Source organism: Pezoporus flaviventris, unplaced genomic scaffold (genome assembly GCF_033815535.1).
Source record: "Pezoporus flaviventris isolate CSIRO_AGI_PZ_B2104156 unplaced genomic scaffold, CSIRO_AGI_Pfla_v1 ptg000005l, whole genome shotgun sequence".
In the NCBI taxonomy this organism is placed as follows: Eukaryota; Metazoa; Chordata; class Aves; order Psittaciformes; family Psittacidae; genus Pezoporus; species Pezoporus flaviventris.
The window spans coordinates 2,603,798-2,658,632 of record NW_026892553.1 but is presented as its reverse complement, the minus strand read 5'-3'; the positions used below and the strand labels follow the sequence as shown (position 1 = coordinate 2,658,632).

At 46.2% G+C, this 54,835-nt stretch overlaps 1 protein-coding gene and 1 long non-coding RNA gene across 3 annotated transcripts; both read right to left on the bottom strand.

Annotated features, from left to right (window-relative positions):
* Positions 1 to 2,142: 2,142 nt before the first annotated feature.
* LPAR4 (lysophosphatidic acid receptor 4) lies at positions 2,143 to 15,330 on the bottom strand. Of its 2 annotated transcripts, none has more exons than XM_061445667.1 (2): positions 14,992 to 15,330; positions 2,143 to 3,817 (listed from the first exon to the last, which is right to left on the bottom strand). In XM_061445667.1, the coding sequence occupies exon 2, from the start codon at positions 3,662 to 3,664 to the stop codon at positions 2,618 to 2,620; it is 1,047 nt and encodes a 348-aa protein (XP_061301651.1). In that variant the 5' UTR covers positions 3,665 to 3,817; positions 14,992 to 15,330; the 3' UTR covers positions 2,143 to 2,617. The 2 variants fall into 2 exon arrangements, with proteins under 2 accessions (XP_061301651.1, XP_061301650.1); XM_061445666.1 differs by lacking the exon at positions 14,992 to 15,330 and adding an exon at positions 13,966 to 14,075.
* Positions 15,331 to 37,485: 22,155 nt separating this feature from the next.
* Positions 37,486 to 42,704, bottom strand: LOC133265197 (uncharacterized). The gene is made up of 3 exons (XR_009741884.1): positions 42,071 to 42,704; positions 39,251 to 39,361; positions 37,486 to 37,664 (listed from the first exon to the last, which is right to left on the bottom strand). It is a non-coding gene; the product is annotated as an uncharacterized LOC133265197 (long non-coding RNA).
* Between the last annotated feature and the right edge of the window lie 12,131 nt (positions 42,705 to 54,835).

Here is a 54,835-nt window from a genome sequence, read left to right as displayed (position 1 = left end):
AACAGGCTTCTCATCTCTCTTTGCAAAGCTGAAATAATACAGGGGTTTGCCTTGGAGAAGAGCACTTACTGGTGTTCCATACAATTTTCCTGCAAACAGGAAGACTGTTTTAAACGCACCGTAGCTGTTTAGTGAATCCTTCCCACTCCGTCCTCTCTCCCATCTCCAAAAATGGAGCTCTCTTCGCACTAAGTGCAATTTTTAACAGCCAGTTAATGGTAGGGCAGTGGAAGGTGCCCCACCTCCTTCACACAGCTTAGCATGTGTCAGTTGGTGGTGGTCTCATCACCCCCTCTTCCCCCCTTGACCGTGCTGTGGTGCAAAGGATGCTTTGCTGCATGCACAAAACCCTGCCTGTATCAAAGCCTGTAAAATCCCTCTTGCCTCATTCTGCATTTTCATCTGAAGTTACGGAAACAGCTCCTGCGAAATGTATACATCTTATGGCAAGTGTTGAAACAGACTCATCAGCCAAAGGAAATACAGACGTTAAAAAGCCCTCAAAGCATTTTGCTTCAGGCCTGCACGGAAGGAAAAGGGCATGGCACCGGCTTTCACTTCACATATGGCTGAATGTCAAACACTGATGCTTTTTCAAACACAGCTCATTGCTTCTGTTTGAGTTCAACTTTTCCCAGATGCTGACAAATTCACTGTAGTTGACTGTGCCCTGTCCTGCCACATCTGCCTCCTTCCCCTGAGTAGTTCGAGGGATCTGTTCTTGTTTTCATGTTTTGTTCCTGCTCCAAAGTGCTGGTGTCTGAGGGTTTAATATACAGCAAAAGATTTCCTAAGCCAGTCTTGTGTGCGAGTTTCTAGTAAACACAGCGATAATTTAAAGATGAGGTTGAACAGTTTGGCTGCTCTCATACTCCCTGCAGACGATGAGTTGACCATAAAATTTTCTGCATTAAGAGCCAAAAGTAAGGGGCACTAGATAAGCAACAGTCATCTTGGGGGCTAGAACAGAATGATCTCTGGGGCTTGTCCAAGCCTTGGTAAGCAACTGAGTTTGAATAAAGAAGTGAATGTAGTGCTAAATAAATATTCCCTTCGAAGCATTAACACTTTCTGCAGACTTTAAAAGCCTCTGCTGCTTTAAGCAGTGATCACATTTGATGAGCAGCTCTCAGTCTCTCAGGAGGCTTGATCTGAGAGACTTAAGACAAATAGTTGAGTGGAAAACATCTGTTCAAGTAATATTTTGTCTGGCTCTTTTTGGGGGGCAAAGAAACTACCTAGAAGTAGTTCTATGCTGTACTGTGGGAAAGGTGGATTACTGATCTGGATGAATGGGTCAAAAAATGTAGATTACTGATCTACATTTTCAGTAGAAAAATTTCTGCTGTTGGAGCTTCACACATTTTCAAGTTAAGTTCTTTTTCATTTGATTTACACTTCAGAATGTTAAGGTCAGTATAGCTTCAAATATGAAGCAATGGCTAAAGAAATGAAAGATCTCATAAAGCTCAATGACATATAGCCAGATAACTTCCCATATAGTTCTATAATCTATATAAAAGGAAAAGCAGGATATGTATTGACGAAGAAAAAAGAAAATACTGTTGTAACTAAGAGTGTGGCTTGGTTCACTTTTCTTTTGGAGCTTTTTTGAGACCTTGTAGTTTAATTAGTTGACTGTATAGAGAAAACCAGCAAGCAATCACTTAGAGATCTTCTCTTAATTGGGTGCTTTGACACCAATTGTCTGTATCCAGACAAGCTCTTCAGTAAGGTCAGCAGTCTAATTCTTCCCCCCCCTCAGCTGCACTCGATTTCCATAGAAGAGGTTTGCCCTTGCAAGGACTCTGGGGTTTCAAGCCCTGTCTTTCAGCTGACTTCATAGTCTAGCCCTTTCCAGAAACACTCATATAAAATCTCCTGGGACATAAAGGCCCAGGTGCAACAGAGCAGCAATGAGCCCTTTACTCCTCCCTAGAGGTGGCATTTAGAACAAACTGACAGCTTAATCTGACAAAGATGAAACTTCTTATTCCAAAATACTCTGCTCATTATTTTTCTCTTCCATCACCAAGTAACTTTTTTGCCTACTTTCAAAACAACTGTTTACACTTCAAACCTCTCCACGTAATAAATCCAGCATGCCTGTATCTTGAAAAAAACAGGAGGTATAGTATACTCTTGCAGTGAAATAAGGAAAAGCCAAAAGCTTTTATTATGTCTTTAAAAGCAAACATACATATTGTGTGAAGTTATTGTGTTAACATATGATGATGCATTTCCAGAAGGCATGAAATATTGGCAGATATCAAGAAAATTAAATTTTCTATTTCCCAACTGGTCCCATGTAAACTGCTGGGGGGGGGGGAAATGCCAAATGTTGGCACATTCTGCTTAAAGAAGCTATTCTGTTCCCTCCTCAGTTGGCACATGTGTTGTTACCTATCCATGATCTCCAAAGGGAGATCCATTGGGATTTTTACATTTCACGTTCACCCGTTGCATGTGATGGGACTGTCCCAGTGTTAAGGATTTGTCCACCTGTGTAGTTATCCCCCAGCAACTTCATTCACACCACGTGAATTCTGAAACAGCTATTTCACACGTGGTGTTAATCAAAAGTTAATGGGGGAGAACTCAATGTGCAAACATCTTACTAGAAATGAGATTCAGATGTTGGGTCTCCTCCATTTGTAATAGCCTGGTCACTTATTTCATCCTGGGGTGCTGGTAGTGCAGTCTTTGTTAGAGCTGTCTCAGTCTTGAAAAGAGAATCCATTTTCATCTGGGTCTTTATGTTGAAGGACTTCTGGAAGGATTCTGATGTAAAGTAATAGATGAATGGGTCAAAGCAGCAGTTCATTGTTGCAATGCACAGTGTGATTGGGTACATTGTCCTGGCAAACCTCTCCAAGGAGCAATTTGCTATTGCTTGGGAGCGCACAAGAGCATACAAGAAGAGTATGGAATTGTAAGGCACAAAGCACACAACAAAAATGGCCACGTGCACAATGATCATTTTCAATACTTTCTCTTTGTTTGTCCCGATCTGAGACAAGGTGGCAGGTTTCCGGAGAGTCCTGAGAACTAAAGAAGAGCAGGTAAGGTTGAGTAGCAAAGGAATTATGAATCCTACCACTTCAATAAATATAGTGATCTTAGACAGGTAGGTTTTCCAGATACTTTTGGAAAAACCTTCAAAACAGGTTGTGCTGGTGTTGGAAATGTTGGTTGTGGAGAACAATGAAGCTGAAATTCCACCGCTGAGGACCAGTATCCAAACACCAGCACAGACTATGGCAGAATTTCTCCTGGTCCTAATGGTGCGAGATCGGAATGGATAGACGATAGCAAGGAAACGGTCGACACTAATGCAGGTGAGGAACAGCATGCTCCCATAGATGTTAGTGAGAAATGCTGTACCAGAGATCTTGCACAGACTATCTCCAAAAGGCCAATGCCTGTTGAAATTATAAAAAATTTTAAAAGGCAAAGTGAACACAAAGAGCAAATCTGAAACAGCCAGGTTTGTCATGAAAATGGCAGTTTCACTTCGCATTTTCATCCGAAAGCAGAAAACAAAGAGGGAGGCACAGTTAGTAATCAAACCAAGGATGAAGACCACACTGTACACAGCTCCATACAAGTTGTACTTAAAGGAATCATCTATCAAACAGGTATGATTGTTGCTGTGGTTTCCCATGCCAAGTTTGTGATGTGTTTCCAAAGAACTTCAAAGTCTACTTCAGTGACATCCATAAAATACGGCAGCGATCTCTTCTCTTCCTGAAGAAACACATTCCAGGAAGGTTGCTCCACACCTTGCTACCATGTCTCTGTCACAAGTCCTTTCATCCTAAAGGAGAGAAAAATATGCCATCAGTCTTGGAACCTACCATCACTGAAACTGGCTGTGCAAGCGAGCATATGCTCTTTCCTTTCCAATCGAACATATGCAAACAGGGCCAATTAGTTTTCAAGGTAGTCTTTATAAATTCCACTATTATTGGGGTTTTCGAAGCTGAACACAGCGGTTACTGTACTCAACTTTTCCTTTCCTTCCCCCATCTCTCCCCCATCCTCCTATTGGAGGGAGGGCAATTACTAATTCCAACTTTCTGCTTGAAAAGATTTTCCTTTAAAATTTGAGAGGGACTTGGCCCAATATGTTTGGAAAGAAATTAAATCATGGACCCACAAAATTGCCCAGGTATAGAACCCAACAGTTTGAAACGTTCACCTAAACTTGTAACAAGAGGAGAAAGAAACCAAAAGTTTTAGTGTTTGCTTTTAACTGTGCAGAAATAAAAGTTCTATGGTCTCTTTCAACCCTTTTTTGAGCAAAAGTTTTAAACCCCAGACCTATGTTAACAATGTGCTGGTTTCCCATTTTTCTACTTGAAAATGGGAGCATCCTCCCACATTTTCACTTTGAAAAAACTGAAGTGTATTTCAAAAATGTTTTTCAAAGATACTTTCCAAAATGATGCTCGCCACTTCAGGAAAACGTTGTGCTTTTTTCCCTTAAATTTCTGCAAAAATGGCATTACTTCAAAAAGACTCCTTTTTTTTTGGAAATGTAAAACACATTGCAGAAAGGACTCCTCTAAGCTACACTGACACCTTCATTTTTACTCTGTCCAGGTTCAGAACCTGAAATCTGGGAATGTCAAGAACCACACTCTTGTAACACTTTGTCCCGATTCAGCAAGCTTTAGAGACTGTAGAGTTGAAGCAAGCACACTGTTTGCTGCCAGGAGGTGCTTTATGAACTATCTTGATGTTCTCTTACTGGTGTTTAAGTATTGTTTTCAAAGTCTAAACAGGAGGATTGGAGGAGGCAAGTCGTCCCTCATTGCAGCAAGGAGTTGGAACACGGGCACGGCAGTTGGTACGTCTTAGAGAACAGTTAGGGTTGGAAAGGACCTTAAGATCATCATCTAGATCATATTGGAAATGTGGAGCAAAGCTGGATAATAAAGGGAAGGACCTTTGCCTCGTAAACTACAGCAAACCAAATACAAAAACAACATTTGTACACTTCTTTCAATCTAAGAAACATTTTACTAGCTGCAACTATGGAGTAACTTACAGAGACGAAACCTTTGTGAACAGTAGGATCCTTTCCAGAAAGCGATACTCCGACAACCTAGTTTCAACAGCAAGCATGTAACTGGGTTGTGTTAAATGGCAACACATAAATAAACTGGAGAAGAAAGCATGGAATCGGGACAATTTGGGATGCAAACTGATCAAAACCAAATGTTTTCCATATGTTTTCCTACTGGAAGGGCTCACGCTGACAATTGTTCTTGCATGCAGGCTGTCAGTGAGTCAGCTGGTGAAATGTCAAGTGTTGAGAAAAACGTAATAGCCATGGCTTTGCCAGTGGAAGGTGCAAATTCTGCCCTCCCCTGGGAGTGCCTGGACAACCACAGGCTTTACAGAACCCAGCACCGTGTCCCAGAGCACAGGCAGCACCTCCCCTTTGCATCTCACAGATTAGCTGGACACAAAGCAAAACAGCAGGAAGGGAGGATCCCCAAACCTCATTTCTCAGAAGGATAACTTTCAAATGACTTGAACCTTCTGACATCCAAAAAGACCGCTTGGAACTAGTACATCTCCCCTGGAGGGGAAGGTTCCTGCTCTCCGCTGGCTGGGGCGGTGTCAGGACCGGTGCACCGAAGTCATGCTTTGTGCTGGTTTGCTGTTCTGGCTATGTGTGTGTGCCTTGATCTAACGGAATTCTCTCTGATTTTCATAGGTGCCCTTGGTACATGATCTTCACCCAATTTAGTAAAGCTTTTCTTTTGTTTTAGGTGCATTTAGAGTTACATATTTTCAATGATATCCTGCCTTAGTAAATGTTCAAACCAGAAATAGATGTGCCCTTATCTGATTGCTGTCAATCATGTTGCAATGGCAGAGGAGACCAGTCCCATGTCAGAGCTTTCTCTACAGCTCAGCTAAGCTGACACTTCATCATGCAAACTGTACAGGACTTCGGGGATGGAAAGGCAGAATAGGGAAAGGGCTGGTGTAGAGAAACAAAATGTTCCTTGTTCCTCTTTGTCCTTTTGTGCTCATCTATGTTTTTCCCACTAAATTTGTGGCTAAATTAACTTTATTGTGAGATGACCTAAAAAAGATTATCAAACATTTAAACCTATGAAAAGGATAGTAGTAAGATCTCAAAGGTGCACTTTCCTTGAATACATGATAATCTAATGTGAAGGTCTCACAAGTTGAAAAGCATTTAAGCAAGAACTTAGGAGCTCCAACAGGAATAGCTGTGCCTCTTAGCCTAACCCTCAGCCTAGTGCATTGAATTCTTGGCTTGTAACTCCCTACCATTAAAGAGAGAGACTGCATGTTATTTCCATCAGGAGCAATTTTTGTTTATGCTGAAATATAACCTTTATAAGCAGCCCCTTTTCCTCTGTGGTGTGTAAAAACCAGGTGTGCCAGATTTGCTTGGTCCAGGCTCCATGTCTGGATCCGCACTGGGCAGGTTTGAGAGGGATTGGGTGTCCTTGAAACTTGACATACCCATGTGTCTGGGAGGCCGATGGAAACCCCACTTTCAGTCTGCACACACAGCCCAGGCTTCTGGCTGTTCCTCAAAACACAGCCTGACACAGCAGTTTGAAAGGTGGCTCTGAAGTGTTACCTTTACTACTGACATAAGGAGTCTCTGCCAACAGCCAGACCCAGATACTTGTTACACAGGAGAAAAGATGCTCAATCACTTGATTCGTTTTTCCCTGCTCTGCATCAGACAGACACAAGGTCAAATACCAGGTTTTCTGGCATAAAAGTCTATGGGAATTGCCTGCCAGCAATTGTCTAGCTAAGTTACGGTCCTTAAAATACAGGGCTGTGTTGTTTACCTATCTAATGCTGAAGTGTTTAAACAAGCTGACAAGTTGCTTTGAAACTCAGCCACGGGCTTGAAATTCTGTAGCCTGAAGTCTACAGATTCAGTTTTCTGAATGCAAAATTCACTCTCCTTTCTTTTCACTAAGGATTAAAGCAATAGGATGCTCTTCCATGTACACCTTGTTCACCACTGCTATTGCCTTGTTGGGGAAACACTAGAGACACATTTTAAAATGCTGAGTTAAGTGAATATAAAGAAAAACACTTTACTGTTCAGTTCATCAGGCAGGCCAAAACTCTGAATCCTGTATCTAAAATGGGGGTGGTACATCATGGGAGGAGCGTATCTAGCTGTTGTTAGAGGTGGTACTGTAACAGAACATACAGCCTGTCACTCGTGTACCCCTCTTCCTAGTTCTGAAGTGGGGTTCAGCAGAGGAGCTGTCAGGGTTTGCTCCCACTTGTGTTTTGTTGTAGTGATATTCCCTGTTCTCTGTGTATTGAAAATAAAGGAAAACTACGCACTGCTTCCTATGGTGCATGGGTTTCCTGTTCACAGTTCTTTTATTTCCTTCTCCTAGCACCCCAAGAAATCTTCAAAACAACCAGCTTCTGGCTTAACGCAGACCAACTGCCTGTCAGTACAGAGAATTACTGCAGGTAAAAAGCACACTTTAAAATCAGATTCTGTAATTTCATTAAGTCCCCTCTTTCTGCTTCATGCACATCCATCAAACTGAGGTCACAAAAAACAGTGTGGAGTTTGGGACTGACATTTTAGCATCTTCACATTTTCTTTTTCTCAGATGTGATGTAAGATGAATGCAACATTATCAGTCTGAATATGTAAGGGCATCCTCTGTGTGTTCATTTAAATAACTAACCACTGCAAAGCTTTTTCTTGTGAGCTCTGATACAGACCAAATGTGAAACCCTTTCAAATCTGAAGGATCTCTTCCTAGATTATCACTATGTGCATTCAAGTTATCACTAAAACATGAAGGTTTTATAGGTACGGAAGCCAAAAACTGATGGATCAAAATGCTGGGGATGCTGGGGGCTTGGAGGGTTTTCTGTGTTTTGCCCAGAAATGGCTCTAGGTTATGGCAGCACTTGTGCTTTCATACAGTCTCAGACTCCAACCTTAGAAATAAGTAAGTACTTTCTTTGGGCACAGCCTGTGCTTTATGCCCTCTCTCTACAAGAATGACATTCATTAGTGGTTTTTCACTTCCCTGTTACTCAGTACAATGATTGCATGATGCGTAACTCCCTTCCACCACAGAGCCCAGGGTTATGGCTTTACAACCACAAACTGTCAGTTCTGCAATGTGTTGAGTTTTATTTCCATCCTTCATTCCACTTTAATTATGCAGAAGGCTCAAAACAGGTTTTGTTAGGGATGGGGGGGGGGAGATTATTTGGGGTTTCTTGGAAGATCTTTGCATAGCTGGTAATTCTGCATAAGGCTATAGGACTGGTATGAGTACTATAGGTAAGGTGAGATATACTGCATGGACTTACTAGATACACAAGAAACTTTCTCTACCTGAAAAAGTAAATGTTTCTGATGATACTAGAGCCGTGCTAATGAGCAATGGTAATGACCACCAAGCTGTCCTTTCTAAAGGCCTGCAAGTGTTCATTTGAAAACCACAAAATCTGAACTCAAAGAAAGCAAAGCAGCCATGGAGAGCACAACAAAACCATCTCGCCGCCAAGTTCCCCGCTGCTTCACCGCTCTTGCAATACCTCAGTGCCTGCAAGGGGATCTCTTTCAATAGAAGTTTCACTAGTTGATTTTGGTTGGAAAGAGCTTTGAGAGCATTAACTGAAAGTGGTTATAAGAACAAACCTCCAGTCTGGGGGAAGCCGGTAGCTGGCTTTGCCCTTTTTAAAGCTGATAGAGCAGTAACGGTGCTACACACTGATGCTGGCTCCATTTCCCCAGCGCCAGCAGCATGGGTTTAACGAAAGCTGCACTAGCAATGGCAGGTGTTGCTCGACCCGGCTGCTGCTGCGGAAGGGAAACGGATGAGGATTGGAAATGGCTCAGGATACCCAGTTTGGCTTTTAAACCAACATAATTGCTGTGAGCTCTCCATCCTCCCTACAGCTTCTTGTGTTTTTGCAGTAACCTCTGCCTGTATTTCTTCCCTCATGTGTAGAAACAGGGGAAAGAGTATGATTAGACAGTGAGGAAACAAGCAGCTGCCTGTATACAAAGCTCTGCTGACTATATGAACTGAAGGAAAGGAGAAATGCTTTAATCTCTTTCATTTACTAATCCTAAGTGATGTATTTGAGAACAGTAGGAAAGAAGTAGACAGAAGCGTGACTTTGAAGTCCAGCAAAGGTTTCTGTGGCTTCAAAGAGCTATTCTTCCCTGGGTTTTATCAAACTGAATGCCTAGCCAGTATGCTGGGCAAAAGGGAGACGTTCTCTGATGATTAGCATAAAAGACAAGGCAGGAAGGCTCTTATTCATGGCTTTGACACTTATTGTGCAAGGGGCTTCAGTACCACGGGTACTTTCATTCCGCAGTATTTGCTGTGGGTGTAATGACATCTTCTGCACCTGGTGGGAAGGTGAAATCCTGAGTTACCTGTGATCGGGTCAGTGAGGTCTCACTGTCTGCTTTTCAAAGCCGCTGAGAGAAGAAAAACAAACCACAGGAGCCCATGAGGCATTTCCCTTCCCTCAGCCACCAAGAGTGACCCTGGGCTCCCGCTACAACTAAGTGGGAGCGCACCAGCCACCCCTTTCCTCCCTGCCTGGGGTGGATTTTGCTCTCTCAGACCCTCCAGGTTCAACAGCCGCTTTCTGTTGCCTTAATTGCAGCAGGACCCCAGTTCCATTCTGTTCCAAGATGGAGCAGGGAAGTGGAAACCTGAGCCTATCGGACCCAATCCTAAAGGCATTCTCCTTTCTTTTCCTTTTCGACCCGTCAGCACTGCCGTTGTCTCCTAACTGTCCTCTGAGACTTACAAAGCATTTCCTGCTCATGGTGACTTCTCTGTGCTGTATCTGTTTTGTATTGAGCTAATTAAAATGTTTCCTTCTGAAGAGAATGGCGAAGGGACTTACCCCATATTCAGACACTGATCCTCAGGGCATGACTCTCTTTTTGTTTTCACTGAGAATGTCTCTCTCCATTTACATCACCCCTTTAACCCTTGATGTGCTTCGGCCTTCCCCATCTACTGTGGCCTTTGGAGCCACAGCCACAGCTCAGAAATAATGGAATTCATCCCAAACTTCCCAGCAAAGTTCACATTATTTTATTCTCATAAGAGGAATGGTTTGGGTTGCAAAGAAACCTCAATCTGATGATGGAGAACTCTAGAAATGCTGGGAGTTTTGACCCTCAGATGTCCATCTAAGGAGACATTGCTTCATAACGGCATTGCTCAATTCAGTGGAGATCCCAATAAAGAGATTTAAATGCAAAGAAAAAAGAGCTGATGAAAAGCAGAGTTACGCTGTTTGACCAGGTTGTTTTTGCTCAGGAGCAGAAGCCGGTGATGGAGGTAGCTGTGTCTTTGATGTAGCCCTGTTTATTTACAAAGTGTGGTTGAGAAAAAAAAGAAGTAGAAAATGAGAGTCCTGTTTCCCTGCACCGCTGGGGAATCCAACAACAGGACTCAGTTTATTTGCTTACAGTTCCAAAACACTTTCCAGTCAGCTTCCTGCCCCAAAAGCTTCCTTTCTTTCCTTCTCTGACACAATTTCCAGTGGTTCCTTGGTGATTGCTTGGCTTCTGGGCTCCTTGTTGCCTTTACTGGCTCCTCACAAGGCGCCTGCAGCTGCATGAAGCCCTCCTTTGACCGCTCTTGCCCAGGGCTGTGGCTCCGGGCCGGTTCCTCTGCAGTCCCTTTGCTGAAGCAGGAGAGCTGAACTTTCACCTCTGTTTATCCAGAAATTATAGGCTTTTTTTTCCTCCCCCTTGCATACATTAGCACCACAAGCTTCCATCCAGCTGCCTGCACCACAGCACAAACACCTATTTCAGCTTTTGCAAGCTAAACTTGGTGCAAGGAGGTGCGAGCGGTTTCCTCACAGTGCAGAGCGCAGCGGGGCAGAAGGGAATCCACACTCCACTCTCTTGCTCAGGACCTTGAAGAACCTGTGCCCTGCATTTATTTACCAGAGGGAGTTGACAAAACAGGCCTTTGTTTTCTCAAATGGCTTTTTTCTTGGGGGGGGGGGGGGGGGGGGGGGGAAGGGGAAGGCTGGAGAACTCTCATCTGACAGCAGTATGGGCTGGATGGGTACCAACAGCCTTCATTCCGTTTGCTGTGGTCTGACCCCAAGCACTGGAGATGCACAGCCTCCTCCAGAGCTGCTGGGCTCCCTCTTCTTCTCAGTGCATGTTTCTCAGGAGGGAATTTGGAGGCATAGCTGGGGTTTTCATGCCATTTCCTTCACCTCCGCTCTGGAGAAAAACATTAAGGTCTGTATAAAATGTTGAGCAGTATGTAACGAAAGGATGTATTGAGGGTAAGCTTGCATTAATGTGTTAAATAAGAAATTACTTTGCAGCATGGAAATATAAGATCTCGGCTAGCGAGTGATATTTCTGTAGGGAGGTTTCTTAGAAATCAGATTTCTAATAATGAGATGAGAGCAGAAGAATGGTATTTTGGCATCGTATAAGGGATGATGCTCTTAGTGCTAAATATGGTAATTTCCCTTTACCACATAAAAGCAAATACAAGCTGGGGTGGAAGATGGGAATATTAGCTGATTAAAGTAAGAGCCTCTGTCGTGGTTGTCTATTTACAGGCATAATAGGTACTCAAAATATTATGAGATCGTGTTGCACACAGAGAAAGCAGTCTGCACTGTTCCTAACGTGCACCTTTGTCTCAGGGCTTAGGGACTGATGGATGTTCCTCGATTTCACTTGCCAAGATAAAGAGACTTTCCCTTTTTCTACAAGCCCAAACCATTACAAATAATTCAGAAGACTCTCCTTGCAGCTGGGGTCAGCTAAGGCTAGTTTGGTTCCAAAGCATGTGGATCTTTACCCCCTTTTATGGGACCGAGCTGAGAAGATGGTGCATTAGAGGAAGTCTTGCAGAGCCACTGTCTGTTCTCATGAATAAAGAGCTCCTCTTTTCAAGGAGAGAATTTGGCTTTTGTAAAAGGTGGTGGCTCCCCTTCCCTGAGACTAAATCGGATCCTTATTTATGGAGGAGGAGCAATGTGTGAAGGAGCAGTGAGTCTCTGCACGCACGCTTGACCTAGAAAGACCCATTGAGGCTGGGTGTGTGCTCCAGGAGCCATCCTCACCACCCCAGCCCAGTGATCCCAGAGCACTGAGTGAACCGTCAGGCTGGGACCACGACATCATCTGTGTACACCTGGCCAGCAACGCACAGACTTGGGTAAACAGAGCCCAGATACTCAAACGTGCTTCAGCCGGAGTTAGCTGCAGCCTGCACAGATGCATCTCAAACACTGGCATAAACACGTATGGCTGCAAGCGGCCACGCTATTGAAGTGCCAAGGCACTACCATGGTAACTGAGTCCCAGACTGCTTTGCCACGCTGCTCTCCCCAGCAACCAACCTTCTCGTACCCTCTTACAGTGCACCTCTTCCCCAGGGTCTGGCCCAAGGTGTGAGTAAAACTGCCCTAATTCCCACTCTTGTGCTCCAGTCACGAAGTCACAGGCTGGAGGAGAGCAACCATCTACAGCTGGGAGCGCACCCTCTCTCTGGCACTGGCTGCAGTGCTCAGGCACAGTGAATGTTTCGATCCTGCTTCTCAGAAATCTGGGAGGTGCAGGTTTTAGCATTTGTTTTGTCTCATTGTGTCCAGGCATTAGTTCAGTTTGTGCGCAGCTGAGCTCTGAACTCCAGAATTTGAAAGACACTGATTTTTATCAATTGGTCTAACCCCAGTTAAGGAGGAGTCTCATTTTTAGTCTTGAAGGATTAAAGTGAAATGTATGCTCAGACACACACACACCCCCCAAACCCAAGACCACCTCCTGTCCTTCTTTTAAAATTCAGAGGCTTTGAACCCCTTAAAGTCCCAAGGTTACTTTCCTGCCTGTTTTGTTTTAGCTTTCAGAATGTTAGTAAAGAAGAGAAGACAGAAAAGTGCTATGGGGAGGGGGCAAATATCCTTATCACCGACCTGTGAACTTTGCTCTTCCCATCCTCTGGGTTTTACTGTTGTGTTCATATAGGGAAGCAATGCAAAACCACACAATTGTCTCCTCTCAAACAAAGATTAAGGAGTGTCATTAAAAAAACCCAAACTATTCTTGCAAATTCTTCTGTAGTGGGCTTACATCAGGTTAAATCCTATTTTTTCCAAACAGCTGTATCTGTAGATTAAGTTGTTCAGCATTTATTTTACTTCTGACACTGTTTTTTCTATCTGTTTAGAGCAGTATTTGATTTTTTTCATGGAATTTTGCTACCAAGCTTAGGAGTAGATTTTAGCCATAAATGAAAGCCCAAGTGACAAATAAATTTTTGAAGTTTTGCAGTATAAAATACACAACTTATTCCCTATTTTTAGTATAGATTTTGGGAATCAGATCTCGCATTACATGAAGCTGAAAGCATTTATCAACATAAGCTGGAAGTTCATGTCACATTTATATACAACCCTTTCTTAAACTTATATTAGTGTCTATGTGATGCTGACTTCAAGTACAGACAGAAAGTCCTAACCAAGAGATACTTTTTACAAAGCTGAAACAAGCAGCAGGGGTAGAAAAGTCCTTAACTTGTCATCTGCAGTGACACAGTGAGAATTGTGATGTGAATTATAATGATTTCCACTGCAAGAGTTTGGAGGGGTAGCTCACACAGTAATTACTTTCCAAAAACTTGGAGATCATCTTTCTCACTTTAAACAGAAACATTTGCCTCTCCCATCCCACCCATAGCATAGCTCAAAGTCAGAGGAATGAGATCTGCCTGTATAGAAAAAACACCGCTAATCTCCATTGAAATGCACAGCTCGAGCCCATCCCCGGCTAGTGTTATCGCACAGATTTGTCTGAGCCCTCAGAGTTCAGAAATCAATCCTTTTTGCAGAGCTGACGTTAAAGCTGGATGCTTTTCTGCTGGGTTAGAAAGGGAGGAAATGCACACTTACCACGGCAGCGGGGCCGGGGCTGAGATCATGCCCACGGCTCGGCAGATTTCAGCCCGATTCCTCCCTGACAGCCCCCATTTATCCTTTTCTTGTGCAAGCCGCGTTAGTCGCACACGGAAGAGCTGCGTGCTGCTCGGCTTTGTGAAAGTTTACCCGTTCATCTTCAAACTGCAAAGCGGCTGGCAGTTGTCTGCCTTCCTTTGTTCGGGGAGGAAACAAAACTGCTGAACGCTGCAGCCATCATGTCTTGGGAAACGGGACACAAGAATGGGCCCAATGTCTGGGCAGGGTTTGTGGGCAGGGGGAACTCTTGGGGGTCTCGATAGGAAACGCTTTCCATTGGGCAGGGAGGTGTTATTAGTGCCTGAGCCCGCCCCGCGCCCTGGGCTCTGCTGGGTCCCTCTCGCGGGGCTGTATTCCCTCCCAGAGCGTGTCCAGCAGCTCCCGGGGCAGCATTAGCAGCCTAAGGACAGCCTGACAATGGGTAACGCGGATTTCCCGAGCCATTAGCTGGCGGACACAGCCTGCGAGAGCGTGCCCGCGCCGGGATGGAAGCGAGAAGGGGGAAAGCTGCTTAAATCTCGGATTTTCACTTTCTCGGCTGTAATTGTTTTTTCCTTCCAATTAAAAAAAAGCGAGGAGGAGAGGGGGCAGCTAGGAATCGGGGAAGTATTAGGTGAAACTAGGAAGCTGCAAAGCAAAGCTCCCCATAAAATATCTAAATAGATGTAGAAAGGCGTTCTTTTCCAGCTTGGGGTTTGTTTTGGTTTGCTTTTAAATCTTCTCGAAGGAGCTGACTGGAACAGTCTGGACTCCTGTCCACCAGCAGTTTGCTGTGGAAGCCCTAGGTTCCTGCTGGAAAACCTGTAGACTTTTAAACGTTTAGGGACATAGCTACAGATACTCCGGGGAAGCGCGGCTGCTCTCGCCTCTGTGGCTCCCCCTGAGAGCTGCTTGGGGTGCCTTTCAGTGAATCCGCCTTCCAGCAGAGCTGCTAGCTAAAAGCTTTGTATTTTTATCTCTTACCTTTAATATCAGCCCTTCAGCTAGGGAGGAGGATCTTCTGGCAGCAGACGGCTTATTTGGCTCAGCCTGTTTACTCTGTGCAGCAGCCGATGCCCTTCTATTTGTTTTTCAGCCCTCTCTAGTTCCATAGGTTTGCAATGCTGTGTCTGCCTCTAAAGCCCAGCCTCCCACCTAACGCGTCTTGCTCTCATTGTGTTTGTCTCTCCTTTTCCTCTGCTCGTCTTGGCTGTTCCCACAGGCAGCCAAGGCCAGTAAACAACTCATTGTGAAGCTGGAACTAATGTTATTCCTTGGGCTGGTGGCTGATGCAGTGGTCTCTGACTCGTTTCTGCAGCACGCCCAGCTGCCGCAGGCTTTTATCCAGTCGATGCAAATAACTTCCTGAATATCTCATGTAACAGCATAGCTCCAGTCTGCAAAACCTCATCCTCCGAGAGCTCACAGTTTAATAAAACATGAAAACACGAGCGTGGCTTTGGATTGAAAATGGTGAAGGTGCAGATGTTTCCTGCTCCTAATGGTCAAAGGTCCGGTTTCCCTTATTCAGCTGGTAAAGATGATAGACAATCTGCATGAATTGTGAAGGGCTGATGAAGGGGTAGCCACACATCGGCCATCACCACCACCTGTGTACAAACGTGGGGTGAGCATGGGGCTGGCAGAATGGTCAAGAGGCAAAATCCACCGGTGTCAGGAGGAAAACCTGCATGCAGCAATCAGCTTCCTGGCTTGTGGGCATTTCCAGGCTGGCTGCATGGAAATCCTGGTCCCTTGGGTATAATGCTTTTCACACCCCAGGGCCCATTCTTGTGTGAGTGTGAGTGCTCTCAGTGGGGACCGATTAAACAACACCTTTGCATTTGAAATTGCCTTTTTTTAGGGAAAGAAATGTGGTTTGGATGGTTTGAGGCTGAATGTACTGATAGAGATTAGAATGAGCACAATGATACCCTTTGCAGATTAACGTCTTTTGTCTCAGCCTTCAGAACTATCAGTCCCTGGGCAAACCCATTAGAGAGGAGACTGATAACTCCTTGAAGATTAAATACAGCATAAATCTTAAAACAAAGCAAAACTTCTGTGTTTATTAAAGTATGTAGCCGGAATGTGGCAACTGTGCCAACTTTAGCGGTATTGGAATTTAACCAGGCAGCTGTACCTATCTGGGATGTTTGCTTTCTCTCTGGAGTTACTGGTTTAATTAAATGCTCCTAGCAGAAGTCTTCAGCTGTTATGAATTTCAAGGACTCTCAGGAGCTCCTCTTTATAATGTTGCCTCTAACCTAAGAGGAGATGGGGAATGGTATTTTTGCCCTTTACACAGTTCTCAACCACTGTAGCGGTTCCAACTTCGTGTCTATCCCTGGTGGCTATAGGGTTCAAAAGCATCTCTAGCGAGCAGGTTATTCAGTCACCTGGTTTTCTTTAAAAAGGAGCATCTTTTTCTGCCAGTGTTAGCCAAAACAAGAAGCTGGAAAAGCAGAATCTCTAGGTTCACCCATGATGCTGCTCTGTAGCCTCTAGAGATCATTGAAAAGAACAATCCCAACCCTTTTCCCTTGTGGGACATAAAACAGGTTTGGTATTGACAAGAAAGAAAATGCCCCCAAAGCAATATATTCCTGCCCCCCTCCAAGGCACATTTCACAAAGCACTTATCCTTCTCCACACCAGTTTAAACAGGCTAAATGCTGTGCTGTCAATGTCCTCTGTATTATTTTATTTAAAACAAATAAAGTACAAACATTTCCAACAAAGTGCCCTTAACATAGGTTTATTTGCCAAACACGAGAAGAGGAGGTGGCTGCTCTCTTCTAGGTTACAGTTACAGGCAAGTGTTTTCTTTAAAATGGAAAAACAATGAATAGACTCCTCGGCTCTTCATCTCCCCTCTCTGCACAACTCGTTTGCTGTCCCCACCCTGATCCCATGGTGTTCATCTTAGACTTGGGACAGGGTGGGATTTAGTGAACTCTCCTTGTTAAAACATTGGCAGTACATCAGTAATCTCGAGTTATTTTGGAAAACAAGGGAAACTGGACTGTTATCTTATTGGAAACCACGGCTGCTGAGAAGGCATAACATGTTTAAGCAAAAGTTTCGCCCCCTGTTTGCAGTACTCAGATTTTCTGCCTGTGCATAGAAACCCTACTGATGTGATACTTCTGGTTTTGGTTGTCTGTTGTGTCAGTGGTTTGACGGCTTTTGGATGGGCATATGAAATATCCAGTGTTTTCAGCCAGGCAGGAATATCAGGATTTGAGGAAGAGTTTTGCCCAGAAGACTAGCTTATTGTATTTCTGGGTGATTAACACTTAATTCTGCTGCTGTCAAACATGCTGGTTATTTTCAGTCAACTGATGCTTTATTGTGCCAAGATTCCTACTTCAGGACACTTACAAGCACTCAAAAGGAGCCAAAGAGCAGAAACCAAATTAAAATTGCATTTTAAAAGTCACTAGAATGTATATGATAGCAACATTAGCTTTTCCCTTTCCTCCTCTATTCATTGGTGAGGCTTCCTTCCTTTGCTCTACAACAGCAGGCTTAATTTGTCATTCAGTAGCTAAATATTGCATGGCTTTAGTTCATCCTGGTCCAGCAACACATATAGGATGTTCAGAGGCCCCTTGAGGTTCTCCCTTCCATAGAGAGCAGTCTGTGAACAAGCTGCTCTAAAGCTGCAGTAGTAAATATGGACCATCCAGGAGTGGCTTTACAGCACCAGAGTGGTTTAGACACCCTGCCTGGGGAAGTGGGTGACCCCACGTTGCCGAAATACCAACTCTTTGAGCCTGCTAACTCAGCTGTATGCAGAGATTCTGGCTGTCTGCAGTGTTTCCATGTGATGTCCTGTGCCATTTGCTCATCCTATGAGGCCCACAGCTTCCCCAGGTCTCACACTTTTAAAGCACCGGCTTTAGGATTACAGCTGCTGTGGAATAAGGTTAATGTCTGGGTGACCCCAAAGGAAACATTCGGATGATTAAACCAACAGGTTCAGTTCTGTTAGAATGGAATATTTCATCTAGACGTTCCCCAGGAAAGCTTAAGGAAAAATCAGTAATACTGACATTTTCCTGGAAAAAAGGAAAAAAAAAGTCACTTTACAGAAACCACAGTCTGTGCTGGAAAAGACTTTAAAGGAAAATTCCTGAGAAGATGTAGCAGAACCCTTCAGGAGCTCACTAATGCTGCAGTGTTTACTAATGCTTAATGGCTTGTCAGTGCTTCCATTTGAAATCCTTTTTGAAGAGTTTTATAACAAAGCCATAAAAAAGTCACTTTGGAATCAAATGGAAATGCAAAGCCTCATCCTGCTTTTTGGGTTTTTTTGGGTGGTTTGTTTTGCTTTGGGGTTTCTGGGTTATTTTAAAAATACATTTAGGAAGACTTTTAAATGCTGTAGAGAGATGGCAAAGAAAAAGAAAAACAAGTGCCCCTTTGAATCATTATCCCTGCAATTTCAAGGCCGTGTCATTTAAAAACGCTGGTTTGTTAATTTACTAGCACTTAAAGTTCCATTACTTTCCTGTCCAAAAGGACTTTCTGCTAATAAATGACAGGATATTTCTTCTCCAAATGTTTAGTCAAATCAAATCTTTTGGGGGTAGGGGAAAGTGCTGCTCGTGCCAGCGGAGCGACCGAGTGCCCAGAAAGTCTGGGCTGCACTCCGTGCTGGCTGCTTTCTAGTGAGCACAGACTGCTGAAACATGGATGCAGTCCATCTGGGCAAGGACGGGATTAACCCATCAACCTGTGATTTCTTTCTCTGATTTTCAGACCCATCCAATAGTGACCGTTTGCATTCTCATGGGTCCTGATGGCCTTTGTTAAATGCAGCCAACTTGAAGCAAGGCTGTTAGATTATGAGCTGCTGAAATGCGTTTTGTTTCATAGAAAGTAAAGCGGAAATTCATACTGCTTGCTAGGTCAGGCAAACAGAAAGCTCTGGTGGCACCAAGTGCTTGAACTGGACTATTCCTCCAAACTGTGCTTATTTTCCTAAAGCTTTGCTTTTCTTTGCTAGGCAACATCATCAAGAAGCTAGAAGAATGTCGGTCTGTCCTGTGGTGTCCTCTCCATGCCTCAAGGTACACCTTTGTCCCTTTGCTTTCCAGGTTTTGCAGTAATTTAACCAGGCTCTTCCGAGTGTGTCTCAGTAGTGGCATTGTCAGTGGAGAAGGGATTCGTTTTGCAGGCTCCTCACTTATTAGTAATTTCCCCCATAACATGGAGCGATTTCCAGTTCTGCATGACGAAATCTAACCCACTTCAGAAGCTGCATCCAGGAGTTCAGGCAGAAGAGAAACACCTGATTATTCTCTCCTCCAGAGTGAGTTCAGAAACTTGCTCCGTCCTAATTTGGTGTGGGAGCTGAGCTTGTTGATCCTTTCTACCCAGTTCAAAGGGACTGCTTTTCAGTTCTGCATGCTTCCGAGTCCCCGCTTTAATAAACACGCTGTAACGTATCCCATTGTTTTGACAAGAGGCACCAGTTATGCCGAAATCCTATCCCCGGGAAAGCGGAGCAGGTGTTTTCCAGCAAAGCTGCTGGGCTCCCGCGTGAGCCGTCACTTGCCCCGGTTGATGAGGAGCCTGATTGCAGACCTGAGCACCACCACTCCTGTCGCGGTAGAGGGTGGTGTTTGAATGTATCCAAGGGGAAGAGGAAACCACTGCCTTTGTCTTCCCATGAAGGGGAGCTGAGCAGGTTTTAGGGAAAAGTGGGTGAAATAGGGTTGGTTTATTCTTTTGCTGAATCCCAGTGATAGCCAAGCAATGACTCCTGGGGTGATTTTAGTAGAGATAGTGCTATTTGACCGGTGTCAGAGTCAGCAGGAGGTACCATACCTGTATTTCATGCCATGAAGCTTCCCTGGGCTGTGGGGTGGCCGCAGTCAGGCTGTAACCTGGCATCAGTACGTGCTGGTATTCTACTCGAGTAAACTCAGTTTCACCAAATCAAAAAGTGGTGGACTCCTCTACCTTGGACACTGTTAAGATCCATCTGGACAGGGTGCTAGAGCACAAGTCTAGGTCATACTTCACCAAGAAAGGTTGGACCAGATGGCCCTTGAAATCCTTTCCAGCTTGGGATTCTGTGATTCTATGAAAAGAACTGGGAAGGATGAAGAGCTAAGAGGTCAGGAAGAGCCACTGCAGAGCAGTTAATGAAGCAAGCAGAGAACAACAGCCGATGCAGGCCAGTGCTGGCTGACTTCCCCATTCAGTAGCAGGGGCAGTATCTCAGAGCACAGCCTTGGAGGGATATTAAGTTTCAACAAAACAAGCCCAAAGGACATGAGAAGCCAGTGAATACAAGGCTGTGTTCTGATGGCAAAAAATCAGAGTTTGAAAGGAGCCTGGAGCACCTAAAACAATTGAAGGCGCAACTGGGCAGAAGCAATTCTGCTGTGCATGAATAGAAGGAAGAAGCAGCTGAATATCAGGAAACGTTTTCTAACAATGCAGGCTATTAGGCTTCAGTGGAGACTCCCGAGGGAAGCGGTAAGAGCCCACATGGGCTGAATAATAGAAAACTAGGCAAAATCGTGGCGTACATATCCTGGAATGAAATCCTTCAGTAGAGTGATGGACAGTGAACACAGAGTTTCTGTTCTTAATAACATCTTTGAGTTGCGTTTTTGATACACAGATTTACAAGGAGGCTGTGAGCTTTCTATGCAGGTTCTCTCCCTGCAAAGCAGGTGGTAGGGAAGGGGGAGAAGGCATGCACATCACAGCCCTGCATTTCCCAACAGTGCAGAGCAGTTGCCTTGCCTATCCCTGTCCATGGGAAGAAGCCTGTTTTCTTTATTTTCCTAAGAAAACTCCATTAAGCCAGGTCCCGCTCCCCATAGAGGGAGGCTGCTTCCCTTAGAAGCGCCTGGAAATTGATCTCCCCACCACAGCATTGTGGTTCCCACTTCACATGCAGGAGTTTTTGGGGTTGCAGAATTTCAGATGGGCCACAGATTGGAGGGTGATGCTGGCTGCTTCACAGCCCCATCAGGCTCCCTTCATCTTCAGCGCTGCACCAGCCTCCATGGCTGTTATCATAGAATGGTTTGGGTTGGAAGGGACCTTAAAGATCATCTAGTGTCACCGACCGAGAATGGAAACATAGCTAAATTAGTCAAATTAATCATACTCTGTAGGTTCACTGTCACAGGAGCCTTTTGCAGCACCACAACATACAACAGCATAGCTGTTCAGAGAATGTGTAAACTCAGAGAATTTATTGGTGAAAGAAACACGCTAGGATGGATGCCAACCTTCATCAGCATCCAAGCCATTGTAGTACCTAGGAGCTGGTGCAGCCTGCAGTTCCCTTTTGCCTTCTCAATGGATATTGAGTATCTTGACCCAAAAGAAAACTGTTTAGAACATGACTACTCCTGCAGTGAGGTGTGTGCCGTTGTGCAGGGCTACCCTGCATGCTGAGGCCCAAACCTTTGCGCTGTCCTTTTTCTCCTAGGGACTGTGTCAGTAAAGCGTATTAACGGGGCTAATCTTGCCAAGCCATGTGCTTTTCTGTTGCACAAACTTACAGTTGGACAGTGTTAGGCAAATCAAAGCGGTATTATTCGTGTTGCACCACCACTTAACTCCTGCTCTCTACCAGCCCATTGTTGATAGTACTTTGGCATCACGTCAATCTGATTGCAATTAAGCTTTTTACAAAGCATCGTTCAAGGCTGTCTGTTCAGGTTTTGATTGTTCATGCTCTGAAAGGTTCTCCACAGTGGATGTACTGGGGACTATGCTACCAGCTGTGTGGATAATGCCCTCATCTGATAGTTTTGATAATTTTTTGGTGACTCATGGAGGCTATTTTTGTAGTCATTTGTTTGTTTTTCTGATTGAGAAGTGGCTCGGGGGGGGGGGGGGGGGGGGAGGAGAAAAGTAACATATTTAGGGTTATGCATTTTTTTCCTGAAGCCTTCTTTTATGCACAAAAGACTTCCTGAAGGTTTCTTCTACCAGAAATTCCAAATAAATACCTGTGCTCATAATGAAAGTAGGATGGTATCTGTAGAACAGCAGCAAAGAGGAAAGAGTCTGGCACAGATACCAAGGGCTAAGTATGTTGCCAATACATAAATGTAAAAATAAAGGAGCCTGCATTTCATTTTGGAAATAGACTATTTCCAGCTGAAACTTGCTGTAGAGTGTGCATAATGCAGCTCTGACCATCTTCTGAGAGGGAGCAAGCAGTTCCTCTCAGCTTGTGAGCAAACGTGGGGAGGCAGGAGCATCCAGCCAGTCTTCTTTGGGTAAGTTCTCTACCTTGGGATCCTCCCACCTCAGGGAGAAAGTGGTTTGATAGGTTTAAACCTGCAAGATTTATTTTCCATAACATTCTTTAATCCTCTTCTGTCTCAGGACATTACTTTTGCATTTGGGGTGGGAAAAGTGGTGTCCTCTGAATGAGCTCGATGTGCAGGAATTAGGCTCGTCTAGTGATTATTTCACATCAGTTTATAGAGAATACAGAAACTTTCTTTCTCTGTGCTCTGACATCTTCCCCTGCTTGCAGTCCACCTAACCTAGAAACAGTAGGAAAAAGATTTCTTCAGCATTTCACCGTTTGACCTAGTGCAGGATTTGCCTTGTCCTGGCTTTCTCCAGGATTTCTTGTTTCTCTTCATTTTGCCATAGACCATTCCATTTTACTTCATAAGTCTGTCAACTGCTGTTTGCATCTGCTAAAGCAACATAAAATAAACATCAGGTATGAAAATATAACCGTTGGCCAATTTCCTTTTATTTTAGCTAAAGGCAACTTGTAGTAATTTAGTGCGAGTTGAGGGTATCAAGGTTTTCCTGACATGAGAGAAGATCCCTGCTCCATTTGTTTGAAAAGTCTCGTGTATAGAGGGGCAGGACCCATCTCCCACCTGAGAGCACATGTATCTCCTTGGAAGCCTGTAATGAAGCATTTCCTTGCAGAGGGCCCCAAAACACCTCAGAAGTGCCCATCAGGGAGCTCTCACTAACCCATCCTGATGCATCAGGACTTGATCTCCTTCCTACCAACTCTCCCTTTTTCCAGGACCATAATAGCTTATAGCAGACATTTGGCATCCGCTGCGAGTCCAGCCTGAAGTTACAGATTAGTCCCAAAGCTTCTAGTTTACAACCCAAATTTCATGCCCAGACTAACACTGGAGAAACACGATGGAAGGCATACTGTGTCACCAGGTATCCTCTAGAAAGTGAATTGAACCAGTTTTTCATGGAGTCACCCGGAAAGAAGTTATTAATGGGCCAAAAATACTCCTGAGTGATAGCTTCCACCAGCAAGGAGGCAATGGCAAATACCTAATTACATATACCAGTTACATACTGGTCAGGACTTAACTGTACAGCGTGTCACTGATACAGGACAAACTCTGCAGAGTGTGAGGAGTACAGATGAGTCCAAAGTACAGAGTTTTGAACTGAACTCTCCTGCAGTTTGGGGAGCTCAGGGTGTGCATCCCAGCACGAGCCACCTTGGAAATGGTATCTCCAGTGCAAAAGGGTGCTTTGAGCAGATCACAACAGATGGTCTCTGTTGCCTTGCTTGGAGTGCCCAAGGAGGGCTGCAGAGAGGCTCAGGGAGTGACACCTGGATGCTGCTCACTTGCTGTCAGCAGGCTGTGGTACAGGGAGCGCAGATGTCTTGTTCTAGCCCCTGCTGTGCTCTGAGGTCTGAGGGTGCAGCAACAGCAGTGCCTCAGGCTGCCTGTCATGATGAATATTTCCATTTCTGGTACAAGGCTGCATGGGGCACTTCAGCTCAAGTAGAGGATTTGTTCCAATTTCTGAGACACATTTGCAGCTCTCAGCTGCTCGTCACATGCAAAGCCCCAGTGCCCAAGTCACACAGTGACCAAGACTCTGTGGTCCTTTTAGAGGAGATGGGTGTTTCTGCAGTGCTAATCAGGTTGATAAAAGACCACCATGACAAATGAATGCAGAAAATAAACTGAATAAAAGCTGCTTTTCGAAAAAAATGGGTTTACTCCTGGAGGAGGAGGAGCTTGGAGAGGCAGCTTACCATGCCAGGGGAAAGGCTACCCTGTCTAGAAGCTCTGTAGATAAGAATGGAAATCCTTGTATAACATTTCCCTTTGTTATCAGAGGGGAAGAAACACTTTTTAAAGCATTGTTTTTACAGAGGAAAACAACACCAACAGGGCAATGACATTTTGCTTCTTTTACCTTTTGTCTGTTGACTCGTGAGGGCCTTCCATGCTGAGACTTCAAGCCACCCTCTGCTGCTGTCCCTTCACCCATCTCTGCCTTGAGCTATCTGGGTTTGGTGAGTTCCTGTTGCAGGAAGGAGAAAGTTTTGCTTTCATGCTCTCCTCCATCTCTGGCTTGAGCCTACCTACCTGCCTGGGTGTGGGCACCACATCCTCATGGCCCAGCCACTCCTTTCCATGCCCGTGCCCATCTCCCATGCTCTTCCACCTGCTCCCAGGACACCATGTCCCTTGTTTCACTGAATGCACCCTGTGCACAGGCTGCTGCACAGGCGAGGCTGGTGCTGTCTATTTGTCAATAACTCAATGTCAGCTAATCTGTTGCCTTAGTGCTCTGTACTGGTGCCCTGCTGGGTCTGGATCAGGACAGGGTTCACGCCAGGCTGCATCCCTCCTTCCATAAAATGTTCAGAATTTTGACTAAAGTTTTCTTGCCATTCAGCACCCTGGGGTTTAGTTGTCAAAGTTCCAGAGCCCTTGTGAAACCAGCTGCTCCTCTGAGGTCTAATCATATTTAGATGGTCCCTTCCCTTCTGGTTTTATACATTATCTGGTACCACAACAACAGGGATTGCACGTAAAACTTGGGAAGGCTGAAGGGTGTCTGGATTTGAATTTGCAGGTTTGTTTTTCCTTTGTTCAAAAGCCATTTCTAATGTGGAATTTGTCAGATTAAAAATTCAAACAACGTTCTCATCCAAATGACATCCTGACAGCTTGCACTGATGCGGAGATGTAAAATTCCCCAAGGCTGATCCTTTCCCAGTGACCAGCGCTGCTGCCGCCAGCCCAAGCTCCCACAGGAGCATGAGGCACCACAGCCCCATTGCAAAGCTCTCCATGAAACACAAGACCTCACTCATAATTCATGGAGCTCCTGTTTTATCATCGCTAAGTGAACAGAGAAGGGCAAATGTGTTTCCTGCCACCAGGAGCAAAACACAGGATTTACTCCCATGTTTTGTCTTTCCTTCTTTATTGTCCTTTTACTGTGGAAGAGGATTTACTTAAAAGAAAGATTTCATTTAACATTTAATGATGAGTGTTATTGACTGAAGCAAACAGAGCAAAGCAAATAAACCCTTGTAGTTTTACATAGTCTGAAAGTCTTTCCTCGGGGTTGCTAAGTAGTCCCTTGCTTGTTGCAGTGTAATTGCACTAATAGTAGCCATCATGGACTCCTCTAAAAGAAACTGGCTGTGAAATGGGATAAGATGGGTTGCTTTTTCGTTTGTAATAGCACCTGAGCAGCTGCTCCCTGAGCTGCATCAGCACCCGCTGCCCTTGGGTGCGGTGCTGTGGGCTTGAGGAGTATTTTATCCATCCTGTTCCTATGGTTGCCCTTGTCAGAGCCACAGATTTGATGTTCAGCAAAGAGAAAGCTGGGAAGGTTTTCACTGATTTCAGCTAGGTAATGACACAGCCACAAACGGTGGGTTTGCTTAATTCTGTATTTGTTGGAAAAGGCTTTTGTTAGCGTTATGAAACCAAGAAGGTTCCAAATAGCCCAGTTCCAGACTCCTTCCCCCCTGGGCCTGTCTCTGCACTGCCTGTCTTGAAGAGGGCTGGGAATGTCAGAGACCAGAGCACTCCATGGGCTACAAGAGGCCGTGGTACCCAGTTTTGCTGCAATGTATGTTCAGAGTAGGACAGCATGTTGAGCCCACAGAGATGCATTGACCCACAGTGAGCATAGTGCGGTGTGGGCACCTCTCCTCTCCAGCAAATGGTCATTTTGAGCTCTGGGCTGCCGTCACAGGTCTGCCTGTTCAGGAATTTAGCTGCTTGCACAGTAAAGGCTGAGAGGAGAGGCTGTGCCACCAGCAATATCACCCTGTCCCAGCAGCAGCAGCCCTGACAGCCTCCACGTATCCTTCAGCACAGGACAGTCCTTTCCTTATTCATCACCTCTGTACATGCATACCCCTACCCATTTCATTGCAGATGTCATGTTTTGGCTAAAAGGGTTGGACCAGATGATCCTTGAGGTCCCTTCTAACCTGGGATTCCGTGATTCAGACAAACTTCATGTGGAAGATGAAAAGCCTGCTCTTCCCTCCCTCCCTCTTCTATAGGCTTGCTGTGTGTGATTTCCCTGCTTGCAGTGAAGTTGCTTTTGCTGTGCGGTGGTGAGCTGGGCTGCACGGCAGACCCCAGCCCTCAGGAGAGGCAGCTCTTCTGCAGGAGCTGCAGATACAATTCCTTTGTAGGACTGGAAAACAATGAGTTTTCAATCAGGCCAACATCTTCTATCGGGCTCTCAGGTCTGCGCCAGGGGGGGATCGGGCTCCAGCTGCACGGTGCTGTGGTTCAGGGCAGGAAGCACAAAACAGCACACGCAAAGGGAAGCACCAGAGGAATTCACAGGGACAGAAAGCAATTACATGGCCTGGAAAGTGTCCAGGTCCTTGGGGTTGTCACCCCATCTCCTCCATAGCTTGAACAAAATTGCATGTGGCCTGGGTCTCTGTGCTCTGTCTCCTCTGAGAGGTGCTGTGCAGGGCAGTGGGACTGGAGTGGTGTGAAGTGGCTCCTCGGTGCTGGTTTCAGACCACTTTGGGAGCTCTTGCTGCGGCAGTGCCATGGCTGGACTCCAGTGGAGCATGTGATGTGTATATATACTCCTGTGAATTTGAAGCGACCTCTCGGACCATTACTGGGGGATGCTATATTTATCCTAATGCTGACACATCTTTAAATAGCACAGTTACATTTCAAAGTCTCTGTTTAAGGAGTTTACCACTGTCACTTTCACTGAGTGTGGTTCATTCAAAGCAGTTTGAAAAGGAGCAGAGCCTCCCTAAGCGCTGCTTTGATCCCACTAACATTTTTCTGACTAGAAATAGTTGCCAGAGGCTCTCCCTTCTCTGTCAAGTCGTTGTTACACCTCTTCTGTAAACATTTTCTCCCCTCTTTGTGTTTTCTTTTGCTTTCCCAAACCACCTTTCCTACCGCCTTCCAAATCCTGCTGAACTGCTTTCAAATTCCTCATCGGCCCCCTTCTTCATCACAGCTGTTTGGCAGACGCTGCCCTTGACTGCCAAGCACATGGTTCTCCACCTTGGAGTAATGACTTATTTCTAAATGTTGGAGAAAGGAAGACTCTGGGGAGACCTTACTGTGGTCTTTCAGGACTTAAAAAGGAGCTGTAAGAAAGATGGAGAAAGACTTTCAACAGGGCCTGTTGTGATAAGAGGAGGGGTAATGGTTTGAAAGAAAAAGAGGTGAGATTCAGGCTGGATGTGAGGAGAAAATTCTTCACAGTGAGGGTGGTAAAATACTGGCACAGGATGCCCAGAGAGGTGGTGGGTGCGCCATCCCTGGAGACATTCAAGGCCAGGCTGGATGTGGTTGAAGCTACCCCTGCTCATTGCAGGGTCTTGGACTAGGTGATCTTTGAAGGTCCCTTCCAACTCAAACTATTCTACGATCCCTTGAGAAGGATGATTTCACCTCTTTGGCTAGGGTCCCCTGCTCCAGTATTGGCAGGCCATCTGTTCGCAATGTGAGTGATAGAAAACTGTAGCCTTTTTCTTTCCCCATTTTCTCCTTCTTGCTGGCTCTTCACACTTAAACTTGGCTTCTGCTAATTTATAACAATGATGAACTCATCTTTAATCGCACGAGCCCTTTGCACGTTACTCTGGCAGCTGCCAGCTCTGACGCCGTGCTGCGCTTGCGGAGCTGCTGCCAAGGCAGAGCAGCGGCTGCTGGCCCGGCCGGTGGTGAGCACAGCCCCGGATTCAATGTGCTGTGCATTTCCCAGTCTCGTTCTTTTTCATGTGCTTTTATTTATTTTTTGACCACGTTATCTTTTCATGAGAGCCGTGTCACCAAATGACAGTCCAAGCATTCAGCGGCACCAACACAATACCATCTGTAGGAAATGAAATAGAACTGAGGGCTTTTGGGGTGGTGAGCAGTGGCTGCAGCAGCTTTGCAACCGTTTTTAGTGATGGTACTTTATCTGGAGAAGGAAGAAGGAAGAATCTAAGAAAGCTACCTGATGGAAGGAGAAACCCAGATCATGGACTCAGCTTCGCAACCACTGCCACTGGTTTGGGTCGCATGAGGATCACATGAGAGCAAGCTGATTTTAAGTTCTCAGACCCCTTTTATATGCAACAGAGCTTTCAGTTTGTTAAACATGATACTGCAGCACAGCTGCAGTGGAGAAGGGGAAGCACATGGCCAGCCCTGCACTATGGCTCACTTCCGAAGGGGGAAAGGAGCTGCGAAAACGGCCGCTGCTTTGTTTTCTGAGTTATTGCCACACCTGAAGTGATGGGAAGCACCATAACTTCTCATCGTGATTATATACCCTGTCCTGCACCCCATGTTGCCATGGCATAACTGTTGTCAAGTGGCCATGTTCTCTCCATCCCCAGCGTGGGTTTGTAACTCCCACAAGCTTGTCTTCTAAGCTGCTGCTCAGCCTTTGCTCTTCTCCTCTCTGGGACCCTTTTGCTTGGCCCTTTTCAGTTTAGTTTTGCTACGAGCACAAGATACGACCAGAGCTCTGTCTTTGCACAGCGTTGGAGTTAAACTTTCCCCTTGTTTTAGAGAACACATGGTTTTGCTTAGCACTAGCTAAGGAATTACAAGCTGTATGTCTTGAATATGTATCTGCCAAGGTAAGTAATCTCTGCTGTGAACTCGAACAATCAAAGCTCGTGCTTATTTGTTTTCCTATGTATAGATTTACCAGCTGCTGGTCTCTAACATTTATTGATGTTTACTTTTTCCTAATGAAGACGTCATTGCCGTGTTGAACTAGGCAGCCTGGCAGTGGGTAGCGGGGCATGCTGCGAGGCTTTTCCACCGCCCGGGGCAGCGCGGCCCCCCTGCATGCCGGCAGCAGGCTGGGGCAGGATCTGAGGATCTGGCAGGGAATCACAGTTTGCTGTTTCCAACAAATCTGCTGGCGGAGAGGGGACCTTCAAATGCCGGGGGATCCACAAAGAAGTGATTGGGTGGTTTACATCAGCTCTTTGGAAATGTGCAACACGGTTGCTTGAAGAAAGTAAGGGAAAGCCTGACTCTAAAGGTGTGGAGATTCCTGGGTGTTTTTTTGTGATTCACTTTGATTTCTGTGTAAGTTACATTGTGAGCGAAAGCTCTGCAGAAGGAGCATATCCCGGAGCTATCACAACTAGATCTTGAATCTTGTAGTTCACAGGTGGACATCTGTGTTCCCAAAACTCGTGCTAACTCCAAGGCTTCCTTGGTTGCTGTGTGTCACTTAGCCCCACCAATGGATTGTATAGCTGTATCTACACCAGCGTCAATGGGCTAGAAGCACTGGATGAGGACAACTGGAAAGTATTCATGCTGTTTATGATTCAAAACAACGGTGCTCCATACACCTTATTCTGAAAAGTGTGACGTGTTTTGAGCCATGACAGACTTATGAAGCCTGGGCAAAAGGAGTTTCACTTATGGTAGAACTCCTCAGTAAAGGATGAGGAAGGTTTTAATGTAAAAAGTAGTTGTGTTTTGCTGAACTGCCCTGGCAGCATTGACAAGGACAAGGGTTTGAGACCATTTTGTTGCCTTGTATGACTTGCTTCTGCAAATAAAAACCATCTCACATGCCGTCATTTAGAATTTGCTTCCTACCTAGTGTCTTAACCTCAGATGTCTGGAGAGAGCAGAGGTATCTAAACTGGTACTGCAAACAGAGCACTCCATGTGCACAGGATGAAAAGCAGCAGGTTTGAAGACATGAAAAGCTGGCAAAGTCTTTACAAAGACTTTTATCTCAGAGAGTTTGTTCCTTGACACATTTCGAAAGGTTTCTAGAGCAAGGACAGCAATGGAGATTCTTGAGACAGTTTTTGAGGGAAGTTTAAAATGCAGTTTGAGAGCTGTTATCACTTAGCTTTATAGTGTAGAGGAAAAGAGATTTGAAGTGTGGGTACTAGTTCATAATCTACTGGCTTAAACGAGCATTTGTTTCACTCCTGAAGTTACTTGGTGTACATAGAGGTATAGAGCACTTCCAAGATCTTTCTAGGGAAGCACTGGGAGCAGCCCGAGGCTGTGTGCCCTGCAGCATGTCTGGATGCAGCACCTCGCCTGGAAAACCTCAACCTGTGCTCCTGGCACGGTTGCACATGTCTCGTCTTTGCTCCAGAGACCTCTAGGCAAGAAAGAGCTGGCGCAGAGCCTGGCCTGGCTGCATGTGTGAGAGCAGGGCCAAAACCCAGCAAAAGCGCCTTTGGGGAGAGCGGTCACTGGTGTGCTGGGAGGGAGCTGTGCTTCCATTCAGAGGCACAGACAAAGGGATGCTGCTTTTCCTGGCTTGCAGCACAAGTGTCTTTGGACTGGCAGAAGCACGGAGTATGATGCCTGTGCCCTTATTCTCTAAAGGGAGGTTCAAAACTGGAAGGGGAGAAAAGAAGGGAAGTTTGTGGTTCCTTATCCCTCAGCGAGGAGCTGGTGCTCCCAGGGAACGAGCAGAAAGGAATGCTGCACAGAGTGGGACAAATTATAGAAAAAACACACCAAGTGCCACAGAAAGAGCCTTGGAACAGAGATACAGCAAAATCTCTGCTCACCAAAGCTCCCCATGTCTTGACCAGGGAGCACGCAGGAGCCTGCCTTCTGCCCAGCTTGTTCAAAGGCTTTCCATCAATTCATTCAGCAGTTGCCATTTGTTTTTGGGGTTTGGGTGAGTTTTCCTTAATCTACCTGGGAGGATTTCTTCAGCTGCATTGATTCTGAACACACTCTGAGCTCTTGACCATAGACGCTATATCAAGCACTGAGGTTGTTCTGGCTCCGAGCTGAGCCGAGCTCCACAAACAAGCAGGGCATGGCGATCCCAGCACAGCACTTGAACCTGGAGTTTGAAAATAGCCCAGACGGAGGCTGAGAGACGAAAGGAGCCCACAGCATGTCCACCACACACAAACCCTTTAATGATGCCAGGGGGCTGGGGCTGGACCAACAACTTTGTGAGCGGAGGGTGATCTAGTAGCCAGTGTCATTATGAATAGACCGCTTGTAAAAAGGCTTACGTGCACTTTGCACAGGCAAAGGAGACTGCAAGGAAAAACAGTGTTCAATGAAATCTTTTAAAGAGCTCTGCTTTTTCAGTCCACGTTTAACATTTTAACTGTTAAATAAATGCTACGAATTTGATGCCTCCAGATTCAAACTCGCTCCATTACAGACGCACAGAGAAGGAGTGAGAGAAAAACTCGTTTGGCTTGATTTTCAGGTAAACTTAGACTTCTTCAATGCTTTTTTCCTGGCTCTGTATTAGTGGAAAGCCGATCCTGTAACACATTCTTGCAGCCTCACAACAGTATCAGTGTTTTGACTAACAGCAGTTCTGTGGATAACTTAGAGAATAAACATTATTTTCTATGTATTGAAGAGCTAGCTACCTCTGTCATAAGGAAACACACGTTTCCGATTCAGAACACGATATTCTGCAGGGCAGAAAGATCATTGAAGAGCTGTAGGGGAGCTCCTATCTGTGGTGCTTTGGGCTCCCGTAGCTGAGTACAAGAACAGACTATTTCAGTTGGAAGGGACCTAAAACCATCATTTGGTCTAACTGCCTGAGAGGAGTCACAGCTCCATGTGTTTAGCCCTGCTAGGATGGTGCAAAGCGCCTCTTCAGTGGCTCAAGGGAATTCCTGGAAGAGGCTTTAATGACAGGCAATCTGTTAGTTTAGTAAGATGATGTCTATGTTTTCCAGTGAACCAGATTAGATTGCTGAGCTACTGATGGGAGCTGACCCTGATGCAAAGTTGAGAGATTTCTTCCTAAAACCAAGCAAATTGGGTGTCTGGAAAAGGTACTTGAAACTGGTGCCAAGCAACAAGCAGGTATAAAAACTAAGAGATACAGCCTGGGCAAGAGCGTGCGATCCAAAGCCATAAACTCAGAGGAAGCTCAGCTGTGCTTTATGGCTCTGCAATGACTGCAAAACAATATAAGAAAGCCTTGGTTGACTTTAACTCTTTGGAGAACTGCATCCATCTGTCATGGCAGCACCAAGCCTGCCTGAGCAGGGGGAATCGTTGGCAGCATTTGATGCAAGCTTAAATCCAACATTTTCTGGACACGGCTGTACTTCTGGGTTACCCACACTCTGGGCTCTTCTCTAACATGCAGTTTTTCCATCTGCTCAAAACCAAAACCCTGAGACACTAAACCATAAACCCCATCATTCTTTTCCCTTTCAGTTTTAGAGAAATGCATCTAAGGAGTGTCCACAGCTTTTGTCTCTGGGCAGTTTGCCTCTGCCTCTGCTGATTGACTCTTCAGCTCTAGAAGTAGCAAATATCGTCTCCCCCAGAGGGCTGATGCAGATTTTCATGCCCTCTTCTTCTCTTACTCCCCCAAAAGAAGGATCTGGCATGGCTGATGTTAGGTTTTTAGGATGCTACTCCTACTTTCTCTGTTCCTCCATGCACACATACTCTCACACAGTGATGTCTGTGTTCCTCCTGCCTCTAATGAGATAAGTAACATGATATTTTGTGTTCCTCTGCCTGGTTGCCTCCCTCTTACAAATCAGGCAGAAGCCAGGTCCATTTAGATGTGTGTGTTTGGATTTTGAGTGGTTGATTATTCGGAATCAGTACCTGGGATGGTCAACAGGAGGTTGTGAGCACTGTGGAGACCTGCCTTTCAGAAAGCGGGTACTCAGCACCTGGAGGTCAGCTCTCTTGTCAGAATGGGTACCCTAAAACATAACGAGCCTTTTAAACATCTGTGTGAGTTTTTGTGGGGTATCTTCCTACCAGGTTTGTTTGCATTTGCACACATGGCCTTGCATTAGAAACAAATACCCCAGATACACCTACTTTTAGTGCTGTGGTGGGGATGCTGGCTCTATCAGTGCGTGTCTATATTACAAGGCAGTGCTGTGCAGAGATTTGAGCTATGGCTGAAGAGGCAGCTCAAGCTCATCCTGTGCTAATTAACTCCGCTGAGGATGAAGCCTGCCAGGCAGGGAGTGCTGACAGCCCTGCACTGTTCTCGTACTGAGGGACTTTGTTCAGCTCAGGTGTCCGCGCACGAAGCGCAGCGGGCTGAGCTGCCCAGGAGCTGCAGGCGCCGTTTGAACTCGCACGGAAACCCAGGTCACGTAGTGGGAATCGGTTCACTCCCACAGACCGCTGGCAGACGCGCCGGCTCCCAGAGTTTGCTGTACGTTACCATGGAGAGCATTAGCTATTTCTGGTTTGCCTCTCCTTGCTTTTACAGCAGTGGTGCTGAGGGCAGGGAGGAAAACCCGTGTGGTCAAGTAAGGCAGCCACTCTGAAATGCACAGGAGAGAGGAGTCTTGCTTGTGCTGCCTGTCCTCAGCCACCATCTGAGGTACAAGCACTTGTCAACCAGCAACAACCCACAGGTGCGTTTGTGAAGATAAGTTCCCTGTGATAACTCAAGCCTCGCTTACCAGCTGCATGATGAATGGGTCCAGTTGTCCCAGCTCTGCACCAAGCAGCGTAGAGCCTGTGAATGAAGAGCTGCTGGGCATGCAGCCATCCCGCAGCGTAGCCGAGAGGGGCAGTGGATGCAATGCTAATTGCATTGCACTGGATGAACTGTTGTTGCCTGAGAAAAAGTCAGATTGGGCCCACAGTGTGGTGTTAATTGTCAGATGAAATTCCACATTTCTGGGGTCAGGGGAAGGGAGCAGGAAGATGTCACCTGCTCTTCCTAGCAAGTGTGGAAATTCCAGCCACTGCAACAGGCAGGTGACATGAGTGCGTGATCCTCCCGCAGAGCTGGCTGTACAGTTCTGCTGTTTCATTTCAGACCTTAGACAAGGTCAAACAGGAGTTTGGTTAAGGAAGAGCTGAAGCCAGGTTTACCTGCAGCACTGTTAAGCCTGACATCCCTAAGCATCCCTTCCCTAAGCCTAACACTGCAGGGACCAGGATTCACCTCCATCTGAGATGGGCTTGGGCAGGTGCAGGTCTGCAAACACGTGGGGTAACTTGGGAATGACTGAGCTAGGAGGTGGTGGGATGATGGGGGACAGCCTTCCTCTGACCTCTCTCCAATGAAAATCCAAGTCATGGGGAAGGGGATTAAATTAGAAGCTCTGATAACTCATTTCCCTTTAAAAAATAAATAATCAGATTACCACTGTGATTCCAGATTACTAGTACAAAACGGAGCAGGCAGTCTTTGGAGAGGCAGTGTTTGGTTTCTGCACCCTCTGGCACTAAGGCTTCCCAAGCAGGCGCCCAAAATGCCCAGGCCACTTGCAAAGGAAGAGCAGCAGAGCACCGAGTGCTGGGAGGGAAGGAGGCATTGATGAAGCAGCCATGTGGTGCTTAGTTATGAGTCTCTTTTGACAGAGGTCTTACTTCTAACAAGTGTTCACACGCAGACTTGATGTAAGAAGAGAGGGGTGAGGCAGAGCGGGGCTGATTTATCAGAAGATGAGAGAATTCGGAGGTTTCTTTGCAATAACAGTTTCATGCTTCCATTCCAGCTCACAGCGGTGCAGACCTTTGGAACCAGCTGACTGGAAGTTCAGCTTGCTTCAGCGTGTGTGTTTCGCCCGCATTCAGAGACGTGCCTAGATGTAAATCCATGGCAAAGCTGGCCCTGAACCTTGCAGCAGGCAGGATAGGGCCCTTGCTGCTCTACCTGAGGCTGAGCAGCTCTCACCGCTGTCGGCAGCCGCCGGCTCTGCCGTGGGTTTATGAAGTGCCGTTTCAGCTGCGGTCAGGGCTCACCTGCGCTTTGTCAGTACCCGTTCTCTGCCAGTGCGGGGCTGGGGCTTTGAGTCAGCAGAGTGTTTCAGCACGTGCTCAATCATCCCCCAGCCCCTTACAGAAGTGGAGCATCTGCTTATTTTTAAGCTTGCACTTACGTATTTAGGGAGGGGGGACCCGGAGTGGTATTGCCAAGGGATGGCCATGACCGGGTGCAGTAGCTGTGGCTGTTGCTGCCTACCCAGAGCTCCAGGTGAGCCCTGCCAAGGTGCCTTCTGCTTTAACACTTCTAAAGAGTGACAGCCCAAAACTGTAAATATGGGAATAAACACTCCCACAAGTCATCTGCTGTTAATTTACAGTTGAATCAATTCATTTTAATCCAAAAACAGCAGAGTCTTTCAGCCTCTGAAGGCTATTGAATATTTTACTTGATATCATAACCAAAAGGATTGCAGGGCATGTCTTTCCCCCAACTGTTTTATTTCACCAAGAGCATTTAGTGCTTTGCCAAATTCTGTCTCTGAGGGTCACTGCAAATGTGTTCTCCTTCTGCTTTTCATATAGCACTGAAAAGTGAGCTGTGGTTGTGTAACTAGTTAACTATTCTGGCAATTTTAGCTTGGAGGCTTCTCTTTTTCAATGCGCACATAGAGCTTGCTCTCACACACTTATCCCCCCCCTAAAAGTATAAGTGGATGAGCAACCTGTGCAGTGCCGCCACAGCAGATTGCTACCTGAAGTAATGGGATTTCTCTGGGAAGCCAGAGCAAACAAAACAGCCAGATTTCTTTGGCGTCGTGATTAGGAGAGGCAAGCGGTCAGCCTTCCAGCTGTCACCATGGTCAGCTTTAAATGTGAAACCCTTTTTCCAGATCACTTTCCAATACGTTGTTTCCTATCTGAAATATCTGGTAGTCTGGGTGATCATTTCTCTGCGTGTCAGTAGTGGTAACCGGTTGCTTAACAACAGAGGAGGAGGTACAGACAAAGCGAACAAGCTTACCCAAACCGCACTGGAAGTTACTCAGTGTCAGACAGTGATTCCTCCCTCTCGGTGCTCATCCAGCCCACTGCAGCAGATGGCCCCAGGCAGCGTGTCCCTTTGTCTGATTTTATCTTCTCTTTGACAAGCGTTTTCTCTCGTGGATGTGGCCAGGACAATGATCAGGGGCTGGACCTGGGTTTTGAAGAGCTGCCCAGCAAGAGGTGTAGCCGTACACAGGATGAAATCCCAGCGTGTCTCCCTGAGGGGCTGCAGGGACGGAGGAGGTTGTTTGAGTACTCCCGTCCCCCATGAAAGAGGTCTCAAGCATTGCTTGACTCCACTCACAAGCTAGACTGCACACGCTAGAATTACATCCGAAAACAGCAAATGGATGCTGCGTGATTTGTGATGTCTTCATTTATCTTTCTATTTTTTGCCTTAATGTTGAGGAAGGACCTTGGTAGGAAACTGTAATATTACGCAGCTGGCTATGAGCACTGTTGGGCTCAGTGTCTTTTGCCATGTTTGATTCCTAGCAGCTGCTCAGCGTTAGTTAATTATCTCCTTAGAAGAGGGATTTCTATTTTTACAGGATGACCAGGAGGCTGATGGAAACGTGCAAGAGAGCAGAAACCCAAATATTTAGGCAGACCTATAAAACACTTCCCATAGCCAGCACCACAGCTGCAGCTAAGGCTGAGCGGTCTCTGTTTGCTTTCTGGGTGATTCATTTTTCTGAAGGGGTAAGTTGGTGGAACGGCTTGAAGCGAGCATCGCCCTGAGTCACGCTGCAGCACAGACCTGCACTGAAAACCAGCAGCGGGGCAGTTCTGCTTCATGGAATTATTCCCAATTGGTTGTTCTTGTCCTCACGTCGGGTGAAGCCTTATTCTGCACTAATGTTACCTTGGTCCCCATCTAACATAGGGCGCTGAGGTCTGTGCTGTAGCGGATGTCCTTACAGGCACAGGCAGAGACCTGTTGTCTGCAGCAAGGGGCAACTTTCTGGGAGCAGAAAACCCCGCTCACTTGGGTGGCTGTAGGTCTCACCCCGGCTTTCCTTCCTCCCTGAACACATTCCAGGGCTGTGAAGGGTTCAGCCAGTGTTCCTTGGCCGGCACGTGGATGCTCAGCACCCCCGTGGTGAGCACCGTGGGCCCGGAGCCCGTGACAGCATAGCTCATGCACTCAGGATTTAAAAAATACCTATAGTTGTTGCTGCAAAGTAGGAAGTGAAGTCCAGCCCCGCTTGATCTTTCCTTTCCTTTTAGGCTTTTTCACTAATAGGCACATGTAAGTGATTAACGCAGCCGCGTGTGACTGTTCCTTGTTGTTTGTGCAGCCCTCAACACGTGCTTTATCTTCTGAGTACGAGGTGGATGTGTTTGGCATTTCGTCCACGAGGGACTTTGCCAGCCTGGCCAGTGCTCAGCCACACTGGTGTCACGCCACCACAGCTGCGGCCACAGCTCCCAGCTCCCCTGGGACTGACACTGTTGGAGGGGCTCGCTGGTTTTATTCTGCTAATAAACCCTATTTTAACTTGTGGCCTTACTAGTCAAGATAAGCTGGTTCTTTGTGCTATACAGATACAATCTTTGCTTCTCCTTCATTAACAGCGATGCCTGACAGCTGTTGGTACACGTTTTGTCTTCAGCATGCTCTTTTGACCCCCCCAGGTCCCTACCATCCATCAGCAAGTCCAGATGGATCCATGTCAGATGCCAAAACTGAGGATAGAAGGGAAAATCAATTAAAATCTTAGGAAAACTTTCAATATACCTAAAGAAACCCTGTTTTCTTTGAAAAACATTTAACAGAAAGTTGGATCTAGGTTCCATATTCTGTCCAGCTGGCAACCAGTTCACAAAGTCATCCAAAAAACTGTATTGAAACCATGTTGTTGACAACGCTAATCATTTAACACATCACACAAGTTAAAAAGTAATGCATATATTACAGAAAAAAAATGCATCATAAGGTATACATTTTATGAAAGGCCAGGTTGGACACAGGGGCTTGGAGCAAGCTGCTCTAGTGGAAGTTGTCCCTGCCCGTGGGAGTGGGTTGGAACTGCATGAGCTTTAAGGTCCCTTCCAACCCAAACCATTTTATGTTTCTATGATTGTATGAAAATTACAGGAAATTAAGATTGAATGTGTGTGTAGGTATAAAGACAGTGAGAAATGCTGCCGGGTGCTCAAGTGAATTTCAGGCAGATTTTTAGTCTTGAATCACAAAGAAAAGGGACACATTGCACTCATCTTGGGGTGAACAGGAGCTTAGGTGCATGTGCCTAATTCATCCATCTCTTGGCAGGTCACACAAAACTGAACAAATCTGAGCTTTGGACATGGCCAGTCCCAGAGGCCATGGGCGAGCCACTTGCTGTGTGGCTGACTCTTACCTTGGTTACTTTCTATGCCCCTTTTCCCTTGATGGGTCTTTTTGACCAGACTTACACCAAAGCGCTGCTGTCTGCTAAGGCACACTGTGGCTCAGCAGGGGCCCTGAAAAGACTGGTGGCATTGCTGGATCTCCTCGGGGTTGTTTGCATAACTTTTTACGTGCTCTTTAGATTCAGAGTGCTTGTTTTGATCTTTGTTTTAATAATACTTTGAAGTGTTGGTGCATGACGCAGTTTCCTACAGCCTCATAAGAGGTACAAGATGATAAAAAAAAAAAGTATTGTTGGTTTTAGGATTGGTTGTTGGGTTTTGGTTTTTTTTTTCTTTTCCTAAAAAGACTGGTTTTGGGGAAAAAAATGCTATATCTGTGAGGAAGATTGGTTCTAGGTCTATAAAAGCTAAGCATGGATGCAAGCTTGGGCAGTGCTACACTAGAAGGATGGATAACACAGGTCCCGCTGGAGCAGGGAGCCCCTCCAAATGGAGCAGCAATGTGGTAGTATACAAGAGCATTTAGTGGAAAATGTACCATAACTTAAATTATTTGGTTTATTTCTTTTTGTGGCTGGGGGCTGGAAGTCTGGAAACTATTTAACATTTCCCATATCCCTCTGTTAACCTATGGGAAGAGCATCACTGAGCGATTGGGAGCTGGGGAAGATCCACTGTGTGCAAAAAGCCATGGCAGAAACTAAATGCCTAGACTGAAACAGTCTTGTGCTGGCAAAACCAAGATGGTTATGGTTTCTTTTCTAGTTTATGTGCTCCTGGGGCATGAGTAAGTATCTGGCAGTCTATAGTCCATAAAAAGGCAGGTAAGCATTATTGGAGGTTAAAGCACAGTAAAGGAGGTTAAAGCACAGTTACCTGACCTTGAGTATCACAGGCTACCATGCCTGTCCTCTTACCCTGTTCTGAGCTTTCCCAGTTGGAGACACCCACATTTCTTTGCAGTTTGACCCAAAGCACATCTGTGCTTCCCCAGGCCTCTCGTGTGGGTTCATCCTCCAGGGCCACACCTAAGAAATACAAGGAAATCTAACAGGCCTGATAATATGGGAAAAGGAAGTCACGCAGCTTCACAGTGCTTAAAGCAAGCCTCACATTAAGTAGCCTACTGCACCGGTCTGAAAGGACAAATGGGGTCTCCCCATCAAAAAGCTCCTCTTTCCTGTCTGTTGGACCACAAAAACCATGCTGAAGAAACACAGAGCAACACCTGGCTCTCCAGGGGTTGTTTTTCAGGTTGCTAGAAGAGGAAAGTAACTGTTTTAACCATTGACAGTGTCTCACAGCAGCATGCAGGTCACTGCACACCTATTAAATTAAAATCTTTGTGCAAAAGAAGCCTTAAAATGTGAACTTGTGTTTGTGTTTAGAAACAATACTAAGTGTGTAGAGATGCATGCTGAAAATATACAGTAGAAGCAGTTGTAGTTTAATAGCTGGAAGGCATGGTGATGGGCAAAGCACCAACCTTTAACCATCTGTGCCCAACACCCAGAGAACAGGGACCCCAGGGTGACATGAGCCCCCTTCTCCCACCTCCATCCCCAACTTGGTGGCCCTGTTGTGGCCATTTTAACTGACCAGGGAAGTGTCTTTCTGCTCCTTTTAGCCAAATACACTCCCTCTACAGCATAGGGATGGGAAACCATAAAGGACAAATGAGATTTGATACACCCTGCCTGGGTCCTTCACTGCCACTGGTACCCAAGAGTACATTGTCAATGCCAGAGAGCTCTGATCTTGTTTCTTGGGCTTCTGCACATGATCTGCCCTCACCCAGAAGCTGCTGAAGCTGCTGCTTTTGGTATACATCACCTCGAGTGCTGCTGTCTAAGGCAGATCCATGGCTTATCTACTCTGCCAGCTGGACCTGCTGTAAATGCAATGAACCATAAATATCCTTTTCATAAATTAGAAAAGTTTCCACCTAAGCATAAGTGTGATGTCTTGCTCCTCTTCTTGCTCTGGGCAGCTGGTTGACTCTTTGGAATGAAGTGATCAGGTATTCTGGAAATTGAATGAATTTCCAAATGCAGGCAGGGTCACAGAGTAATTCTAAGACAAGGAGTTAAACTTGCTTCCTTTTCCTTCTTATTCAAGCTCATTTTCATTGTATACAGAGCATATCTGAGATAAACTTTGCAGTAAACATGCATCAGTACCAGATTCTGCAAGGAAGCACATTTTTGTCCTTTCTTTTTTCCTTAAACAAGGGTTTTTAATGGACCCTTTTCTAATTCTCAAGGTCACTGTTAAATATTTTGAATAGTTGGTCAGATGCCAAACTATTTTCTTTGCCTGCCTTTCTCCCCTTGGAGAATTACTGCAGACAATGAAACGTGGCATCTTCAACATTAGTGTCAAAGAGAAACCTACCATGACAAGCAGTTTTGTGTCTCAGGAACTTGACTAAAGTTTTATGTTGTATTGAGTAGGATAAAGAGTCTCACGGTGCACTAAATTGCTTAATCACTGCAGCATCCTTTATGCAATTATTATATTTTAGCTTTGATTTAATAGGGAAAAAGAGATCACGTTTCTGTCTTTTGTATTAAATTTGGGCTGAAACCATCTGCAGTCCTCGGAAATACCTGGATGAAGCAACTGAACACAGGAATAAGACTTGATTGCCCTTGTGCAATTCCTGTGAGCACATACTGTGATGTGAGGGGAGACGAGTCCCTTTGGCAAAGTGGGGCAGCACAGAAGCTTGTGTGTGACTGCCCTCACTTCAGCCAGGTTTCTGAACCCATGTGGTGCACGGGCAGTGCAGAACCAGCCCATGTGAAACAGCGTTTAGAGCTGCAGAACAAATCGTGCACGTATTGGTGTCTGCACTGAAGGCAAGTGGGAAGTGTTGCTCTTTGCTTTTCATCTGCTCCCTCTGGTGCTTGAAAATTATGTTTAAACCTGCAAATTCAGATTCTCAGCAAAATAAAATATGGGTTTAATACAGTCTTAGCTTTTTTAGCTTCACAGCTTTAGCTGTTCCAAATGCATTTACCCGATGAGTTTATATGTGACTGTGTTTGTTTGGAGGCAGCATATTTTGGCTCCCTAGATATTATCTTGCAGTGAGGATCAGCATTTCTGAGCATGTATTTCTACAACAAGTAAATAACGTGGAGGGGACAGTGAAGTTCACACATTTATCAGGTGGTTGCATAGAGCCATCACCCAGCCCCAGAGGCAGCTGGAGCAATGCCTTCTTGGTGCTCAGGGCAGTTTTGGGGTATTGGCATGGCTATAAACTGGCAAAGCATTAACAGGGAGACAAAAGGCGGTGTCTGCAAACCTGGCCAGCTCGAAACCTGCCTGCTCTAAACAGTAATGCAGAGGTGGTGCTCATGAAGCATATTGCTGGGATGTTATTTCTTTACGATCCCTTTTCTGGCCTATTCAGTATTTGTTTTACACAGCTGCCTCCAACATCTGCTTTTCATCTCTGCTCTTTATCCATGTAGGTATTCAAAAATGCCTTTCTTCTTTCAGCTGCTTCACGTGTCTGTCTCGTCGATGAAACATGCAGCTAATTGAATAAAAAACCCCTCTTTTTAAAGGAGGCTCTCGCATACTTTGCACACAAATAATTAAGGGAATAATGACAGCTGCCTTCCACATAAGGGAAAAAGATGGGGGAAAATAGCAAGGTGAGCCTGAAATTTCTCAGGATTCTGAAAGCAGGCTAAGCCCATTGAGAACTTCTCCCACTTCCCTACCTGACAGCTTTTAAGCTGCTTTCCGAGCCTCCAGCCTCTCCCTTCTTCACTTGGGGCAATTAGGACCCAGGCTGTGGATCAGACTTTGAGCCCAGGATCCATCTCCAGAGCACTGGGCTTCCTGGGTGAGCAGCTTCTTCTGGTTAAGCATCTAGCCATAACGTCAGAAACCCCCGGTTCTTTGGCTGCTGTCATCGGTTGGCATGAAACCATTGCTGAGCAGCCCTGCTGCCCTGTGACAGCGGGACTTGGCAGCTCTGCCTTACCCAGCCGTGATCAGGAGGTTTGCAAGTGCAGGGGGCTGTGTTTAAGCAGCTATTCCATACCAGTTTCAGCCTGCAATTGTCTTCCCTTCCCTTCTCCTCCCCAAGAAACACGAGGTTGTTGCTTTTGGATGGAGACCGCAGCGCTGAGGCATTTCTCAAAAAGCAAATACAACTTCTGACCTCAGCAAGGAGCAGAGTTTGCCTGGATTGAAGGTCAGCAACTCCAGGAGATGTATGGGCTAGAGGCACTGATGGCTCCTCTTTCTGGTACTCAGCACAGCCTCCTCGGAGAAAAGCCCTTTTTCCTCTCAGAATATCCCTCTCCTTCTGATGTTTTCCCATACTTTTTATTTACCTCCTTGAACAAAGCTTGCCCTTTGAATAATATCCCTCCATGCTGCTTATCTGTACTTCTGTGGCTGAGCTGCTCCTGCATCCTGAATCAGCTATGGAACAGGCAAATCTGCATTTTCTCACGTACATATCAACTGTGAGGGTAGCCACTAAGTCCCACAACTGACTTTTGTTCGGCAGAAAGCAATCCCACGTTCAGGTGGGGTGGTCTGAAGCAGAACCATCGCTTCCAGCCTGGAGGGCAACCAGGGTTTGCATGCCATCCTCCTCCTCACCTTCCTCTGAGCTACCTGGAAAAACAGGGCATTGTGCGAGGAGACTGGGAAAAAGCTGCCAGGTCATGGCTTTGTCTGATGTCTAAAAGGCATTCAAGGTTTCAAGGAGAGAAAGATAGTTGGGATTGGGGTCTGCAAGCCCCGGAGGTCCCACAAGCAGCTCTGCAGTAGAGCAGCATTGAGGGCCGTGTGTGCCGGTATTCATGCTAGGAATGCCAGCAGGCAAAGGAAAATCTGATGTGTTTATGCATGTTTGTAGATCTCAAAATGTAAACTGTGGCACACTATCTGCTTATGGTGTGACCTCTCAACCTGAGGGGTTTTTCCTGTTCTGGGGTGAATTCCAGCAGACCACTGTGCTGCTGTGTTTACAAGGAAGATGCCTGCTTTCCTTGTTCTCAAGGCCACAGCATGTCTCGTTACAAACCCTCTTTGGGAAAAGCGAGCTAGTTAGCACTGCTCACCCCAGTGAAGCTGCAGTGGGTAAATATTCCTACTGCACTGCTGAAAAAGAAGGAATGAACTAAAATAGGATTCAAATCATCATTTGCTGCCTCCTCTGTTTATGCATCTGTCCTGAATTTTGAAACCTCAAGGTGCTTGGTTAACTCTATCCAAAACCAGGGAGGAGGCAGCCCCTTGCAGCAGAGCCCCGGGTAATCGTTTCTGAGCACCAGGAAGGATTTAGCCCGCTCTGGGACTCGGCTGGCAGCCGGACAGGCAAACCATCATTCCAGAGGGATGCTGGCTCCCCACCGTGGCAACAAGCATGATTTTAGCTGGCGAGTGTGTGGGTGGAGGTTGGAGCAGGGTGGAAAGGCGATGGGTGCCCGCTGGCCTTGGGGTGCCGGTACCCCAGCGAGCTCCATGGCCCCTCCAGCAGCTGCTGTTACAGGAGCTGTTTCAGCACAGGGCCAGGGTAAATCGCAGTTCCTGTAAATGACAGGCAGGGTCCAACACTTCCCAATGGTTACCCGTCTCTGTAAACAGACTTCTGTGTGCCTGGCCACAGATCAGAGCCACGCTCATCCGTCTGTCCAGCTCTGCAGCAAAGCTCCACAGCATATGCAAAGAAAAGCCAAAAACAATATGTTTATGAAATCCAAACATCACAAATACGCTTTATTTACACTGCTGACACTGAAAGGAGAAACAGATGCTTCTGGTTTGGGTGCCTGTCCAGTCTCATTTCAGGAAAGCACGGAGATCAGAGGGAGAGAAAAAGGACAATCAAAATGTACAGTCTGTCACATCTCCTGTTGGAACGGCCGGAAATCATTCATGTGCTGCTACAGCAAACGGAAGGGGCTCAGCTTTACCAAACGCCAGGCTGTGCCCCGTGGTGCGCTGATGCCGTGAGTTGTATTGCTGGCAAACACCAATCCTGTGAAACAGCCCCGTGTTACCGGAGAACCGGAGGAATCCCAGCGCAGGCCCAGCAAGATGGGCAGTGTGCAAGCTGCCAAAGGGGCTGCAGTTCAGCGGTGTCCAGTGAAGGAGCCCGTGGAGCTGAGTGCCACGGAAGGCAGCTCAGAGCCCGCTCCCAGACGCGCAAAGGCTGCGACCAGGAGAGCGCTGCAAGGTGCAAACGCCTTGTACACAGCTCAGATGGGCCCTTGGCACAGGGACTTTTGCTGCATAGTTGCCTTTATTGCCCTAAAAGGTGGAAATACGACACGAAGCAACACATCAAGCAGTGCTGACACACTGACTGTCTGACTGAGCAGCGCCGGGAGAGACAGTGTCCGAAACATGGGTCAAGGCAAGAGCCAGCCTCTTCATAGCCCTGTCACCTTTTAGACCAGGCATCTGGCAGGGTTTCCATAATGAGATTGAAAACCCTTCCCAGAGCGCTGATGGTGCTGGAGTGCTTGTGTCTTACAGGCACATCCCTATTGAGTGCTGACCAGCACCATCAGACCAGCCTAAGCCTGTGCTCAGATGCTCTCACATCTGTGGCGAGTCGGTTCTGCACAGCCCTGGGCCTGTCTTTTCTTCCTGAGAAGCTGCTGTGAGGACATAAATGATTTGCTGTGGACTCAAACACTGTGCTGTTTCACATGCACTATTTATTGCTTTACTACACAATCTACCAGCACATGAAATCTGACAGGAGTGAGCGCATGCTGTCCCCATCTTTGGGAATTATCCCAAAGCCCTGAGTTAAGCTTTAATTACATCTCATTCCTCTAAGACAAAGAGGTGGAGAAGGCAAACAAATAATGCTTTGGACAAAAGCATTGCTCACTAAACCCCTAACAGGGACAGCAATGCCTGCGCTCCCTCTCCGATCCTCCATGCTGGCACCAGCCTCAGCAGGCAGCTGCCTCGCTGCAGGGCTGAGCCTGCACCAAGCAGGATTAAAACATGAAAACAAATAGCACTAAACATGAAACAAACCCCAAAATGCCAGGAAATTAAGTCATCCATTGTATGAGGTGAGAAGCTGTTACCCTCACACAGCATGGTGGCTGGAGGGGACCAGTGCTGGCAGCTGGGAGCATCACTCACCCCGCAGTGGTTTGATTGGATATGGCCCTTCCACATCCCTGCTGCATCTTCTTAGCCCTGTGTGCCTCGGTGCAGACCAGTGCTAACAGCTGGGAGCATCACTCACCCCACAGTGATTTAATCGGGTATGGCCCTTCCACATCCCTGCTGCATCCTCTCAGCCCTGCGTGCCTCGGTGCACTGCCCAGCTCTCGGGGCTCGGGCTCCTGGTGCCACATCTGTACCTGCAATCTGTTTTTCCCCTGATTATTGGAAGATGTATGTGCAGGATGCTGGGGGTGCTGGGTCATGCAGCTGGAATCGAGCACTTTTTCTTGCAAACATCATGCTGTGGGGTGACTTCCAAGTCACGGCGTCATCTGATACCCTGGTAAGCTCCTGTTAAATTGAAAACCATATGTCACAGTGGAGCTTTGACAGGCCATGCCCTGACTGCATGACCCACATTGCTCACGGGTTCACACCCCTTGCAAAAGCAAGGTGAGGATTCACATAAACCTGCTACAAACTGGTTATGTCTGTCCTAGTGCTGACTACTTGCTCCGAGTGCCCAGTACGCACACACCTACGCTATGTGATGAGCTACCTGCCACTGCTCCAGCGTGGCCTCCTCAGGTGAGCAAAGCTGGGCAGGATGCTCCTGTCTTCCCTGTGCTGTGTAATGTTCATTCATCGCAAGAGATCGAAACTCTGTGCTTTCTTTTTTCCTGCAAACACCTGTTACTGATCATTTCCCCAGCACTAATATTCTGACGCTGGCTGGTGGGGCTTTGGCTGTGTTGATGGCTTTGGCAGAAGGCTGTGTGCAGGGGGGTAGTTAATCACGGTCCTGGGGTCACTTTTATGGGAGCAAAGAGGGACTCTTTTCCCTGTGGAAAAGGCATTTTGAGAAAAATAGTCAGATGAGAGGGAATATTTAGGAATGAAAAAGGGGAATGAAAAAAAAACTCATTTGGCAACTAGAATCGGGATCCTGTGACGCCGTGGTTCTTTTTTTTAGGTGGCAATTTTTGTTTTCAGTTTCCAGATGAAAAAAGAAAAAAAAAATAATTTAAATTATGCAGGGCTTTACTTATTTGAAAATTCAGCTTTTCTTTTCAAAGAAACTCCAGAGAAGTTGCAGTCAGCCATGGTACTGCACAGACCTTGATAGTTAAACATAAGCTCACGCATCATGAAACAGAACATGCGTGCTTTCAGCTACTAAAGTTTCATGATCTAGGTCTTTTGCAAGTAATGCACATTGATTTAACACAGTAATAACACAGCGATAACACAATAATAACAATTTAACACAATAATAACGCAACTTGATTTTCAGCTATTTCCTATATATTAATTTCCTGTCATTAGATGGGGGAGCTGAATACGCTCGATGAGCATTAAAATGGAGGAGATACAACAAAATGCAGGTTTTAAGAAGCAAGGTTCTGATACTGACACTGGCACAGGTTGCCCAAGGAAGCTGTGGCTGCCCCAGCCCTGGCAGTGTTCAAGGCCAGGTTGGAGGTGGCTTGGAACAACCCGCTCTAGTGGAAGGTGTCCCTGCCCGTGGCAGGGGGTTGGAGCTGGATGATTTTAAGGTCCTTTCTAACCCTTTCACCCATTCTGTGATTCTAATACTTTTGGGTTTGCTTTTAAGAGACTTTCTTCTGTAGAAGTTGTGCTTTATTGTCCTTCCCCTTTTCCCCTTGGGGTTCCCCTTTTGTTCTCAGAGAACTGGAAGAGGCTCACAAATACCAGAAGTCAGAAAGCAAATGCAAGCAGCAGAAAATGAACCCACATTTGGGCTAAAAGTTTAAATAAAGGAGGAGTCTTAGACCAAAGTATGCGTCTGTCCATGTTCAGTATTAATTTCCATGACTATCAGTGTTTAGCACAGTCTAAGTGGGACAGATTGATTCTCCAGCAGTGGCTCTATAGTCATGTTAATTGCTTGCCCTAACTCAAATAATCTTGGGGGTAAAGGAGCCGAAAATCACGCCCAGTGAGATTTGGCATAGCTGCAGCATGCAAGGGAGAGCTCCCACACCCAGGTGTGAATAAGTGGGCCTGGGGTGGCAGGTGAAAGGTGCTGTTACGAGACCCGCTCTGGAGCTGCCTCCTCCCAGCATCACTCCGTGCCGCAGCATCTGCCCGGGCAAACCAGGATCCTCCTTTGGCCTGGGCGAAGCCGCTGCTTTCCCAGCAGAGGGCACGATGCGCACACGGGAGCGGTGATTCCCGCTGCCCGCAGCGAAGCACAAGTGTGCGGAGCCGGAAACCCCGATGCAGGATGCGCTCGGGCGCAGCGTGCCCTTCGTGCGCCCTGCAAAGGGGCTTGCTTTGGAGCAAGCACCCTGCGCTGCCGTCTGCTCCCCGTCCAGAGCCGCGGTGCCCGAATGTCTTCTTCGCGTTCAAAAACACCCGATTTCATCACAAAACACCCTCAAAGCTATTTTAAATGCAATTCGGAGGAATTTCTGTGAATTAAAGAAAATGGAGCCAGCATCTGTTGGAAAGAACCCAGTTGCTCCTCATTTTCCATAATTTTGAGGCATTGATATCAAAATAGCCCCATTTTCCAAGCCAACTCAGTGTCTTGCAGCAGCATAATTCAGTGCAAGGAACAAAACCTTCTCTTCAGTTCAACCTGTTCACGTCGGTCGTGTGAGGTCTAGTTTAAAGTCCCTCATCTGGATCATTAATGCTTAAGAAAACAGATCCCCGAAAGATGACCTTGTTGTAGAAAAATGCTGTCTGTGTTTTCCTTCTCAGAAACGGCTGCTTGGGTCATCATCAATCTTTCTTTGAAAGAAGCTTCCCAGCAAAATCATGAGAAAGGGTCTGTTCTTGCCTTAAAAATTAAGTGGTGCAAATATGCTGTTTAACCTCAGATATATATTTTAACTGTTCTGGTCATTCCTATGACCTAGAAATTTCCCTCTTCGTGCGCCATCGTATATCTGCTCTGAAATGTCTTTCATTTCAACTCCCTGCTCACACAGTACTGCTGCAGTGATGTGATTCCTGACTGACACACACTTAAAAGCATTGAAATATAAACCAGTTTTCTTCCAAGAGGCAAAGTTTGCTGGGACCTGTTGGACTGGACGGACAGAAATCACCAGCTCAGAGCAACTGAGAAGTGAAACATCACAAGCGCAAGGTCTCCTTAGTGCTGGCCCCCCAGCAGGAGGGCTGTGCTGCTCCGCTCCCTTGGGAGCTGCATGCTAGAACTGCTTCTCTGCTCATGGTTTGAGGAGCACTGCTGTTTCTTGGTATTATGAGACAAAGTGATGGCGCCACAAAGGTTCAGCCAGCAGAGGATGAAAGGTTTGGGGAAGATTTCACACCTCCACCCCCCGGGGCTAGTGCATGCCTTACAGTTTATTTTGTGCTGCCTGGCAGGTGTTGAAGAAGAGAACTTGAACCAAAGATAGCCCTTGAGCTGATCACATGCATTACTCAGCATGGTTAGAAAGAGGATGGACTGGGCTTCCTCAGGCGCCCAAAGGAACAGCAGGGTCTGCAGTGCCCATGAAACCAGGGGAAGAAGTGCTCTAGTCTTTTGGTGCAGAAAATAGCTCCAATCTCTTGGCAGACAGATGGGTCTGTGAACATTTCACCAAGAGCAGCCTGACTTGCAGCCACAGCTATGTGCAGGGTCAGATGTGCTGGTTCATGAACCAGCCCAAATCTCTCAGGGAATCATAGTTCAAGTGAAAAAACAATTTCCTTTAACAACTGTGGAATTTCATATGAGGATGCAAACAAAGGGAACAGAAGCTCTGTTTTTGACTGCAAAGGGCTTTGGGGATCTCTCAATAAGCTGATCTGCTGCCCCAGCACGGGCCCTGGAGCACAGAACATCCCTGTGGAGCATCTCCATCCCTGTGAGCCTGACTGCTGCCCTGAAAACCTGCCCGCTCTCAGAAGCATTGCTAGTGGTGGGTGGTTCACAGTGCGGGCTGCTGTGTGCAGCAGAGGTTGTACCCACACAGGGAAAAGCCAAAGGTTACTCAGCCTCTTGGGGATTTGTTTCAAGCCATCACTGCAGGCTGTGCACAAAGCAGCTTTTCAGCCCTGGGTGACAGGAGAAAGGTCTCCCCTCTGCAGCACCCATGAGCTGTTCACTGAAACCATGAGTAGACCCTGGATCTTCAAGCTTCCTGATAGCTTTCTGCTGACACAGGAAAGGAAATGCTTTCTATTTATCTGTTTTGGCATCCTGTGTAGGATTTGTTTCCTCTGCATTTGAGAAGCTGACCAGAATTGGGGGTTATTGGGACAAACTGCTGGTGATGTGTAACAGTAATTTGCTTTCACTGCTTAGATTTAGGACGGGAGATACAAGGATGCATCAGCTTGCTTGATCTGATCAAGCAGATGAAGCTCTCTCTTGATCTGCAGCAATCTTGCGTCTCTTGATGCAGCAGTCTGTCACTGCTGACAGATCTCTCTGTCATTTGGGTTTTCTCTGTCCCTCTGCCATCTAAGGAGTCAAATGTGGTCTAAAAAATTGCTAATAAAAGTCTTGCTAACTTTGGCTGTGAGAGGATACTCATCTTATCTGTACATCTCAGCTAAGCAAATGTAATACCTAACGTTGCATTTTCCGCCTCTCTCAGCTTTGGTGAGGCTGTGACGCAGCTTGGTAACCTCTGTTCCTTCAAACTGTGTCAGATGGGGGGAGTGTTAACCTCCAGTCCAGACCTGATTCACCCTCACTGAAATCAGAGACAAATCAGGCCTTTGAGCGAGTCCCCAGCAGCCTGGTTTGCACCTTCCTGGGATTTTTCTTGCCAGTCCATCAAGGTGGAGACACAGCAACCAAAGTAATGGGAGCAGCCATGGTTATGGGGGTCCATGGTTACTTTTGCACAATGGGGACAGCCCCTAGGCTCTGGGGTTTTTTCTTCATTTTATGCTTTTATCGTTGAAGACTGTTTGGGGGTTCATTTGCCTTTCAGAGGAATGTGTAGTTAGAAGATGCTTAAAAACGTCACAGGGCTATGAGATTACTTGTTTCTATGTTCATAATCCTCAGGTTTTGAATAGGAAAGGTCACCAGGGAGTTCAGTGGTTCTTAGCACGTGCAAGAGCAAGCAGCAGGAGAATAGATCACCCAGCCCTGGGAAGAGCCAGGTTGTTTCCTGCCAGGCTATATAGATAACCTAGTTTTATTAGTATTTTTGTAATAGATCTCCATCAACGACTTCCCAGAAAATAAAAACTGTTACAAAGAAGTACCCAACACAACATTTTGGGACTCATAGCAGGTTTAGTCCGGCTGATAACCATCATTTTGATGTGGAGTGTTACAGGAACAACATAAACTAACACCATTTCGGTTGCTAGATTGCTTACCGTTAGTAAAATGCTCATTCATTCTACAGAAATGAGTCACACAGGACTGAGAAGAGATTTCTTGAGCTCTCATCTTGCACAGTGTGAGAGTCTCAGCTCTGTTTAGTCATCATTTTGTGCAGTGTCTTGTATTAAATGACTCACTTTTTCCAGAGTATGTGAATTTTGGTTGTTTCCGAATGTTAGAATAACAATTCCTTTGGTGCCCAAGAGACATTAGAAACAAGTGGGTGGTGTCATTCAAAGCTTAACCTCACAGCCCAGCTGAAAGACATGTCCTGGTGCTGGACGACAGTAAGATAAACTCATTCTGTAAATGTGTCCTGTCCCAAAGGTCTTGAGGTAAGATTGAGAAGGCAAATAGAAAAGGCACAGTACAGCAGGGCACAGGAGAGCTGTCTGCAGGGTATTTTCTGTCAAGGTTTTTCATTGGAAACCGGTAGTGTAACAAAATCTTCTATTTTGTCATGAAGATGTAGGAACGCTGCCCAGTTTCCAGTGGAGCTCATAAACCTGACATGCAGGAGAGCTCCCCGGTGGTGTGAGACTATGATGGCCATGCTCCCAGTCACCAAGCAAAAGTCACAGTTTCCAGCTCTAATAAACCCCTTCTAGTAACCCCATTTTGTTCCCATCTTTGTCAAACCAGGGCTGCAAAGTGTCAATCATTCCCTTGCCATTGCATGTGGGGGAGCAGGGTTGGTAGGACAGCTTTCAAGCACTGCAGGCGGCTTGCTGGCATCTCGGTACGGTTGATGGGCTCTCCACCTTCAGAAGTCGGTGTCACCTTGTGCTCCGTTCCCCCACTTTTCTGCACCACAGCCCCGTTGGTTTGATTCAAATACTGCCATGACTGATGCTGAAGTGGCTGTGCAGTTTTATCAGGCACAGAGAAGGCACCCAGGAGACAAATCCCCTGCAATAACTGATTCATTAATCATTACCAATATATCTAGAGAGAAAAAGAATGACTCAAACCTTCAAAAACAAAACAACAAATTACACTGATCAGGAAAGGGCTTCCTATTGCTGTTACACTGTAATCACCTGTCTGCCTGCCTGGGGAAAGCTGGAGCACTTGATGAGGATCCACATCCCCCAAACCAGATGGGGGAATGACCTATGAGCAAGGACACTAAGCAACAACCTGAGAAATGACCCCACCTTCCTTCTTCCCCACTCAGCATCTCTCTCTGCTTGCTGCCCAGGCAGCATTTTTGGTCTCTTATGTCCCATATGACCCACTGGGAGCCAGGAGAGCTTCCAAAGTGCTACACAGGGACCCGTTTGCACAGGGACCAGTTTAAAAGGTACATCAGATAATTACCCATACAGTACTTCACTAAAAGAGTTGCTAAAAGCTCTGTGTCCCCATGTCACCATAGGCAAGAGAGCAGAGGAAGGTATGATCCATGGTATGACCCACTCATAAACACACAGCTTGGTCCTGCTCCGCCGCAGTATGCAGCATCCTCATCTCCAGATACAAGTAAATACCTGCTGTATTTTGCTGTAGGCTCCATTCTTCTTATGTGCCTGCTGTTTAAGCCAAGTCATGCTCAGTGTTTTCTTTCAGTAATTTCTTAAATAAAAGGATAGTCCTGAGGGCAGAGGCACTTGTCAGGATAATCAGGCAGAAAAATTCATGAGCCAAGGGGTGAACTCAAAGATTAAAACCCCTGTATGCCTTGTGTACCCACCACAGTTCTGGTCCATTCATGAGCACTGAGCCATCTGCATGGGCTTCCGTAGGAGCCGGCAGTGAGCAGATCCTCAGAAAAATTACACATTTGCAATAAGTAATGCACACACTTTAAAAAAAAATGAAGTTTTATTAATTAGAGAACTTCAAGCAGCATTTCCTCTCTCCTGAAAGTGGCACTTCAGGCTTCCAGAGTAAGAACAGTGTACCACAGTGCATCAAGCTACTAGACATCCTTCGTTCAGAAGGAATCGTCCTTGTTTAGGCAACATGCATCAAAGGTTTTTTAAGCGATTTGATTACATTTCTGGTCTGCTTTTATGAGATAACCAGCCCTTATCAGTGTTGCCTTTCAGTCTGATAAGAAGCACTGCCAAGCACCCTTCACTTGCTTCTGGCCCTGCACTGTCCGCAGCATCTCCAACACTGAGATATTGATCATAAATAACTGCACCTGGGCGGAAAACTCCTGTGAATTTGGACAATAACAATATTCATATTTTTGAAGTGTATTGCTGCAGCCAAAGAGGTCAGAATATTTTTTGAGATTTTAGCAGTTGCAGGTGAGAGCTCAGTATTTTCATCTCGTAGAGCCAGCCAAGTACATCCTCATTAGTATTGATTGATTTTTGACAAGCAAAACTTCAGCCTTTTCCCAGGCAGTGTAGTAAGGATCATGAAGGAACACAAAAGAAGGAGGAAAGGAAGCAGGAAGAGTCTCTAAGACAGCTCTGGAGATACTAAACAGGGTACAGTCATGTAAAAAATACTTTCTTTGGAGTCCACATCAGGAAAAAATGCACTTGAGCAATGTCAGAGATCCCACTGTGAGATGCATAATCCTGGGACCGGGATATTTGCCCTTCACTAAAGTGGTGCTCACTTTATCTGACATGTAAAAACCCTGTTTAGTTTCATTTAGACTGGCTGCAATGCAGACAGCCAGGGGGAGAGGGGGTTCTCCCACAGCAGCGTGATGAGTGCATCCGGTTTCACTGCCCCTTCCTTGGGTGTTGCCTTTTGGTCAAGTTCATCTGGTGAAAGAGGAAAACTCTTCTGAGACCATCTGCAGACAGTGTGATTGCGAAATTCAGACGCTGGCGAGCAGAGCAAAGAGCAGGAAATTCCTCTGTGCTTGTTGTTTGCCTTGGGTTTGCGAAGTATGATCATCAATTGACAGCTCTTGTGTTTTGGATCGCTTTGGACTACAGGCCACTTGGGAAAGAGGTTATAGCTCCAGTTTTCAGCTCTAATAGTGCAAGTGCCAAGCAACTGCTACCACTGGGGCATGTCAGGCATTTGCTGGAACCAGTTTGAGAGTGAGGACCTACTGCAGGCTGAAGGAGGGAAGGTTAGAGCTGAATTTCATCATGTTTGGGTTTTGTGCCCCACATCCTTCCTCTTCTCAAAAAGGCAGAGGTTATTGTGATGTTGAAGTTGGCAAGGTGTATCGAAGGCCTGAAAGCATCATGGAGGGAAGGAGGCTTGGCTTACTTTACTTTTTTTTCCACCTTTTATGGTCTTTGGACTGCAGAACACACAACAGAAGTTCAATATCTGTAAATCAGTCTTTTACTGAAACTGGAGGCCATCTCCCGTGCAAAGTACAAGAGTAGTTGTAAATGCCTACATCCACTTGTGTGTTGGGGAGTGCCTGAGGTATCTGGAGTTCTTTACTGATAACCTCACAGTGCTTTGAGGAGACCACCGGAATCACCAGCTGTGTAACAGCTCTGTTATACACCCACAGGAGCCCCAGCAGTCAGATAGACATCCATGGCCCTGGTCTTGTGCACCACTGCCAAGGGAGCTGGAACAGCACCGCTAACCACAGCACATACTTCCCTGTCTCCAAAACCGTGGCCACTGAAATCACTGGTGACCCCTCTGGGTACAGTACATGGAACCCTCAACATAGGGGTTCTCTTAAATTCTCTTCCCCCCTTGTAGGGCTGCAGCAAACAACTGCTTTCTGCTTTTCCACCTCCGGTTTACATCTGAAAGGGGATGTGAGATAACCTATTTACAACTTTGTGGTAGCAACCTCCCAATAACAACTCCAGGCATGTACCAAGGTGTGGCAGTGTCTGTTCTGAGGATTCCTACAGAGGGGCTGATGCCACCTGCAAGACAAATCCAGCTAGGCTAGATCAGCTTGGTACTCATCCTGTCCCTCAATGCTACCTGCTGAGTCTGGTGGGTCACCTGAGTTAGAGATAGTTTAGGACATAGATCATGTCTTCACTACGCAACCATACAGCTCTTGGCTCTGCAGATCCCTGAGTAAGACACTAAGCACCCTTTTTAT

Bases quoted from the DNA above. Each gene is read 5' to 3' on its own strand.
- LPAR4 (XM_061445667.1), bottom strand. From the start codon at position 3,664: ATGGGAAACCACAGCAACAATCATACCTGTTTGATAGATGATTCCTTT.